The following is a 72,089-nucleotide window of genomic DNA, read 5'->3' on the forward strand; positions in this document are numbered from 1 at the left end:
TTAAACTTTTTGTTGACAACAATAAAATTTTGCAAAGTTTTACGTTGATGGTTTTTGGGATGGACTATAGTCAGTAATGCAATAGTGCTGGCAAAAATTAATTATATTCTGAAAAGAATTCTTCAAAAATTTACTGATGGTAATGAAATGATTTTACAAACGTTCAAATGGGACTTACTTTTTACAATAATCTTGCAACTAGCATTGCGCAAACATACCTTCAGTAGTCTTGAGTTACTTAAAATAATAATGATAATAATAAATAATTCAATGATATTAGTTCCTCTTATGATATTAGCTAGCTGATGTATCTGTACATCCGTTTATAATCTCTTGTAAATCGTAGCTGGTGGCTGGCAGGCACACCGCTCCTCTCAACCTCTCGCTTCAGACCTGATACCGACTCGCTTCACATGTCGCTTTCTACTGACTTCCTGCGAACGCTGAAGTGCGGTCTATCCCGCCAACAATGCTTTCTGGTGCAGACAATCCCTGCTACCTTTACAAAATGTACAAATGCGCGGTCTTTCCCGCTCTTTTCTTAAAATGTATCCATACGCGGTCTCTCCCGCCCTTTTTAAAATTATATCAATGTGCGGTCTCTCCCGCTAACAATACTTTGGTGCAGACATTCCATGCTACTACAGTTATTTCTAAAATGACAAATGTTAATTATTCCTACTTAATCGTACTAATAACATATAAACATCTTTCGTAAATTGCGGTTTAACAACAGACAATAGATATATACACGTCTTACACTTGTTTTAGGCCAGAGTATTTCACAAGGTGTTCTTTTAAGCGCGCAGGGTGTCGAAATTGTTAAAAGTAAGCGAGAGTTGATCCAGGAAGGCAACATCTCACAAGACTAGGTAGAGTAAACCCAAACTTAAGTCATCGTATCTGAAACTGCCACTGTTATTAGGTTCCTGCAGTTTCTGAAATACACTGCCAGAAAAAAAAGTACTCGTTTTAGATTTCTCCAATTACCTCAAGAATGATTGCTGCAGCAGTGCATAAGAAGTATATGAAATGATTACATTTACAGATTAATAGCTGAAGTGGTTCTTAGGTACCAGGCATCGACCCGTACTGAAACACCGATATTAGTATCAGGTGCAGCCTCCATGTGCACGCGCTGACTCTGATACCCAGTCGATCGTACAGATGGCTAATACAGTCCTGTGATATGAAACTTCTTGGCAGATTAAAACCATTTGCCGGACCGAGACTCGAACTCGGGGCCTTTTCCCTTTCGCGGCAAGTGCTCTAGCAACTGAGCTACCCAAGCACGACTCATGCCCCCTCCTCACAGCTTCACTTCTGCCAGTACTTCGTCTCCTACCTTCCAAACGTTACAGAGGCAGGAGAGCTTGGGTAGCTCAGTTGGTAGAGCACTTGCCCGCGAAAGGCAAAGGTCCCGAGTTCGAGTCTCGGTCCGGCACACAGCTTTGATCTGCCAGGAAGTTTCATATCAGCGCACACTCCGCTGCAGAGTGAAAAATCTAATTCCAGTATTGTGATACATTATGCCACCCCTATTTGACCTGTTCACGTAGTTGTGTAGGAGTTGTTCGATAACGAGTCTTCCAGAGCACGTTGACTTTCATGGACAACGTGTGGACGAGCGTTATCCTGTTGGAACAACATATCACATTCCCGTTGAAATAACGGCAAAAGAACGGATCTAACAACGTTCTGTACGTATCGAGCGCTGGTTAGTCCCCTCCAGAAACATCTAAGGAGATCGAGGGTTGTAACCTATTACACCTCATGCCGTAAGGTTTGGGTGGGGCCAGTGTGTCTTGGACGAATAAACTCTACGAGACAGCATACACCAGCACTACTTCGTCCGAACTTGCGTGCAAGCACGATCTGGTTTCTTAGCTAAAGACCACGGCGCGCTATTCCAACGTCAAAGTGATCCTCTAACGGCTTAGGCCGAGCACGTCGATGCTGTAGCGTGAGTTGCTGACGGGCTAGTGGTGTGTGTGCGCGTAGACTCACTGCTAATGACTCGTGTACAGCAGTTAGTGTAGACATCACTGGTCTCACAAGTCCCGTATCTGTGCTGTGGTAGCTTTACGATCGGCTGCTGCTGCCCTTACAATACGACCATCCTGGGGCGCGTCTCTGCTCCATGGACTTCCAGAGACTCATCTACGGGTGTGTGAATTCTGACATGGCTACTGATAACGGCATCGTTGCACAACTAACACAACTCGTCGAACTTGTGTGACAATTCCACGAAAAAACCATCTTGCCATCAGAAAGGCCACAATTTGGCTCCTTCCAGACTCGCTAGTTTTGATGTAGGAAGCAAGAGTGTGTCTACGTGGTATGGTAACTCTTGCTTCACACCGAGCCATCTGATGCTGAGGATTCCCCAATATAGGGCAGACCTAGCTGACTATGCCACTATGGTATCCGTTTCCGGGTGACATTGGAACCATTATCAGTACATCAATTTTGCTCCAGGTGGCATATGCCATAATCAGATCAAAATCGACGTCGTGCTTCCAGGTGTACCAGTCTTTTATCCACGGTGTAGTATATTAGAGGAAATGTAGTGATTGAGGTGACATTGCTCTTAAATATATAACAGAATTATTTGCGTAGTAATGGTTACAGGCAGCTGAATGCAAAAGTTGTTGTCTTCGAAGCATTTCGAGAAACAGATGCAGGCAGTATGGGTATGGTGGTTTGTACCTTTTCACCCACAATGGCACTCTTAGGCCGGGCGTTTAAGCATCCTAAAAAGACTTTCTGATTCAGCAGATGGTGGGCGTCATGACCGGTTTTTCAAGATGAGAAAACAGTTTCTCTCTAGGACATGTTTCAAGGCGCAAGTTTTATAAGTTTGGGGCACAGTGTTATAACATTGGTCGTGCATGCGGTAGGACAAACGGTACCATGACGCTCGTGATGAGGCGCTAGGTAGTCATCTGCTGTGGCCGAGCGGTTCTAGGCGCTTCAGTCCGGAACCGTGTCGGTGCTACGGCCGCAGGTTCGAATCCTGCCTCGGGCATGAATGTGTGATGTCCTTAGGTTAGTTAGGTTTAAGTAGTTCTAAGTCTAGGGGACTGATGACCTCAGATGATCAGTCCCATAGTGCTTAGAGCCATTTGAACGATTTGAGGCGCTATGTAGGCGTTACAGGAAAAGACATGCGGCGCCGAAGACTGTCTGCCTGTGTCCAGCTGCGGCAAGCTCTTGGCCTGAACCCAGTGTCGAAGCATAGCTCATTTCCAGAGAGCGAGAATGTCGTGCGTAGTTATCACTACATGCACCATCAGCATGAGTTCATAGAGGTCGCTCTATCACTTAGTTATGGTATATCAATGAAACCACAGGCCAAATTGGGTAAGAAATGTTTGTTGTCGTCTTCAGTTCAGACTGGTTTAATGGAGCGCTCCATGCTACTCTACCCAGCACAAACCTCTTCGTTGTCGAAAAACTACTGAAACTTACATCTTCTGAATCTGGTTAGTATAATCTTCTATTGGTCTCTCTCTACAATTTGTGGCCTTCCCTCTTCCCTCTACTTCCCTCCAATAATAAATTGGTGATCCTTTGATGGCTCAGAATGTATCCTATAAACCGATCCCATCATTTTTTCTCCCCAATTCTGGTAAGTACCTTCTCATTTGTTAGGTGTTCTACCCACTTTATCTTCAGCATTTATCTACAGCACCATATTTCACGTTTCCATTCTCTTCTTGTTTTAATTGTTTATTGTCCATGATTGACTTCCATACGTCGCTACACTCCATACACACACTTTCAGAAAAGACTTCGTGCCGCTTAAGTTCATATTCGATGTTGAAATTTCTTCAGAAACATTTTCCTTGCCATTGCCAGTCTATATTTTACATCCTCTCTACTTTGGTAGTAATCACTTATTTTTTCGCCAAATAACAAAACTCAACTGATACTTAAAGTGTATTATTTCCTAACCTAATTCCCTCAGTATCGACTGATTTAGTTCTACTAGAGTCTATTTTTTGGCTTTGTTTTTGTTCATATTCATTTTATATTCTACTTTCAAGACACTGACCATTCCGTTCAACTGGTCTTACAAGTCCTTTGCTGTCTCTGACCGAATTACAATGTCCGCAGCAAAACTCAAAGTTTTTATTTGGCTCAAATGGTTCAAATGGCTCTGAGCACTATGGGACTTAACATCTGAGGTCATCAGTCCCCTAGAACTTAGAACTATTTAAACCTAACTAACCTAAGGACATCACACACATCCATGCCCGAGGCAGGATTCGAACCTGCGACCGTAGCGGTCGCGTGGTTCCGGACTGATCGCCTAGAACCACTAGACCACCGTGGGCCGGCCAAAGTTTTTATTTCTTCTGCCTGAACTTTAATTCCTGCTCCAAATTTTTCTTTTGTTTCCTCTTCTGGTCGCTCAATATACAGACCGAATAATATCGGCAATACGTTACAACCTCGGCTCGCTCCTTTCTATGACGAAATAGTAAGCAACCAGATGTAAGAAAGAAATTTAACTTCCTTACCGATTCCGGGGAGTAAGTGCCTATCTTCACAAGATTATACCTGTTGCATTATCTGCAAGTGTCAACAGTAAGATGCCTACAGCAAATTGCTCTTCTAATCCAGTGCTTCCCTTTCATGCCACTCGGCTCTTATTACTTTCAGACGTAGAATCCTTAAGCATTCCATCTGAAGTGTCAGCTATACTTAGGCATGGAAATGTGGCACTGGAGTATATACTTTAGAATTCTGGGCCCATCTGGTGAGTATGTGTATAAGTGCGAATTAACTTTCACTTTCTTTTACATTAGGGTTGCATTTCTGAAATTTTGAGACATTACATTACTTGTGGTTCTTACACTGTTCTTTCACGCACTCAACCTGAACTACGCTGTGGATAATTAGTGTAATTAACGAATTTTTTTTTGCTGTCTCTGTATCTTGCGTACATTTGACAATTTTCCAACAAGTTATGTGTTGAAAACAAGAGATTTACTACAATACTGCTTTTTCTAACATTATAACCATCTGTTGACAACAGGGAGAACTACTCATAGGTCAAAGTACGAGCTGCCGAAGTTTTTACAGAACAACCATCCGTTGGCGGTAATAATAGCCACACACAAATCGTGGTACAAAGATCGAACTGTGCTCATTTCTTACAATGCATGAATTTAGTGGTCACACGAGCACCCGTTTTCTACAGTGCAGGCATCTGGAGCAACTAGTATGTGAAACAGGTCTTGATTTTATTTCGCATCATCAGATTTTGTGGAGCAGTATTAAGATAAAAACCATTTCCAATAGATATGAATTCCTAGTTCTTTATTTAAGTTTTATGAGCAAATGTTGGTTTTTAATTATCTACAAAGAAGTATGTTATCTATTTGGATCACTGTTCCATGGCAAATGATTTTTAAATCCTCACTTGAAGTTTACTACTGTGGCTGGTGAGCCAGTCCTTAAACGAACTTGTGGAAGCTAGTAACGTAAGCACGGTTGACATAATTTTCGACCGTTTAGATACTGGCTTTGCAGCCGAGAAGGGGCACGTGGGGGAGAGGGGCATGGGGTATGCTTTGTAGCATTATGTTATACGGAGAGCTAGTGACATGAGACCGGTGAATCGTAAAACAATAAGCAACCATGGCTTCAAATTTATACAGTGAGACATGTCCAACTGCAGACAACAGTAGACACTGACGCACTGTCACCTTTAAGTTGTGAGAATCTGGTAGTTAGAGCATAACGCGTAATCAGTATCCAGGCCACTGCAGAGATATCACCAGCTATGTTGAATCAAGAAGGTGGATGAAGTCGGCTGTGACAGGGGAAACATACCACACAAAACCAACACCTAAGGCCTAACGGATTCACAGTTTACTCATTGTCTGTAGGTTCCTTTGTCCTAAATGTAGCGTCATCATATCCGGTATTAGCACTGTGACAAAAAATTACCAATTAAAAAGACCCTGTTCACTGCTTAACGTAGTAATACCTGTACCCATAACACAATGTGCTCAGGTAGTTCTCTACAGATCTATTTGTTCTTTGTTTTTTACCTCGCAGGACACAATATTAGTCTTTCACCTAAAAGAGAGCTGTGGATTATGCAGAACTGGTCTCAGGCATTTATGTGATCCTCTATCTCTGAATCCGTGGCAGTGAACTGTGTGTATGTGCCATGTTGAATCAGTGCAGTAAGTTGGTTTGGACACTACGTGGCAAAATCGAAGAAGAGAACTGCAATGTTTTCCCATAACCACAATGTGAACTAACCTGTTGTATATGTTCGCGTACAAATGCAGACTGTCCAACGTGCATGTAAGGAATGCTGGAACACTCGCTGCCTAACCGACAAGTAGCAACGACTACCGTCACTCTTCGTTAATGACAATCACTTTAAAATAAGACAGGAATTAAGTAGCGATCTTGACATCTAAGTCAGGTACCTCGCAAAGAGCCACTGCTCACAACGCAATACGAATCTGTGGCTTCAGGAGACCAAGATATACAGAAACTGAACAGGGTGGAGGTATGTGACGTGATCCGACAGTCAGTTGTTTTGTCTCTTCTCAAATCACGCAAGGCGTTGACTGCACTGGCGGCCCAGATGCGTGGAGGATAATGCTCAGGCCGGAAATTGGTGTTTTTTCGCGGCAGTGGTTTGTATGCTTCGACTTTGGCCCACTTATTCAGACTGCCACGAATGTAAACCACAACATGATGGATGATCAAGTGTTGTCCCAGTCACCATTTCTTCTTGATCAATACCCGCCTCTGTAGCGGAAGCTGTTAACGCCCTCTAGAGCTGTGGCTCTCAAGCGGACCACATAGAATCCTGGTGCTGGATGAAATTTCCACCGCCATTGTCTGGCTGGCAAAGCGAGGACAGGCACTGTCACAAGGATCCTGATCGCAAGTTTTTGTGCCTGTGCCACGAATTTATTCCGAACCTCTCCACAGTCGTGAAACGACAGCATGTGGCACAGTTTATAATGATCCGTCCTTCGGATAGAGGCGTTAATATCGCGGGCACTTATCGCTATTCCATATCAGTAGGCTACATGCCAGCACCAGGTTTCGTCTTCTGCCTTCTTTCGGCATTGCACAACAGGGAAACGTTGCACCAACTGTATACAGATCCAGTACAGTCACGTAAACAAATGCGATTCGACTCAACCTTCACGTACCGTGAAGAAATGGGTGAATGGAATTAGGCTGTTCCAGTCGCTGGCCACTGGGCACCGGTCATCGAGATCTGGAAGTACCCAGTGGTTTTGAAGTTTCTACTTATTTTGGAAGTGGCCAGTCGTCCATATGAAGATAAAAACATGGATGAAACTGGAGAAACTGTCTAGAGATCAAGTACGAATAACGCTGTATACATCGTATTAAAAGACCAAGTGACCAAAGAAACGGAAGTAATGTCATTGCAATTATTCTTCAGTTTGGAAACTCGCTACGAACTTCTTCAGGGTTTCCAACCAGCGTGTTCAGAATACACAACTGTTGATACTGTCACAACTTCATCGTCACCACGTACGAATGATGCTCAATACCATGCATCTGTATGTAACTAATCACACACAAATTATAAGAAATTAATTTTCAGTTCTCTGGAAAAAGTTTTTAAAGTAACACTGGGAAACAAAATGTCAAAAAGCTGCTGCAATTATCAAAAAATTATGGGTTTTCTCACATTAAATATCACGGTTAATTTTTTCAGGTGTTGCTAGGTACATCTAACAGTCATATTCGCAGTTCTCTGTGACAAACAGAACAACCATCAGAGCAATTAAGCGTTATTTTTATTTCATGTAGTTACCAGACTAGTAATAATGGACGTGAACGGCGCCACATAATGAGTGATCACTGTCAAGGACGCGTCACGTGATCGACTGAGACAGCATTATGAGAATCGGACGGAGTTTGAAAGGGTCCTCTCGTGGGTCTCGATTTTGTTGGCTGGTTGAATCATGCAACATTAAGATCTGTGGGTCATTTGGCTGGGACAGTGGGCTGGCGTTGACTGCGTGCGAACGTCAGGGCAGGCACAATACTCGTCATGGTTTCGGTAGACCGCACCTGTCCATGACGTGAGGATCGCCGTATTGCTCGTCAAGCACACAGTAACCACATTTGCGTCTGCAATCCGAGAACGAGTAACTATCTTCCAGAAAAATTCTGTGTCCTGTCGTACAGGGTGGAGGCTGGCGGCAGCAGGACTAGAGAATTAACGACCCACGCGTAGGCTGACTTGAACAACACTTGAACAACACAGTCTGCACAAATGGTGCCTTTTGGAGCGGCGTCGTGACTGGGAGAGACGGACTCCTGACGGATTGCTTCACGAAGTGTTCAGCGACGAGTCGCGAATTCCTCTACTCCGGGTGACCACCGTCAGCGAGTGTGTAGGCGACCTGGGGATAGGTCTCATTCATTGAAAGCCTTGCAGAGGCACAGCGATGTTACTCTTCGCGTTATGGTATGGGGAGCCATCTGGTATGGCTTCAGTTCACGGCTGGTAGTGGTTGAGGGAACTGTGACGTCACAGCACAATGTCACGGACATTCTACACCCTTCTGTGTTAACTCTCATGCAACAGTGGCGTGGTACCGTTTTCCAGTTCCACAACGCTCGCCCGCACACAGCCTGTGTCTCTGTGGACGACCATGAAGTGCTGAGGTACTCATGGGGACAGGAGGATTCCCTCCCTGTCCGCAACAGAACATGTGTGCAAGTACCTCGGACCTCAACTCCGCTATTATCCAGGATACAGGCAGCCGTCACAAGACTTGTCTGCCAGTTTGCCTCAGGAGAGGCTACAAACACCTTGTGACACCTAACCCAATCATTGCATGCACGCAGACGAGAGCCGGTGCAATGTCATATTGCCAACTTCATCGTAAATTACATTCGGTAATCACTGAAATAACACGTCCTCTTAACCCCTGCGGTATTAACTTCAACATCAGGCAGTCATATGAAATTGAAGAAAAATCAATTTCATGTGCCATTTAGCGTCTTAGAAATCGAACGAAAAGTATTACGTGGAAAAGAAACGCACGGATCGGATAGGCGCTTCTTTCTAATTTCTTTTAAGGGGCAAGAGAACCTCCACTGTATAACTAAATACACGAGTTGATAGAATTTTGCTTGACTTGTCGCATTTTTAATAGCAAGAAAATCGGAAAACTCATGTGTTGTGAATTTCGGCCGGCCTTGATGGCTACTCACACAGTAAAGGTCACAGCCGCGTGTTGCTTCAGTAAAACTTGTTCAACCGGTGCTGTTACCAACGACCTCTGGCGCCATGTAGCGTACTAGTTTTTGTAAGGACTGAGCCGGCAGTCTCTTTCCGACGGTCCTGGAGATAGAAGGTCTGGCTCTGCTACAGAATACGATTTGTGCGGTGAGTCTCACGCCTTGAGCAGTGATTTGTTTTCAACCTCGACTTATTACTACCGCTGTTAGAAATGCAGTGATAATAAGCTCGCATAACTTGGTATTATATGATATTTAGGCTAGACGCGACTGAATCGTACAGTTACAGTCCGTTCATTGACTGTGATTCTACGTTTAGCGAGGCTGTATTCAAAGTAGTCACTAAGTAAATCGAGCCCTCCACGCGATAGTCAATCATATGATGTCATAAGGATTATCTAAATATCAGATCACTCTCAGTTATTTGTGGTTCAGTAGTCTCAAATTTATTTAACGGTAAAAATAAGTTGCAGTAGTAAAAGGCATTCCTGTTGCGGATGTATTGCTGTTTGAGGAAACGTATAAAATGTTGGGACATGTAAGGGATCACAAGAGATAACCGCCTCATGTCCGAGAAACACGAACGTGCAGTTGGTTACAACTTCTAAAATTACTGCCTGCTGATGTTACGAACCAACGCGATTTGCCGTTACGTAATCTAAAGTGTACTTCATGCATTTTTGAGCAGGTAGTTATTAATAAATTGTGGCTGGGTATGCATTAATGTTACTTATAATCCGTCTTGATTGGAAAATTTTTATTCATATGACCGGTTTCGGTTCATCCAGAACCATCTTCAGATCTGTAACATAATGGTACTAATTTACTATATCACGATTACAAATCTTTTTCATCCTATCTAATCAACATCAAATATACCAGAACGTATCTGATATTTCGGTTACAGGAGTAACCCGTCCAAATTCAGCAACTTTCACATGCTGTGTCACATAAAATTTGTAGGCAGAATGCACGTCATTTATATTTATTATAACACTATTACCGACAGGTGGCGTCTGGTACATGTGTTACAATCCATTTGCACATATTGTATTCATTAGATTTTTTTGATTAACTTTTATCTCCAAAAATACTTAATTAAAATCTGTGGATGTGAAGGTACTTATCAAAATCAAAAAACGCAGTAAAATTATAGTTTATTTACGATCTAAAAAACATAGGGCGATTTCTGTATCTATGGCGCTGGTGTAGACTAGTTTTCCTCTACGGTCTGCTTCCGTGGTACCCGCCATTTCGGTGTTGTGCCGCGGTCCGCTCTGTCGTCTGACGTCCATCGCCGTGGGCAGGAGGGCCCCGTCAGCGACGCCAGGAACCCAATTTTCAGACCCCACATCAATAAATGTCAGAGATTGCTAATAACAAAAGAAATCCACTTCTGTACATCAAATCGATGACAAGTTGCTGTAAACAGTATCTACCATAAAACATCTTAGAGTAACTATGCAGATGGCCATGCGGACAAACGCTCGGCTTTCCGGCGTGAAGGAGCGCCTGGTCCCCGGCACGAATCCGCCCGGTGGATTTGTGCTGAGATCCGGTGGACCGGCCAGTCTGTGGATGTACCATCTGCCTCGGCGAATGCGGGCTGGTTCCCCTTATTCCGCCTCAGTTACACTGTATCACCGACTGCTGCGCAAACAAGTTCTCCACGTACGCGTATACCACTATTACTCTACCACGCGAACACAGGGGTCACACTCGTCTGGTGTGAGACGTTCCCTGGGGGGTCCACCGGGGGCCGAACCGCACAATAATCCTGGATTCGGTGTGGGACGGCGGAGGGGTAGAGGGGACAATGGTAGTCGTCGTGGGGTTGTGGAGCACTGCGGCTGCGGCGGGGACGGAGCCTCTCCGTCGTTTCTAGGTCCCCGGTTGCAATAGAATGAAATACAACTATGCAGAGCGAACTTACGTAGAATGACCACAAAACACGAACAGTAGGAAAAGTAGATGCCAGACTGACATGTTTTCTTCTCACAAGGGAACTTCCCAATCGCATCCCCCTCACATTTAGTTATAAGTTGTCACACTGCATAGGCCTTGAAAAACTGAACACAGGTCAATCGAGAAAACAGGAAGAAGTGGTGTGGAACTACGAAAAAAATAAGCAAAATATACAAACTGAGTAGTCCATGCGCAATATAGGCAACATGACCGAGACTCTGCGCTCAGGCGCTCTGTGGTCTCGTGGTTAGCGTGAGCGGCTGCGGAGCGAGAGGTCCTTGGTTCAGTTCACGCCTCGAGTGAGAAGTTTAATTTTTTTATTTTCAGACAATTATTATCTGTCCTTTCATCCGATGCGAGGTAACTGCGCCGTAGTATGGGGACGCTACACCAAAACGGAAAAATTTGAAAACGTTAAAAACGTATGTATTGACAGGGCACAGAGAAAACTGTGCGACTGTGAAACTGTTGCATTCATTTGTTGCAGTTTATGTGACAATCTCTTATGTTTTCATCACTTTTTTGGGAGTGATTATCACATCCACAAGAAATCCTAAATCGGGCAAGGTAGAAGAATCTTTTTACCCATTCGTCAAGTGTACAAGTTAGGTTGGTCGACAACATATTCCTGTCATGTGACGCACATGCCGTCACCAGTGTCGTATAGAATATATCAGACGTATTTTCCTGTGGAGGAATCGGTTGAACTATGACCTTGCCATCAAATGTTTTCGGTTCCTATTGGAGAGGCACGTCCTTTCGTGTATTAATCGCACGGTTTTGCGGTGCGATCGCAAAACACAGACACTAAACTTATTACAATGAACAGAGACGTCAATGAACGAACAGATCATAACTTTACGAAAATAAAGAAAGTAAACCTTTCACTCGAGGGAAGATTTGAACCAAGGTCCTCTCGTTCCGCCGTTGCTCACGCTAACCACGCGACCACGGAGCTCCTGAGCTGAGATTCTCCTTGACGTTGCCTATCTTGCGCATGGACTACTCAGTTTGTATATTTTTCTTATTTTTTTCATAGTTCCACACAACTTCTTCCTGTTTTCTCGATTGATCGGTGTTCAGTTTTTCAAGGCCTATCCACTGTGCCAACTTGTAACTAAATCTGAGGGGGGTGCGATGGGGAGGTTCCCTTGTCAGTACTTGACTTTGATCTTTACTGAAAATAATATTACTACCGTTGCCAAGGATCCAATCAATAAATTCAATTCAGTTCTTACAAAGAAAACAGATGACCACAACTTTGTACTGGACGTTGGGGAAAAGGTGATTTGAAGATGATAAACATTGCTGTTTCTGCCTGACGCTCCTATGTCAGTGTGAATAAACATACCAAATGTGTTAGACAGAATGTAGATAGGAGATTCGCCCCGACCTACAAACTGAACAAATTTTTAATTAAGAAATTAAAAGAAAGTCATGGCTTTGAAAATTCACTCAACTTAAAAAACGCTTTGGAACTTGCATTAATTTTACAAAACACAGTCGTTTCTAATGACGCCACTTGCGTATCATTCGGCATTAAGAACATACATACTAACATCCTTGTTAAGAAAAGCTTAGAAATAATGAAAGAAAACTTATTATCGCACCAGAAATTGAGCCAGGCTGAATTTGTGGGAGGTCGCGAATCCTCCGTTTTCCAGGGGAACAGCTCCTTGCCACTTGTACTGCAAGGCTGAGGCAAGCTTGCGGCTGCTCCATTTTGCTTTGGGGAATATACACCTGGGCATCCATGGGTCGAGTCGAACTCGTGTAAGACACCATGACGGCCGAGGTGTGTGCTACACTGGTTGCAGATCCTGTACACCCCATCATTACGATCACGTTTCCAGACGGCAAAGGCATTTTTAACAAGATAAAGCACCATACCACGAAGTCCTGGAGTATGATGGAGTGGTTCGAGGAACACAGTGGCGAGTTCAAATTGATATCCTGACCTTCCATCTCACCAGATCTGAACCCGATCGAACGCATCAAGGGTATGATAAAACGTAGATTATGAGGTCATCTCCACCCTTCCCGGAATTTTCGGGAATCGAGCGCCTCGGGTGTGCAGGTATGGTCCGAACTCCCTCCAGCGACCTTCCATGGTCTCATTGCTTTCAAGCCACGACGTGTCGCCTCCGTTATTCTTGCGAAATCTATTAGGTACGCGGTCGTAATGTACGGGCTGGTAAGTGTAACACACCATATGGTGATCCCGTAGGACACTCAAAGCTCAACATTACCAGCATCAACCACAAGACGAAAATTCTTCACAGTGCCTCTAAAGGCAAAAAGCTACATAGTCTTGAGAACTAACAGTTATGTCGTCATAAGTAGCGACATAGCAATAATAACCTTGACGACCAGTTAAATTTTACAGCTATAAGTATCTTTCAAATATTTCATGATGTAGTGTAGTGTCACTTTTTTACTTCAGCTTCTATTATTAGCCTTCACAGATAATATTGTTAAAAATGTACCATTAAATGCTGTAGTCCACTTACGGGTTTTTCTGGTTTACAAGTCTCGTCACACTTAACCATGCGCTATGGATCGAGATTTATACTCGACATTTCACGTTACCACAGAGCTGAACGTCATCTTGTTTCACATGTCTTAAGCTCGATCATGCATGGGTCATTTCTTGGCCGTGACCTCTATGTAATTACGTCATAGATTTGTCCTTGCTTGTATCCATTGGCAATATACCGCGTAATTACACCTCTTAGATATGGCTATACGCCTATTTCATCTAAACATCTTAGCGTCTTAATGAATTTTCCTTGTCAGCGTTGTTATATTACTATTTCAGTTTCGAGATTTTAATGTTTTCCCTAAATGTTACTGGCCAGTGTTTCCGAGTGGTTCTAGGCGCTTCAGTCTGGAACGGCGCTACCGCTACGGTCGCGGGTTCGAATCCTGCCCTGGGAATGGACGTGCGTGATATCCTTAGGTTAGTTAAGTTTAAGTAGTTCTCAGTTCTAGGGGACTGATGACCGCAGATGTTAAGTCCCATAGTGCTCAGAGCCATTTGAACTATTTGACCCCTAAATGTTGCAGAGACCAAAATCTTACGTAAACCTCGGGCTAATTACCAGATGACCTCCTGTGATATTTGACTGCGTGTGTGATTCGGGGACGGTTATGGTAAAAAACTGTTTAATGAAAGGTTGCCTCATCGTCACCTATAGAATAAGGTTATGGGGCTCTATACTGTGCAATCTCGTCGTCAGATAGTTTCCGCTGTGCAAGCATATTGTCAACAAACGTTGCTGTGTGATTACTTTCCTTGTATCCGACGTTGCACAAAGATATAATAGTGGAATACGGCTTGGGTTGTAGTCGTAACGAGATGTTGTCTTTTGTGACTCACCGTTGACTTCATTGTTCTTTAGAAAACATTTTAGTTTTATGACTGTATAACGGTTACAACTTTTTTTAAATTACGTAATTATATTCTCAGTTGGCAATGATATGAATACACAAGAAACCTCTAGCAGCACTAAATGTCAACATGCTGCGTGTCAGTTCAGCTGCGCTCTTGCATCAATGATTTACCCTGAGATCTGTAGTACGGGATGGATACATCTGATGGAACATTTCCTAAATACTGATTTTAGCTTGGACATGCCAGTGTCAATTGTTCATCTGATAAAAATGTGGAGTACATGCATAGCTCAAATTGGGCACAAACAACATTACCCATATATGTGTACCAGTAATGAAACTTAGTATTATATTTATGACATGTGTGCTGGTTTTCAAAGTGTAATATATTTTACACGTTATGTACACGATTCAAAGATCAGATGACGGTAACTTTTTGCACAGGAACAGGTCACCATAAATCAACATTTAAAAACGAGGTATTGGCTGAGAAGTTGTCTTTCTTCAAGCTGAACACTTAATACTAGCATAAAAAGTAATAATAATAATAATAATAATAATAATACGTGGCTGTTACATCTGCCCTTTTGACCCCTGTGCCTTATCACCCAGCAGAAAGAGATCTCCTCCCCCAGCCTTTGCAAATAAAGAAGAGCGTCCTGGAGGTTCTACTGCCATGGGTGGATAAAAATGTCGCAGCGAATGGTGGGAACTCAGGGAGTTGGAACAAACGAGGAATTTAGCAGGTACAACACATCTCATCTCTTCCAGATCGTGAATAATTCGGCATCGAAGACAATGAGATATGGTGGCAGCTAAATCTTGAGGACACGATCAGGGAGAACAACAGACCAGCCAACGAAATGCCCCTGTTTTGACCCATACATGAAAGTGGCTACATAGTTGTATTGATCATTTAAGATGACAGAGAAAATCATATTAAAACCGCTGTACTGCACTAAATCTACAATCCCTCTGGGCCTCTGCAGTCACTGGGGTGTCTGTCGATTAAAACGCTGGATTTGAGCCTGTACGTGTCCCACACAAAGGGACTAAAACTTGCTCGCTCGTTTCAAGAGGCCTCTTTGCTAGTGGGAGACTGGAGAAAACATGTTTCGTAACTGGAAGAGGCACAGTACTATACGCTGGTGCGTTCGGAGCAGCGAGGAACTTAAATGATTGACGCACCATTAGCATTTTCCGCTGCATGGAAAGTGTTGATTCTCCAGCCTCAGTACGGAGGACCAACCTGGGTGTTTGGCTCGTAATGTAAGCACTCGAGCCCGTCTGATTGCCTCGTGGTGGATAACATCAAGGACTTTCGGGTAAAAAGGTCTTGCTGAGCCTTATACCGTACACCCACAGCCCAACAAATATCTCATGAAATCTCTATAAAACTGGAGCAGACGCTCCCTGTCCCTACTAAGGTGCTTTATGTTTTTCAGTGAATTTTGGTCCGTTGCATTTAGGCCCTTTGGGCGTTGTAACCACGACAGTAGCAAATCGAAAATACGGACCAGAAATGTCATACAGTCTGTACGAGGTAGAATGGTGTCCTTCCTATGCAAGTCGGGTAAACTAATATGCCGACATGAACGATTACAATGAACAGACACACACAATTGTCCGCTGCCTACTCTTCTATCTTCTTCACTGTATGTCAAAACTGGCGAGTCACTGTTCAAATGTTGGAGGAGGAAACAAATTGCAAAATCGTCCACAAATAAGCATTGTACATTACGCCTCCCAGCAGACATGATGCAGTTGAAGGCTCTAGCAAAGAAGGAAATCCTTAAAATATTCCCCTCGGGGATACCGTTCCTCTACTCAAATTTATCTGACAGCACAGCACCAACTTGGTATCTAAAAAAGTGATGTGATTACAAGCACCGAATGATGATGGGAGGTAGCCACTGAAACCCCATTGGTGGTCCTAGAATACAGTCTTGCCTGCTACTGTCTTACGCCTCTTGATGCCAAAGGACATACCTAGACAGTGTTGTTTACATAGGAAAGCCTTATTTATAATCGTCTCAAGTAGGATAGGGTTATCGACAACGGATCGCCATCTCCTGAACCTAGACTGAAAGCAGCTGAGGAGCTGCCTGGTCTCTATAATGCAGAGAAGACATCGGTTAACTATTCGTGCCAAGGTCTTCCCTCCTATTGTGACATTTTCGGTCCTTTGCTGGCTTCAAGAGTGTCAAAATTCCTCGCTTCAGTAGATGGGAAAGTGTCCTGTCAGCTATATTGAAGTCTTGAATTGTGATTGGGAGCTCTCCAGCCTCAGCCAGTATTGAATCTATCTCTCATGTGGAAAACGGGCAGTTATAGGACACAGAATTGTTGGTCCTGAAATTCAACCCTCTAAATGGTGACAGAGCACTGGATAGAGGATGGCAGTGGCAGTATCAGTGCAAAATGCTCTGCTATTGTCTGGATGATGTCTCTGGGTGTTGTTGGCAGACAACTCTGTGTAGAGAACCGACTGAAATTACCAGAAATCATCCTGATGGCACTCCAAACCTCTGTTAGAAATATGGAGCCACTCAAAGAGTCCATGAACGCTTGCCATAATGTTTTCTTGCATTCCCCGGTCATGTGTCGAGCTTCGGCTCTCGCCAGTCAAAAAGCTGCGATATTTTCCGTCGTTGGGTGTCTGTTAAACCGCCACAGACACGTGTGTCTGACTCGAACTACTGGGCGGCGCTCATCGGCTCACCAAGCCTTCTAAGATGACCTGAAGACTTCGTATGGGGAAAGCAGAGGTATGGTGGATCGGTTGTGCGATGTGGTTCATCCATTCTGGAACCTACCTCGGTGTTCAAACGTAGCCATCTGGCTGCACTTGGTCTATCTCACTGACATCTTTCCAGGGAGTGCTCCATCCTTGCAAAAAAGGGCTTGGCTTAGAACACACGAACTCACATGCTTTAAAACGCGTTTCTTGTAAACAAAAGCTCAGGGGATGTTCCTGTGCTGGAAATTTTGATCGCTCCAAATGCATCCTGATCATACCGATGTCCCACTGTAGCACGAGAGCTGTCTATCATGGGGTTGCACTTACAATCTGTCTGTCCACTGTGGTGGGGAGCCGGAAACAGGTGTAGGTTCAGTCTTGGGGTGAGATGGTGGCCCAGGGCAGGCATCACATACCATTAGCAGACGCAGTAGAACCGTTAGCACGAATGACATCGAAATTGGGCGTCGGTAAAACGATCTGTTTTCACCTGTGATGGAAGCATCTTGTCTAATATTTGGTGTGGGAAGGTTTAGTAGTGGTGTCGGCAGTGGCAGACTGTTTACCAGACTTTGGCGCTGGAGGTGGGCTATGGACTCTGAAATAACTGCAGTTGAACAAGTTCACTTTTAAACGCAGTTATTAGTGCAGAAACTAGCAACCTCCGTTTGTATAGAAGTGTCAGTTATCGGAAGAGGCTTTTTAAGAGCTGAAGAGAAATCTGTAGTGAAAGTGTAAGGATTCATGGCTTTTCTCGGCCTCTCTATACGAGATACACCTCGTTATTGTCACCCCCTGTATCTTATGTTCTTCAAGGAAAATATTGCTGCAAGCCCTAATCCAGACAGTGATGCCCAGAGGAGATGAACAACCGACTCCCTCGTGAAAGGCCTTACCACATTTGACGCAAGTGGCTCTCCCTTAAGACCGAGAGTAGTGCGCGTAAAGCGCCAGCATTTGAAAAAGCGCGATATGTTAGGGACGTACGACCGCACGCTTCAACTGTTGAAAGAAAGATTAAATTTGTCTGATTTTGATCAGGTCGCCATCCATTTCATTATATTTTGCACGACAACAATGCCTTCTAGGCCCACTCAGCTTTCAGTTACTCCTTGGGAAAATTAGATCTCTGCATGACACAAGACCTTTGCTGTAGTTCAAGACATTGTGTACCTCACTTGCAACTTTACTTTCCCTCAGGCGCTTAGCTTCCTACAGGATCTTTAGATGTTGGGAACTAGGACTTTCTATGAACAATCGCTTGATAGATTTCAAAGTGCCACCGAGGCCCCATAAATCCTTTTGAATGAAGAAACCGGAAACTTTCTCAAAGTAGCCCTCTTCTCCCCCTCTTTCTTTTCTTTTTGTACAACATTATGACCGACAACATGCATTCTGTTCCTATTAACATAAGAATGAAATATTCCTGAATCAGGACGGCTGGTTACACGAGCCCACTCGTTAGATTGATTGTTGAAATCCACCAGCGGTACACTCAGAGCTCCGCTTGCCTGAGTAAGCTATATAATTGAGGTGGGCAGTTTCCTCAGTTTCCCAGTTAGCGACAGTTCCACCTCAACAACAACGCATCTCATCAGTGTGCAGCAAACTGGAGGGTTTCTTAAAGATGTTTTTACCATCCTCGCTATCCGGGTGGTCTAGCTCCCAATGGCACACGATGTTCTATTGTCGCGTCATACAGTGGTCATTGAAGCATTCCCAGAGTTTATGGTGACAGAAGTCTAGCGATGCTAGTCAGTTTCCTGCGCAGGCCCACCCCTGTGGGTCCGGGAGTTAGGATAGGCGCGACGTACTACTGCCTGTCGTAAGAGGCGACTAAAAGGAGTCCACACGTTTCAGCCTTTATGTCTTGGACCCTTGTCTAGTTTGATCTCCATCTTTCTCAATTTTCCCGAAGAGCGAGCCATTCGTTGAAGGGCGCCTTACATGGTGCATCGCATCCGTCGTGCATTGAGATCTTTCGCCCACTCTCTGATCGTCGCATTTCAGTCCCGCTCATTCTCCATCTCTTGGGTGAGGACACCTTCCTGGGTGCGTTTTCCACCTTGCACTATGCAGTGTCGCTTTCTGCGCCGACGATGACTATAGACTTATTAGCACCTCATACACAGCGTGGTAGCCAGTACATTGTGGTGGGGCTGCCATGTACCCTGTTGGTTGTAGCCCCCTGACAACACAGGGATCGCTCTGCTGATGCCTGCCAGGCGGCCCTTGCTAAGGCTGTGTGGCGCCCATGGCGAGGGCCCTGGTCAAAGTGGGTAGCATCAGGGCGGATGACACGTCGTGAAGCATAGTATTTCATCTCTTGCTGGTGGTCAGCTGCCAGCAGTCTCTAAGCGGGCAAAGTCTAACTTCAATGCTAAAAATGTGGCCCCAAATCGTTCTCCTCCCTGGCCACACCATGGGACGAACGCCAGGCTAAGGATGGCTGTGAAGCCTATTCGCCCCGGTACCTTGTATGTACAAGAGTTGATGGGGAATCTTTCATATCCAAGAAACCTCAGTTTTTTTTGGAGCATTTGAAAGACAAGTTTGGGGAGGTGGAGGGCTTGTCCAAAATGTGCTCTGGGTCAGTCTTGATAAAAACAGCATTCTCTGCCCAGTCAGAGGCATTACTCGCTTGTAACTGGTTGGGGGATGTTTCTGTTACCATCACGCCCCATAGCCAGTTTAAATATGATACAGTGTATCATATTGCAAAGGGACGTCCTTCTGCAGTCTGACAACGAGCTGAGCGCCAGTTTAGAGCTGCGAAGTGTTCGTTTAGTCTGGCGCATCTAGTGGAGTCGGACGGATAATCAGGTTACCATCGGTGCCTTCATCTTGGCCTTTGAGGGTGACACATTGCCCGAGAGAGTCAAGGTGATGGATGTTAAGCCATATGGCTTCCCGCTGTTCTTCCAGCATCACATGCCGAAATTGTGGACATCCATCACATCCCAATACTCCATGTGCACCACCTCCTATCTGTGTCAACTGCAGAGAGCATCATTCACCTTGCTCAGTAGACTGCAGGATTTTACAGAAAGAGAGGAAAAACATTGAATATAAGACCCCCGACCAACTGACCTACACTGAGGCTAAGAATAAATTTGAGCGCCTACGTCCTGTGGCTATGACGTCCTCTTACGCTGCCACTACGAGAACAGTTGTTTCCCCATCAGTTCCTCGCATTCCTGTCTCCTCTCAGAACCAAAAGACTACACCTGCCCCCTTGATGGTGGAGGTCATTTCCTTTCCTGTTGCTCCCACGCCACCTACTTCAGGAGCAATACCCTCCCCAACCATAGGAGATATCAGGCTTCACTTCTGAGCCAGAGTAGTGTGTCTTCTTCCGCTCCTCTCGCTAGGAAGGGATCCCTTGGGTCGCTCCCTTCCCAGGTTTCTGCTAGTGGGAAAGATGACACCAACCAGTGGCTGAAGAGCCCAAAAGCAGCTGGTCATGGGGCTTCACGCTAAGCCTCAGTCTCAGAGACTGAATCTGTGAAATCCTCCCAGCCAGGGAAACCCAAGGAGGAGCGAGAGAAATCCAAAAGTAGATCCCCAAGACCAAGAAAATTGCGGTGGCACCCACTGCACCGCCACCTACAAGCTCTGCATCTGCGGATGAGGTGGAGATTCTGGTCTCTGCTGAAGACCTAGATCTCGTTGGATCCTCAGACACAATGGATGTAGATTTCTCAGACAAAATGTCAGTGGAAGCAGGTGACCCTGAGGTATAACTGCCTCATTGAATGTTCCATGCCTTCCAAGTCTCACGATGACATCATCCTCCAGTGGAATTGTGGCGGTTTTACCACTGCCTGGCTGAGCTACAGCAGCTGTTGAGCTTTACACCTGCTTTCTGCATTGCCCTCAAGGAAAGCTGGTTCCAGCAATGCGGACCCCTGCACCCTGTGGCTGTAAGGTATACTCAGGGACCGTAGCGACTACAATCGAGTGTCAGGTGGAGTTTGCTTTTATGCTCTAAACTCAGTCTGTGGTGAAACTTTGCCCCTTCAAACTCCTCTTGAAGCTGTAGCTGTAAGAATAAGGACGACGCAGGAAATAACTGTCTGAATGTATATCTTCCTCCAGATGGTGCAGTATCCCTGAATGTATTGACTGCACTGATTGATCAACTCCCTAAACCTTTCCTACTTTTGGGAGATTTTAATGCCCATAACCCCTTGTGGTGTGGCACCGTGCTTACTGACCAAGGTAGAGATGTCGAAACTTTTACTGTATGAGTTCGACCTTTGCTTCTTAAATACTGGGGCCACCTCACATTTCAGTGTGGCTCATAGTAGTTACTTGACCACTGATTTATCAATTTGGAGCCCAGGACTTCTCCCATCTATCCACTAAAGAGCACATGACGACCTGTGTGGTAGTGTCCACTTCCCCATCTTCCTGTCACTGCCCTGGCGTCAGGCCCATGGTCTCTTGCCCAGATGGGCTTAAAACAGATGAACTGGGAAACTTTCACCTCTACTGTCACCATTGAATCTCCCCAACACGGCAAAATCGATGTGATGGTTGAGCAGGTGACTACAACAATCGTTTCTGAGGCAGAAAACACAATCCCTCGCTCTTTAGGGTGCCACCAGCGAAAGGCAGTCCCATAGTGGTTGCCAGAAGTCGCTGAAGCAATTAAAGAGCGTCGGTGAACTCTACAATGGCATAAGCGGCGCCCTTTCTTGGAGAACCTCATAGCCTTTAAACGGTTCCGTGCCCCTGTTCACCAAATTATCAAACGATGGAAGAAGTAGTGTTGGGAGAGATATGTCTCGGCTTTTGGGTGCAATACGTCACCTTCCCAAGTCTGGGCAAAGATCAAACGTGTTTTCGGGTACCAGACCCCAACAGGTGTTCCCAGTGTTAACATAAATGGCGTGTTATCTACCGACGCAAACGCGATTGTCGAGCCCTTTGCTGAGCACTATGCTCGAGCCTCTGTGCCAGAGAATTACCCCCAGCTTTTCACACTCTCAAACGGTGGCTGGAAGGAAAGTCTCTCGTTCCCTGTACGCTACAATGAATTCTATAACGCCCCATTTACACAGACTGGGAGATATTAAGTGCCCTTGCACATTGCCCCGACACAGCTCCTGGGCCGGATCGGATCCAGTCAGATGATTAAACATCTCTCATCTGACTACAAGAGACATCTCCTCGTCATCTTCAACCGGATCTGATGCGAGGGCGTCTTTCCATCGCAATGGTGGGAGAGCACCATCATTCCGAAGTTCAAACCCGGTAAAAAGCTCTTGATGTGGATAACTATCAGCCTCACCACCGTTCTTTCTAGGTTGCTTGAATGTATGGTGTGTTGACAGTTGGCTTGGGTCCTAGAGTCACATGGCCTAGCGTACTGGCTCTGTGCCAGGGCGGCTTCCACCAGAGTCCCTCTACCACTGACAATCTTGTGTGCCTCGAGTCTACCATCCGAACAGCCTTTTCCTGACCCCAACACATGTTTGCAGTCTTTTTTGATTTACGAAAAGCGGATGACACCAACTGGCGACATCATATCCTTGCCACATTATAGGAGTGGGGTGTCTGAGGCCCGCTCCCGATTTTTTTCCAAAATTTCCTGTCAATTCGTACTTTCCGTGTCCAAGCTTGTGCTTCCCATAGTTCCACCCCCCCCCCCCCCCCCCCTACATCCTGGAGACTGCTGTGCTGCAGGGCTCTGTATTGAGTGTCTCTCTATTTCTAGTGGTCATTAATGGTCTAGCAACAGCTGCAGGGCTGTCCGTCTCACCTTTTCTGTTGGCAGATGACTTCTGCGTTTCGTACTGCTCCACCAGTACAGGAGTTGCTGAGCGGCGCCTACAGGGAGCTATCCACAAGGGACAGTAATGGGCTCTAGCCCACACTTTCTAGCTTTCGGCCGCAAAGTCGTGTGTTATGCACTTCTGTCGGCGTCGTACCATTCATACAGACCAAGAACTCTACTTTAATGACGATGCACTCACTGTAATGGAGACACATCGATTCTTAGGACTGGTTTTCGACACCTGATTGACGTGGCTTCCACGCCTTCGACAGCTTAAGCGGAAGTGCTGGCAGCACATCAATGGCTTCCGATGGCAGAGCAACACAAAATGGGATGTAGATCGCTCTACGCTGCTGCAACACAACAGATCCCTTGTTCAATCCCTCCTTGACAATAGGAGTCTGGTTTATGGTTCGGCGGCACCCTCAGCGTTGCGTTTACTTGACCCAGTGCACCACTGTGGCGTTCGCCTAGCGACAGGAGCATTCAGGACGAGTCTGGTGGCCGGAATCCCAGCCTTGCAGGTTAGGCGTGCATAACTGCTGGCCAGTTACGTTGCACACGTTTGTAGTTCTCCTGCGCATCCGAATCACCGTCTCCTTTTCCCACCCACGGCAGTTCATCCCCCCATCGATGGCCCAGGTAAGGGCTTCAAATTGCAGTTCGTGTCCGAACCCTTCTTTCCAAACTGGAGTCCTTCCCTTTAGCACCTATACTTGAGGTCCATTCACTTACGTCTCCATTGTGTACACCTAGGCCGCGGCTTCGAGTGGACGTTTCACATGGCCCAATTAAGCCACTTCCTCTCGATTCTTGACACGTACCAAGGCCACGAAGTGGTTTACACCGACGGCTCGATGGCTGATGCTCACGTCGGCTTCACATACAGTGGCGGTCAAAATAATAGAGCCACCTGGCAAAGGTTTGGAATAAAGTGCACATTTATTACTTGACATGTTTGAACTATGATGGAAACCATTACAACCGAGTCACATTGTACTATAGTCAGTTATATCGATAACACAACACAAAATAATCAGTAATAATCGATAATATTCAAAAGAATACCAGACCACAGGGTCAAAAAAATAGAGCCAATTGAAACAAATATATTGTACTTGATCTCAGTCTTATGAAACGTACAGGAACAGTCTTTTTTGCATAGGACTGCATTAGTACTTCGTGGGGTAACCCTTATTTTTGAGGATTGCCCTGCACCTCTTACCCATAGAGTCTACTAAACGCCTGCATTCGTCACTACTGATCGCATACCAGGCTCTCTGGATTTCTTCCCACAGTTTTTCTGACGATGTAGCTTTTGAGCGGTCAATTCTCTTGTCTAAGATCTCCCATAAGTTCTCAATGGGTGATGCGTCAGGGGACTGAGGTGGCCACTCTAATACTTCGATATTGTGCTCTTGAACAAACTGCCTTATGATCCTTGCAGTATGCTTTGGATCGTTATCGTGCTGAAATTTCCATTTCAGCGGCATTTCCTCTTCAGCATAAGGCAGCATCACATTTGCCAAGATGTCTTTGTACATTTCTGCGTTCATTATGCCGTTGATACGGTGTATTGGACCAATGCCGTACCACGAAAAACATCCCCATACCATAACACTTCCGCCACCGTATTTCACAGTTTTTAAAGTGTACTTGGGATTAAATTCCTGGTTTGGTGGGCGGCGCACATAGACTTTTCCGTCTGAGGCAAACCTATTAAACTTGGATTCATCGGACCAAAGGATGTTCCTCCACCAAGTATTAGGTTTTTGTTCATTTCTCCGGGCAAAGGCTAACCTTTTCCGAACATTAGCTTGTGAAACATGTGGCTTCTTTCTTGCAATGCGCCCATTCAATTTTGCAGATCCCAGTCGTCTTTGAATCGTTGAGGTTGATGGTTGAACATCATGTTCGTCGCTAAACAAAATGGCTTTCAGTCGTGGTGTTTACAAAAATGGGTCTTTCTTCACTTCCCTAGTGATGAGTCTGTCTACGCGAGGAGTAGTTACACGAGGTCGCCCCCTGTTCTCCACCTGCGGCTTTGTTTGTTTTGACCGTCTCATGGCTTTCTGGACTCGTTTTCGCGAAACGTGCAAGACATTGGCTATTTTATTCATGGACATCCCACTTTTGAACATACGGAACATTACTATACGCTCATCTTCACTGGTATGCTTTGCTCTGCCCATCTAGACGAATGTAAACAAAACCACACGTCAATTTACATACAAAACAACTGCATAAAAATCAATTTAAAGGCACATGTGTAAAGCGGCTCTATTATTTTGACCCATAAGATTCTTACCTTTATGCCTCTTTTCACACGTCTAGCTCAAACGCTTCCTTTCGGACGACTAAAGATAGCAGCAACGTCTTCCCTGATGTTGTCTACAAGGGACTGACAACACGGCACTCGTGGCGATTTCGCGAACTAATAGATATCCTAGTTCTTAATCTCGTCAATAGAGGTGGCTCTATTATTTCGACCGCCACTGTATGTCCGTGGAGGACATATACAGCATTCCTTGCCCGATGACTGCAGTGTTTTTACTGCCGAGCTGGTCGCTATATCTCGTGATCTTGAGGACAATCGTTCATGCCGTGGGGAATCGTTTCTCCTGTGTACTGACTCCTTCAGCAGCTTACAAGCTATCGACCAGTGCTACCCTCGTTATCCTTTCGTAACGACCATCTAGGAGTCCATCTATGCCCTTGAACGGTCCAGTCGTTCAGTGGTGTTTGTTTGGACACCAGGTCACGTGGGAATCCCAGGCTACGAACTTGCCGATAGGCTGGCCAAACAGGCTACACGGAAACCGCTTATGGAGATCTGCTTCTCTGCAACTGATCCGCGTTCAGTACTACTCCGCAAGGTTTTGCGGCTTTGGGAGACGAAATGGCATAACCTCAGCACGCACAACATACGGTGTGCCATTAAGGAGACTACGAGTGTGTGGCAGTCCTCCATGCGGGCCTCTCGCAGGGATTCTGTGGTTCTCTGCCTGCTCCGCTTTGGCCACCCTTGGGTGACACACGGCTACCTCCTGCGCCGTGATGACCCACCTCAGTGTCGGTGCGGCGCCCGGCTGACAGTGGCCCATATCTTGGTGAGCGGTCCTTCTTTGGCTGCCCTGCGATGGACTCTTCAGTTACCGGACTCGTTGCAATTAATTTTAGCTGACAACGCCTCATCAGCTAATTTAGTTTTACGTTTTATACTTGACGGTGTATTTTATCATTCTATATAAGTTTTAGCCCATGTCCTTTGTCCCTTTGTGTTCTCCGCTCTAATGCTTTTAGGGTGAATGTTTTCATGTGTCCCAGAGTGGCTAGCGTTTCCTTTTTATTCTCTTGGTCGGCCAGCCACGGTCATCTGATCCCTTATTTTTACCGTTTGTACATGTTTCTTGCTTATCTCGGTAGTTTTCTTTTCCTGTTTTGTCCATAGTAATATTGGTTGTCCTCCTGCTGTTCTTGTGGTTCTTCCTTTCTCCTGTTATTGTACTGTACATCTCCTTCATTTTCTTCTTTCCCTTGTGTAATTATTTTACCAGGAACAAGGGACTGATGATGTCGCAGTTTGTCCCCTCCCCTCGCCCCTCTTTTAAACCAGCCAACCTGCTCAGGAACTCCGGAGCCGCCAAGCCCGTACCCAGCAAACGAATGCTGATCCCCTGATGGTACTAATTTAAGATTTTTCATAAACTATATGACAGAGTTTGCCTCTTAAAAGAAGAACTTATCTGTGTATTATAGATTATTCTTCACATTTTGTTCAATTAGTTAGACGAAATCTTTTAATTTTTGCGCCATTGGGAGGCGGTTTACGAAAAAGTTAGAGTACTTTTTTTATTACACGTTATTTATCCCAGTTCACCTTCCGTAGAATTGGCGTACCTTCTCTGAAATTGTCGAAGAAATATATTCAAAACATATAGGTAGAGGCAAATTCAATTTCCTTAGGCTTTTTTCTCTGTCATCAGTCCTCTGAATGGTCTGACGCAGCCCGTCACGAATTCCTCTCCTGCGACAAACTCTTCAGTACAGAGTAACAGAATCGACATCCGCAAATATTTCTTCGAAATACACTCTAAGACAAAAAGAAAAATGCCTCGCACGACGAAGGAATCATCCGAGCGGGACAGAATTCGGTAGATGTGATGTACATGTACAGGCAAGCAAAGAGGTGGACCGGATCGTCTTTGGTTTACCCAATTTGTGAAGCTCTTTCTCTTAAATAAATAATACATTTTTTAAAAACTATAATCATTTGCTTCCCTGTATATGTACATCACATCTCCGATTTCTTCATTTGTGTTAGAGATTATTACTGTCGATATATTCCCTTGTTGTTTATACCCTCCACATCTCCTACAGCTACTATGGGAGTTATTTCTTGAAGTCCCTTCTTCTTGTTAATGTTTTCCGCATATATCTCTCCTTATCCATTCTGGGAGAAAACTTCTCATTCACTATCAGTCCACCTAATTTTCTACATGATTCTATAGCATCACAACTCAAACACTTCGATTCTCTTCTTTTCTGACTTTGAAACAATCTATGATTAACTTCTGTACAGTTCTATGCTGCAAATCTATGTTCTCAAAATTTTCTTCCTTAAATTAAGTCCGACATTTGATACAAGTGGACTTCTTCAAGCAGGGATGTCCTCCTTCCCTCTGCTACAGTGCTTTTTTAGGTCTTCCTGTCTTCATCGTCATGTATTATTTTTCTTCTATGCCAGCAGAATCCGTTGGCTTTGTGTGCTTCTTGGTCCCGTAAGTTTTGGTGTTAAGTTTAACGTTAATCTCATTTGTTCAACTCTTCTTTTTTCTGTTTACTCTCAATATCTGATGGTATGTCTCCAGACTCTTCATCGAAAGTTCTGTTTAACTTTGATATTGACTCCCCTGTCTTCCATGATGTTTCCCATTTCTTCTTCTACCGTGACTCCATACAGCTCCGCCCTCGTAGAGGCCTTCAATGCACTAATTCAGCCTACCCGCTCTCTTCCCTGTGCTTAACAATGAGATTCCCGTTGCATTCTCAATGTTGGGGCACTTGCTTTCAATTTCCCCGAAGGTTGTTTGCCTTTTCTGTACGCTTAATCTGTCCTTATGACGACCATTTCTCTCTTGATTTATTCGCATTTTTCCTGTAACCATTTCGTTTTCACTTTTCTGCACTTTTTACTTATCTTACGCCTTAGCGACTTTGATTGCTGTATTTCTGTCATAATCTGAGATTTTTGTACCTCCTCCCATGGTCATTCACCTAAAATACATCTGTTGTTACCCAAGGCACAGTTATGTTCCGTTTACTTACATTTGGATGATCGGTTACTGTGACTGCATTTTTGAGATGTGTAAATTCCTCTTTAGCTGAACAGCCTGCTGTGGTATTCATTATCGCTGTATTACACACTTAGAGAAATTATTTCGTCATTTCTCAGTAGTTCAGTAGCCTGCTTCTTTTCTCATTGATTCTTTTGGATAATTATCTTCACTTTTCTATCCATTATTGGCTTTAGTTTGATGTGGTTTCTGACAGGGAAGTCCTATCACTAACCATTCAGGGCAACATCTCTGCCCTAGCTTCCTATTCGTGAGGAACCCTACACCCGTACCGAGCGAGGGAGGGGAGTGGTTAGCTCAATGAACTCGTATTCTGTAGGACGAAGGTTGAAGCCCGCGTTCGGCCATCCGGATTTAGGATTTCCGTGATTTTCCTAATTCGCTTCGGACAAATTCCTTGATGGTTCCTTTAAAAGAGCACTGCCGACTTCCTTCCCCGTCATTCTCTAAACCGATGGGACCGATGACGTCGCTGTTTGGTCTCTTCCCCCAAAATTAGCCAACCAAGTTACTCCCGTTACACTATTTTCTGCTGCTGTGGATATTACCTAATATTCTCAGGCTAGATTTCTTTTAATTTCCATCTTCAGGACAAATGCAGAAACTGATTGCTGCTCTCGTCCCGTCCAGAACATTGTATATCGTCTCTGACTGAGAAGTAGGAGTGCTTGGTTATTTTCAACCTGTTACGTTTCCTGAATGCAATCTTTATCCAAGAAAAGGTCTACCGGAACTACAGCCATGTTCATTTGTAAAGTTCATTAGGAATGCAGCGCCTGCATCTCAAGACGCGTACTCAACAATATGATATATAGATAATAATACAGTAAAGTAGATCCATTCAAGAAGTACGTAAAGCAGTCCGGCCATTCATATTTAAGTTTACTGTGATTTTCCTAAACCACTTCAGACAAATGCCGTTGAAAGGGATCGACCGATTTACTCTCAGATCCTTCAAACAATCCAACCTTGTTGACGCGACTTTACAAACTATACTCTTCCTTCAATAAAATTCTTCAGGGTATCAGACCGCATCGTCATAATTTAAAATGCGCCAACGTTTCGGCCAGCGTTGCAGCTAGCCTTCATCAGGGCCTTACGTTAACTGCTAAATGAACACACTTGATTCCTTAAACAGCTGCACGAGAAAACCGTGTCGTTACTTGATTGGCTGTAAAAGGAGGAGGAGGAGGGGTGAAAGGTATGCTTTATTGGTGTTTCCTTTATTATCTGTCATTGGCTGAAATAGCTGTTTTCTATTGGTCTTTATATTAATTCACCCCATTGGAGGAGACGGACGAAAAGTGAACAGGTGATGGCTGTGACGTCACACTGTTTCCATGCTGTCCAGAAGCCGGCTGCGGCGTGCCATTGCTTTGTGTGCTCGCGACCACTACTGCGGCTCTCCGCGTGTCTGCATGGGCCGCCACGGCTCTGCCGCCGCTCCGTAGCCCTGCTATTGCAGGCAGCCAAGACCTCGGAAGCTTGTACCCGTCCTCTCTATTCATGTAGGCGGGTCTTTTGGCTATTTCTATCGCCACTCTAATCTTTCTTTTGAAAGTGAGAGGCTGTTTCGCCAGGACGCGGGCTTCTTGAAAAAATATTGGTTTCCCGCACTCGTCTCGGTGTACCGCCACTGCTGACTTAGTGTGTTGTTTCAGGCGTATATATCTTTCATGTTCCGAGAGCCTTGTGCTAATCGGACGTCCCGTCTCACCTATGTAGACTAATCCACACGCACAACCAATTTCATACACGCCAGCTGTGTGTAGTTTGTCAACTGCATCCTTGGTAGAACCGAGCATGTCTGATATTTTTTTTCTGCTTCGGAAAATTGGTTTGATTTCGGCTTTTCGTAGAATTTTACCAATACGTTCGGTGACCCCTTGTACATATGGTAACACAGCAGTAATTTTAAATTATGACGATGCGGTCTGATACTCTGAAGAATTTTATTGAAGAAGACAACGGCTGCGGAAGCCTACGCTTACATATACTCTTCCTTCTTCGATTTCTTTTACGCAGTAGTGGTTGTATGTCAAAAACGCCTTCATGCTTTACCATAAGCGACTGTGTCTACTTTCTGATTCAGAGCAATGACAGACAACGGGAAATACTTGGTGGTCACTGCTGAGGAGGTGGCGTATGTCAGAGAGCAGCTGGGCACCAGCGAGGAGGATATCAAGACGTCTGTGACGTCACTCCGAGAATGGCTCAGGATGCAGCCACACTTACCCGATGCCGTAGGTCTGTACATTTGTCACACTAGAGGCCATATATTACACCAAGGAAATGCACACATTTTATTCATGAACGGTGTAACTAATTAGAGGTAATGCCTTGTACATCTAAATATTATTTATCTCTTTCATAAGCAGAATTAGAGCAGCATTGTCTTACCATTGTTGTATCTGAAACTCACTCCAATTTACAGGGTGTTTAAAAAATGACCGGTATATTTGAAACGGCAATAAAAACTAAACGAGCAGCGATAGAAATACACCGTTTGTTGCAATATGCTTGGGACAACAGTACATTTTCAGGCAGACAAACTTTCGAAATTACAGTAGTTACAATTTTCAACAACAGATGGCGCTGCGGTCTGGGAAACTCTATAGTACGATATTTTCCACATATCCACCATGCGTAGCAATAATACGGCGTAGTCTCTGAATGAAATTACCCGAAACCTTTGACAACGTGTCTGGCGGAATGGCTTCACATGCAGATGAGATGTACTGCTTCAGCTGTTCAATTGTTTCTGGATCTGGCGGTACACCTGGTCTTTCAAGTGTCCCCACAGAAAGAAGTCACAGGGGTTCATGTCTGGCGAATAGGGAGGCCAATCCACGCCGCCTCCTGTATGTTTCGGATAGCCCAAAGCAATCACACGATCATCGAAATATTCATTCAGGAAATTAAAGACGTCGGCCGTGCGATGTGGCCGGGCACCATCTTGCATAAACCACGAGGTGTTCGCAGTGTCGTCTAAGGCAGTTTGTACCGCCACAAATTCACGAAGAATGTCCAGATAGCGTGATGCAGTAATCGTTTCGGATCTGAAAAATGGGGCAATGATTCCTTTGGAAGAAATGGCTACCCAGACCAGTACTTTTTGAGGATGCAGGGACGATGGGACTGCAACATGGGGCTTTTCGGTTCCCCATATGCGCCAGTTCTGTTTATTGACGAAGCTGTCCAGGTAAAAATAAGCTTCGTCAGTAAACCAAATGCTGCCCACATGCATATCGCCGTCATCAATCCTGTGCACTATATCGTTAGCGAATGTCTCTCGTGCAGCAATGGTAGCGGCGCTGAGGGGTTGCCGCGTTTGAGTTTTGTATGGATAGAGGTGTAAACTCTGGCGCATGAGACGATACGTGGACGTTGGCGTCATTTGGACCGCAGCTGCAACACGGCGAACGGAAATCCGAGGCCGCTGTTGGATCACCTGCTGCACTAGCTGCGCTTTGCCCTCTGTGGTTGCCGTACGCGGTCGCCCTACCTTCCCAGCACGTTCATCCGTCATTGAAATTTTTCAAACAGATCCTTTATTGTATCGCTTTTCGGTCCTTTGGTTACGTTAAAACTCCATTGAAAACTTCGTCTTGTTGCAACAACACTGTGTTCTAGGCGGTGGAATTCCAACACCAGAAAAATCCTCTGTTCTAAGGAATAAACCATGTTGTCTACAGCACACTTGCACGTAGTGAACAGCACACGCTTACAGCAGAAAGACGACGTACAGAATGGCGCACCCACAGACTGCGTTGTCTTCTATATCTTTCACATCACTTGCAGCGCCATCTGTTGTTGAAAATTGTAACTACTGTAATTTCGAAAGTTTGTCCGCCTGAAAATGTACTGTTGTCCCAAGCATATTGCAACAAACGGTGTATTTCTATCGCTGCTCGTTTAGTTTTTATTGCCGTTTCAAATATACCGGTCATTTTTGAAACACCCTGTAGTACACATATAACAAGTCAGAAATAACTCAACTATATCTCGTTACTGATGATCAGTTTTTTTCTTGTTGATCACTGGGAAACATATAGTTTTGTTTACTAAATCGTGATTGCAACTTAAGGAGGAAGTAATCATTACCAATTTTCGTTTTAAATCTACCTCCTTATTACAACTTCACTGCCTGCATCTTAGCTTACGGAAAACACTGAATCACTAGATCAGCTTTGCATCTTATGTTTGAATTTTATGTACCTCTTCCAGCTGGTTATCTTAGTTATTTGTTCAGTGATGGGGAATGCTTCGATGTGCTACTGATGATGATGAGTCCCATACTTCTTTACAGAGCGTAGGGGACCGACGCGGGAGACCCGCGCCGCCTTACTAGGCAAGGTCCTAGTGGAGGTGGTTTGCATATTGCCTTCCTCCGACCGTAATGGGGATGAATGATAATGATGAAGACGACACAATAACACCCAGTCATCTCGAGGCAGGAAAAATTCCTGACCCCGCCGGGAATCGAACCCGGGACCCCGTGCTCGGGAAGCGAGAACGCTACCGCGAGACCACGAGGGGTGGACTCGATATGCTACTACACTCTTTAATATTATGCATACTACATTTAGCAGTAATGTGAACGCAGATGCGTGTGTGCAGTATAATATGATTGTGGGATCATTCGACTTTTTTAAAGGAACATATATATTAAAAAACTGATAAAGTTTATCTTATAACAATCCTATCATACGATATTTTATACAACAAAACTGCTATCCATTTGAGAACCCTTTCTGTTTTGTGTGTCCTTAATATCCTTATAAAAATCTACCTTCATAATCACTACTTGAAATTTGTGTTCCAGACGACTCAGTCATTGAGCGAATGTACATCAACTGCAAGTGCAGCACGGAGAAGGTGAAACTGGGATTAGACGCATACTTCTCCCTCAAACACAAATTTTCCGAGTTACTTACGAACAGAGATGTAGAAGGAAGCGACTTCCAGTTTGCAATGGAGCACTTGTGAGTTCCGACCTGTCTTAAGCTTTTTAAATTCATAAAGAGTTGTTATTTTTCGAATAGCTTTTCATGCTCTGTTGTAATGTATCTATAACTCTGCAGTGCTCTGGTTCCAATGTTTGGACTCCAAGTATAAGCGTACGTTACCTTGTCACTTCTTAGTGAAATGATAATATTAGTTCTTTTGGGAAAACAGCGGAGTCTTTTGTGTTACTAAAACAGTATTTAAGTATTTGCATTTACTATCAAATGAAAAATCACTTTAGAATCCTCTGAGAATGTTGCGTAATGAATGTCTTTCAAGGACATAATGACTACGTATAACCAGTTACACTGCTATGAGTATTACTTTTTATTTGAACTATTGACCTATTTCAGCTACACAGAGATCATCACGTTAGCTGTAATTGAACATTTTATAAATGTGTGTACATTTCCTGTTTTACATGAGAATTATGAATAACATGATTTCACATACGTTTGAAGTCCTGTCTTCCATGCAGTATCGTTGTTAATGTTGCTATATATAAGAAACTGATTATATTCTGGGTTAACGTAACAGCAATAATTAGTTTTGCAGTTTGTTCTGACTTTTCGTTTAGTAGTGCTCAGAAATAAATTGCAGTCTGTTGTTGAAATCTGTCACAAAATGTGAACTACAGACTGAGATTTTCTTCTGGCCACTAATAAACGCAGAGACAGACCAAACTACGAAAATGATTACTACTGATACACTAACGTAAAATATAATCAGTAACAAATAGACAACAACAGAAACGTCGTTGCATGGAAGTCACGACTTGAAAACGCATGTAAGATCTTATTATTCGTCAGTCACATGTTATTCAACAAATTTATCAAAATTTATAAAATTTAATGTTTCAGATATGATGATGGCTGTATGGCTGGAATAGGCATGTAGTTAAAATAAAAAAAAATACGACTCATAGCAGCGTAACTGGTTAAGCAGATTTATTATGTCCTTGAAAAATCAGTTATGTGTTTTGTCAGTCGTTCTGCCTTACAATTCGACAGTTGTTTTAATGAGGGTTTCGATATCACAGCGCTCGACTGTTTCGTTAGGCTGCTTGAAATGGTATGCCTCTTTAAAAACTCGTTGACTGAAATGCACCTTTATAAACGTGCAGTCATGACATTATTTCAACGCAGTAAGCTTTATTCCTGTGCTCTAGATTTTCAACAGTTCTGCCAGCACAAAATATCTTAATAACATGTCCAGCATCTCCGTTGTTTGTATATTTATTGTTCAACATTGGTGACAACCCGCAAAGTGACACAGCCCCCAGTTTTTAGCTCATTTCAGTGTCTATCTCGTCATTGTTGTGTAAAACGGTCTGACAACTGTGGATCTGTCAGCATCAACTCGCAATCCCAAAAGATATATATGCCCACTGCATCCTCAGATACAATTTTTCTGTGTAAACCAAATGTGTTGTGTGTGGTGAAAAACAGATAGCGCATTCTCTGCTATAAAACTTAATAGGAGGGATCACTCATTAGTCAACTCTAATGTACACTGAAATATCTCCCTCAGTTTCAGTCTCAGATGCATGTGTTGCATTATACTCACAATTTATAGAATGTGTTACTTTAAAAATGTCGTTCTGTGTAAATATTTTTTTGTAATAGTGTTCAGATTAGAGGTTATGTTTTTAAATGTTTGGTACCTCAAGTGTCCGTTATTTTTCCAAAAGATGTTTCATCATTCTTAGTTTTCTCACCGTACTTTCGTGTACAATACTCGGCGTTACCATCGAATTGTTATCGTCTGCTAGAGTACTGAATAAACACGTTGGCATTAGACCAGTATCAGGAAAACGCCGCACTGTAAACTCCACGTTAAGTGTATTGAGACGCTAACAGTACTATATGGATACCGCTGTCTCCAAATGCAAGTTTTTGCACTGTGTTCGTACTCGCACAGCACAAGATAATATAATGTTTGGAGAGAGCTAGACACCCCTGTTTTTTTCTCTACGCCCCTGATTTGTTTCCTACGTGAAAGGAAGTACCGGTTAAGCATTTAAGCAGACAAACAAACTTTCCTGTTGTTAACGTTATTGTCGCTTTAAGCCACGTGGTTGGAAGAACGCAATGCGATCTATCTTTCGAAGTTTCCAGTTTCTCTTCCATAAATCATGTACTAGCCTATGACTCAAAAAATCGAATCTAATATACCCTGAAAAATACCTGCTAATCTAGTGAGATGAAAGAGTGGCAGAAAATCTAATCCAATGCATTCTAAGTCAGTTTCTTGGAACTCTAAAATCAAACATCATAGTGATGCAGGGCGCATTTCTCATAGTATTCATCGATCATCTTCAAAATGTCTCCTACAAAACAAACTCGTGGCAATACTGTCCTGTTTGACTCCGCAGATTCTCATCTTTTTCAGATAATTCAAAGATATCCTACACCGTCAGCTTCCTGACATTTTTTATGGTGGATCTTCACTTACTTGAAACACTGCAGTAGCTCATATTGCCCTCTATGCGATTAACGTTAAGCCTTATGTGATGTTGCAAGATATTAAGAAGGCTAAGGTGCATTTGAAACAATGTAACATATACAAAATTTACCACCACATAAAGGCGTCCCACCACAAATTTCTCTCCTATGCGGAACTCATCTGAGAATGGCACTTGCTACCGATATCCTCAATTATTTGCTGGATGTATCCCAATTTCTGTCTTCTTCCTCAGTTTTTCCCTTACAACGCCCTCTAGTATGTGCTACCATACTGTCCATTCTTCTTGTCAGTGTTTCCCATATATTGATTTCCTCGTTTATTTTGCAGAGAATCTCCACATTCATTACTTTATCAGTCCACATAATTTTCAACATTCTTCTGTAGCACCACTCTTCAAATGCTTCGATTCTCTTCTGTTCTGGTTTTACTACAGTCCATGTTTCACTACCACACGATTTTTTGGTCCAAACGTATATCCTTAGAAATTTTTCCTCAACTTAAGGCCCGTTTTTGACACTAGTTGACTATTCTTTGCCAGGAGCGCCATTTTTGCCAGTGCTAGACTCTTTGTTAGTCCGTCATTGCTTCGTTCGCCACGTGTTATTTTGCTGCCTACATAGCAGCTTTCCTTAACTTCCTCTACTTGTTGATCACCAGTTCTGATATTAAGTCTCTCACTGTTATCATTTTTGGTACTTCTCATTACTTTCGTCTTTCTTGGATTTACTCTCAGTCCATATTCTGTACTCATTAGAGCGTACATTCCCTTCAACAGATCCTGTAATTCTTCTTCTCTTTTACTGACGAAAGCAGTGTCAACAGCGAATCTTATGACTGATATCCTTTCAACCTTAATTCTGACCTCATTTTTGAACCCCTTATTTTTCCAGTGCTTCTTCCATGTATGGACTGAACAGTTGGGGTGAAAGACTACGCCCCTGTCTCACACCATTATTTATCCAGTCTTATTTTTCCACCTTGGTTCTCTTACATCCTGTATAATACCACTTTCTTCCTATCGATTACATCTACGTTTCTCGGAATTTCAAACATCTAGCTCCATTTTACATTATCGAACTTTTTTCTGGGTCGACAAATCCGATGAACGTGTCTTCCTTTGGTCTTCCTTCCGTTATCAACTACAATGTCAGAACCGCCTCTCTGGTGTCTTTACGTTTCCTGAAACCAAACTGACGGTCTTCTAAAACGATTTCAATTTTCTTTAAACTTAAGACCACACTTCACCACTACTAAACCTTGATGTGAGGGTACACCTCACATTCCTGTATCTGATTTCGGAATCTCTGCCTGACCACGATATAATTTAACGGAAATCTCCATGTGACCTCTAATTCATCAGATTTTCTTGTCGTGTCACTTCAAGAGGCGTTTTCGGGAGGAAGTAGTGTGTTACTTGACTCCTGGTGGAACGTACGCTCTCGCATTTGAAGTAGAACGCATCGCTTGTAGCGTCTGGCAATGGTTTGTGACGAGCATCACCGTAACATTCTGGCACTGTCTTATTGAATCTGTGAGAAAATGTGCCGCTATGAGCTTGATCTTTTCAGTCACTTCTATTTTTTCGAAATGGTGACGGTCCCAAACCGACGAATGGTACTCAGGAATTGGCCAGAGGAGTGACTGATAAGCATCTTTAGTGGAGGAATTACAGTTACTTATGGTTCTTCCAATTATATCTGCTTGGTGCCCCCTTTTCCTGCAGCAACATTCATGTAGTTTTTCCACGTTACATTGGAAAGGACGCATGAGCTAAAGTATTGTACCTGGAGGATAGTGTATCTAGGAGGAACACATGATGTTTCTTGGTCAGTGCTTCATTTTAGTGACAGATTTTGGAATCACGTGAAAGAACATGCCGTAAGGAGTTTTGGTCATTTTCTGATGTTTTGTGTTGTTCTGAGACTTTAGGTTGTGTCTTGCCCAACTTTTGTAAATATTAAGAGTTCTATATATGTACACGTTATGTAATATGTGAAAGTTATTTTGAAGGAAGTGTAAATTCCTCAGTTAATGATTTTTACAGTGAGTAAGACTCTTAATATTTTTTAATGATAATTACATAACGTGTGAGCTGTTAAGTCATAGGTCATCAGACGCGCACCATCTTGTACGTTGAGACTAAAGGTCATTTTACAGTGAAATACGTGATATTTGCAAATTAACTGAGTTCCTGTAATGTGCCAAGAACATTCCATGTCTAGAAAATGGAAATTTGTATTAGATTCCAACGGAGTCTATTTGAAAATTTTTTAAACTGCGTCTGGTATTCGATAATAGTTCTGCTTACTTTGATTTAAGTTACTAATTATGGCCGTGTAGTAGAGTAACATTGTAGCACGTGGACTAGTAAATACAGTACTGGCAAGGTTCCCTCGAATTCGAAGAGTTAATTCCCTGGAACAGTTTTTCACATTTGGAATGAACCCAACTGCTGCGGAGTAATATTTGCAATTTGGAAAACCACTGCCGTGTGCAACCCACATAAAGTGTATGCCATCTTTTCAAGTGGAATCAGAAAATTTATTTAACCTCTGTTCCAGGGCTGGTTAAATTGTTACATGATACAACAATGAGTTCAAATCACTGGTATTTAACAGTTGTTGATTCACAGAAGCTCTCCTGCATACTTTTCGGGTCTGCTACTCCAGAAGTAATTCCTAGACTCGCGTACAGAGGAAGGAGAAGATGTGAGGGCGGGTAATGATTGGTACCTATATACCTTAGGAGAGAGCCGCCAGCAAATTTCGGAGTTTGTATCACGATCCGACTCAAAGATTTAACCTACCAGGATTTTTCCAAAGAGTGCACACACCGCATTGGATTGAAGGATTCATTCTGGATGCATACATTATTGTTTCTTCTTGTATTTCGTAAATTGTAACTTCATGTTGACCGACCGCATATATTATCCTCTGTCTCATAAGCATGTATTAACAAGAGTGCAATGTCTCCTACAGTAAACTGATGATTATGCCACGACTCACAAAGGATGCATATCGCGTGCACGTCTGGACTGCAGTGGACGAAGACGCGACCAATATAATTTGGCCCTTTTATGGTAAGATGATGACCGGTGCACTGGAAGTTATGTTGGCCGAAGACTACTCTCTAGGAGATGTCATCATCCTCGACTTGGCCAACGTGAATGCCGGACACATCGTGCGTGCAGATATCAACCTCTTCCGCAATCTTGAACTCTGCTACAAGGTAATTTAGCAAAAATATTCCATTCTGGTCCAATCGATTAAAATTATAACATGTATGGCCATGAAAACTATTTACCAGAGTGGGAATCAAACATGGGTAGAAAGTGGCCTGATGTTTTCTCCAAAAGTGACAGGAAGCTACCCCCTGCCACAGATATTAGTTGCTGTATTGAGGTGGTTGGCGTGCTTGGAGCCTGTAACTGTTTGATCACAAGGCAATATATTACTAAATTAAAAAAAAAATGTGAGCGACATGATGAACAACATATAACAGGGTGGCGCACGAAATGTGTTACCATTTTGTTGTTGAATATAAACTTTATTTTCAATAGAATCTGAAAGGAACATATACTACAATGAAGGGCCGTCCATGGAGATTTGTTGTAACTCAGCACATGCTCAATATGTCCACCATTTCGTTTCCTAACTTCCTTCAAACGAACACTGAAGTTAGTGATTACCCTACGGCACATGTCTTCCGTAATTTCACTGCAAGCTTGAAGAATAAGTCTTCTGAGCTCCATTGTCACGTGGACTTTTCGGGAAAACTTTCCCTTTAGGTACCCCCAAAGAAAAACGTCACATGGATTGAGGTCTGGACTATTGGGGTGGGGGGGGGGGGGGACAATTTTGTCTGTCATTGAAGCGACCTGGAAACCTGAGTGAAATGATCCGCAGTCGAAATGCTCGTGTAAAAACTCCTACATAGTGTTTGCAGAATGTGGCCTTGCTCAATCTTGCATGAACCACTGCGTGTTGAAGGGCAACGCAGTAGCAAGAAGCTGTGGAATGAAGCTATTGCGAAGCATGCTCAAATAACGCTTGCTGTCCACAGTTTCTTCAAAGAAAAAGGGGGACCTATAAGTGCGTGACTGGAAATTACTGCCCACGCAGTAATCCTTGGAGCATAATGTTGTCATTCATGAAGCACTTGTGGGTTTTCAGTGGCCCAAAAGCATAAATTTTGTTTGTTAACCACACCGTCTAAATGAAAATGCCCTTCGTCTGAAAACCAAACGTTGTTGAGAGTTTCTTCCCTTTCTTCCGCCCACTGAGCAAACAGTAGTCTCTGCTGCTTGTGTTCTTCAGTGAGCTTCTGTGCACAGGTCATCTTGTATGGGTACATATGGAGGTCACCTTTAAGAGTGCGTTGAACGGAGCATCTGGATAATCCTAGTTGCACTGCTGCCTTTCTACACGATTTCTCGGGACTTCTCTGTACAGCAACTCGTGCCGCTTCAATATTCTCCGGCGAACAAACAGGCTTTTAGGACGAGGTCGCTTCGCTTCCAATACTGTTCCTTCCTGTACAAATTTATCGTACAACCTGTGGATGGTCTTCTTGCAAGGGACCCATCGTGTGTTAAACTGTTGTCGAAAACGCCTCTGAGTCACAACAAGGCTTTTCGTTTCGTGAAAAAATAACACAATTGCCGATCGTCAGTCTTCCATTGTCAGCCGTTGCTGCTTACTAGTCTCCTAGCGGCAGTATCGTGAATTACACGTCATTTCGTAACTCACTTGTTTTTCCAAGCTCTGCTGGTACTGCTGTAGAGATCCCAGCGGGATATCTAATGTGCGCCGTAAATTGTGAAAGAAACAATTGTTAATACAGCTCGTGCTCCATCCTGTACAATCATTAACAGTATTATGAAAAACATAGTTGCAACTCGTCATATAGGGTAGATACTAAGTCGCAGATAGGAACAACAAAAACACTGTCAAAAAGTGATATTTCGGCCAACATACAGACACACACTCACAAAAACGCAACTTTCGGACACATCACCACGGTCTCTGGCAGCTGAAGCCACACTGTGGGCAACAGCCCATGATGAGAGTGGCAGCTGGATGATGGGGGAAAGGAGAAGGCTGGGGCAGGGAGGTGGGGGCATAATAGTGCAGGGGTGGGGGGCGGTAAAGTGCTGCTTGTCTGAGCATACAGGGACGAGATAGAGAGAGGGTAGGGAAGCTAGATGCAGTTTAGTGGTTAGATGAAGGGTGTGTGTGGGAGGGGTAGGGGTTAGTGGAAAAGGAGAGAGGTAAAAAGACAGTGCATTGTTGGAATAGAGGACTATGTAGTGCAGGAATGGGGATAGGAAAAGAGCTAGATGGAAAACAACAATGAGCAACGAAGATTGATGCCAGGAGGGATAGAGGAACGTAGGATATTGCATGGAGAGTTGCTGTCTGTGCAATTCAGGAAAGCAGGTGTTGGGGGGGAATGATCCAGATCACACAGGCTCTGAAGCAGTTATTGAAATGAAGATCGTCGCGTTGGGCAGCGTGCTCAGCAATGGGGTCGTCAAGCTGCTTCTTGGCCACAGTTCTCCAGAGGCGAATCACGTGGACAGACGGTTCGTTGGTTATCATGCTCACGTAGAATGCAGCACCGTAGATGCAGCCTAGCTTCCAGATCACATGACTGGTTTGAAAGGTACCCCTGCCTTTGGTGGGATAAATGGTGCTTGTGACCAGACTGGATTAGTTGGTTGGGGAGGATGTGTGAGACAAGTCCGTTACAAAGATATGAGCTATGTGACAAGAGGTTGGAAGCAGGAGTTGTGTAGGGCTGGATGAGGATATTGTGTATCTTCAGTGGGCGGCGGAATACCACTATGGTTAATATGCATACAAATATTCACCTGCAGTTTAACGAGAGGTTATGGAGATGACTTCAAATTTCTGAAATCTAGACTGTATCTAACTCAGTGAACAATGACTAGCCAGTATAATTGTAGTTCAATCCAGATTACTGCTGGTGGCAGCACACCCAATTACTGCAAAAATTTTGCGGCACTCGGGGATGACTGCGGCGACTTGGGGTGGCTTGATTATAACTGGAACTGGAATTGCTGGCAGCCGGAAAAATAACTGCCCGAGTGAAACCGAGCGGCCACTTAGAACTGCGGATAAGAGAACCATTTGTATGACATCATTCGAAAGCAGCACGAATGTCTTGCTTTCACCGCATTCTGCACAGCTTTTGGTAGATGAGTCGGACTATTTTAATGCCTTGTGGTGGAAACATAATGTGTTTCCTGTTGTGTGCACCATCTGTGTGACGAGCGATCCCATGTGATGCCATGCTGGTGACCGCCTGCCGTGTGACGCCCTCTCTGTACGATATTTAACGGTGGCCACAGAAGGCCCAGTTCGACTCCCGATGTGGAGAGTATCATAGCAGCTTAACTGCCCAACGACTGAGGCTAGTTCCAAACTAGTTTCCTAGTTTCACTTTCACAAAAATAAGGAAAAAATATTACGCGTTTACGTGTTTGCCACGTGCTATCTATTTATTTTCTAATAGAAACTAATTTCATTGGTTCATAATAAATCTCATTATTTTCACTACATTCTCAAAAATTATAAAGTAAAAATCGTGCAGGTGATAGTGATAAAGATACCTGAACTGAGTACTTTGACATAGGGAACTAATGGTCAGAACCGTATATGACGGCTTTTATTGGTAAAATACTTGTACCTTACAGCAACAGTTTAAGCTGATAGAAGCTGTTCCGTGTGACGCCCATTCTGCAATTCATTGGCGACGTACGAAAAACTATACGGGACTCGAAACCCGATTTCGTGGGCAGTTGCCTTAATCAGATTTCATTAATCAGCGTACGAAAATGCACTAGATTAATTTAAGATCTGGGGACATGATCAAAATAACAGACAACAAAAATTAATATAGATCGGCTTCCTGGCGGAACGAAACAGAACGGCGACCACACACCAGATGGAGACAGTAGATTCACATTGATCTCCCAGCAGGGGTGACACGGGCATTTCTTCTCTAAAACCATTTCATAGTCTTATCACATGGCTCAAATAGTTGTGGAACAAACACCAAACAAATATTCTCCTTCTCGCACCCTATGAGGAGGATCCATGAAAAGTATTTCCAAAAAGTTGGCACAATATTGACGATACCTCGAATGGTGAATTGAAGAGGTATGACGATCTTCAAAAACGCCCAAAAAATCAAGGATCCTCTTGCTGGCAACTTAACAGATACAATTCAGTGCGTTTCTGTTCGTGCATGCGAGAAAAGTCTCGTCCTGGAACAGAATCGGCAGTGGCGTAACAGCGTGTGGAGGAACATCGAGAAGGGAAGCAAGTATTTTCCTTATCAACAGCCACACCTCTGCAGAAGGTCCACACATCCGTTGATGTTCATCCATGTCAAGAGTTTGACACTGAGGGAAAAGAAGAAAATCTGCTATATTAATGGCATGTAATTGGAGCCGCATCATGTGTCTCTCATTGACAACCAGGAATCAGGTCACACTAGCTTCCATGGCGAGGAGAACATGATGCAGAGGACTGTTTTCCACAGGCCGTGTGATTTCAGAATGGCGGTTCTACGTGAAGTTCCGGGAGTGACCCCTAATCACGTGGCAATAAACGTCACATGTCATGGTGCAAGGCAAGTCTACAGGGACATAACTTTATTCCATGAAGTTCTTGAGGCGCTAGAGTCCAGGAGAAATAGGCGCTATTGCAGTGGACAACACTCGGGAAAGAGGAACAAGTTTTTGTCTCGGAGTGCCCGACAAACAATTCTGCAACTTAACCATCATGCTGACATAAAGGTCAGCCCTTCTAACAAAACCAGGACCTCCTCCCAGAGGGGAGGAGTAAGCGTGTTATAACGAACCTTGAAGATAAGGCCCACGTTCACGAAATAGCCAAACGATGCTTGCAACGTGTTCGCATTGCCTTCGGCGCTGGTAAGCTGTGGGCCAAATGCTGTATCCTAGAAGCGAGATGCACCACGTCCAAAGCTCTCATCAGATTATTTTTCTGTGTGAATTCCTAAGGGACCAAACTGCTGAGGTCATCGGCCACTAGGCTTACACACTACTTAAACAAACTTAAGCTAAGGGCAACACACACACCCATACCCGTGACGTACCACCTCAAACTTCACGGCAACTCAGCGCGGCCGACCAGATTATTGCGAATACTTGTGTGGATCATTTGAAGGAGGGGTTTATAGTCAGTTCCAGCAGTTCTGTGTATGTCATGTGCGAAGTTAATTCCCAAGTGTTTCCGAGTGTTCGTCCACTGCAGTGGAGCCGCACTCTCTTCCCAAAGACGCCTGCCAATGTTCAAAGCACCACACATTGTCGAGGTGGCCCGTGTCACATCTGTAACTTCCTGCCCTACGGATCTTGGATATGATCGACATTTAATTTCTGTGTGCCTCGACTGTGCCGCAATCTCTGTCGTCGGAGAGACAGATCTTCTGAATGTGGCATTGTCAAAGAAAGCCGTTGACCACAGTTGTCAATTGGCGCTGCTGTGAGACCGGGGGAGATGTAGACGCTATCAAGCCGACACGACGAATGGCTAGTAATGTACGTAAAATCAACTTAGATCACCATGCACACCTTCCCACGTTTCAGCGAGATTCTACTGCTGCATCAGCAGTTGTAGCTCCTGGCATGTGGTATGATGAGGGAAATGATTCTTTTGGGATTTCATACAGTTGAAGCACCCATTAAGATTAAAATCTTCGTAGCGGTCCGCAACCAAAGGCGCGACTTCTTCCGAATAAAACCCCAACCATTCTGCCCCTTTCCAAAGGGAGCGTAAACATTGATCATCCGAATATCATAGAAGGTCACCGCAAGATCTCTGCCCGACAGCAGATAAAAAAAAAAATTACATCTTCAGCCGCGATACCTTTTTCATGTTATTTTTCGTTCATCTTTGCTCGCACAATATGATCGAGTAAGTGGTATGTAAAATTTCTCATTTCTCATGGTATATAATCAGTAATTGGAAACGCTCTTCAAAATAAATTATTACAGTAGCATCTTCCGTTTATTTGTGTCTGCTTTTGCTAATGCCGGATCGGTACTCTTTTTAGCCACAATAGATCACTGTTAATCGAGACAGATAACTCAAGACTTATCAGGCATATCAGTCATAATTTTCGTCTTACTCATCAGAAACGAGAACATAAGAAGGTAGGCCATGACGTGCACACTATCTTATCTCTGGCTAACATCATATCAAGCCCTGGTTAATGGCCGAATTATTATTTTATATTTTATTAAATATTTGACGAATGTAACTTCTACCCGCAATGGAAGGTGAGATAAGATATGAGATCACAGTGGCACCTGTGCAACGAGCACAGTGTAAGATCCCAACAGTGCCACCACACTTACAGTCACCCTAACCTTAGACCACTTTGAACCACTCCTAAAGAGGTCTCTTATGACCACGAAGCAGCTTGGGCCGTAGATAAAGTGGGGTACATAAGAGGGTTAATCATAAAGTTTTAACTATCACTTCGTAAAATTAAAGTTACGTAACTGATTTTGTGTTTGTATACAGTTACATGTCTGCCGTTCGAGTAAACAGTGCAATTCCCTGTTCATAGTACCGCTGCACTCCGACAGAGGCGACAAAGAGAATGGCCAAAGTTGGCTGCTCCATGGGTGTGCTGCAGAGGTGTGGAGTGGGTTTTCACTGTGAACCACGTCATGTGCCTGCAATAAACAGAAAATTAATTACATAACTTTATTGTTTCTAGGTGACAAACACAACAGTGTGGCTACCGCTCGTTCCTCAAGGAAAATCTATAACGTAAACTGTCCATTTGTCTCTCTTTTATTGCGAGTTTATATTTAATATCACAGCAGAAGAAGTTAGTGATTTCTTAAATTCAAAGTACTGTGTTTATTTACTACATGTTTCCGAATTTATTTCTCAAAAAAATATTCGTTTTAAGTATGCTCCCTCTTCAAGGTTCTTTCCTTTACCAATCCTCATCATATACATGTCAGCGCAGGTGACAGTTAATCTTCTTCGAACTACTAACTCGCTACAGCTGCGCAAATCATTGCTTAGTCTATACTTGTCTTGTACTGCTCATATCCATGTTGAGCTATCCGTTCCCATTCCTCTCCAATCTTTCATTACTTTATCGATTCTCTTGTTTTGGAGATTTTCGTAATTTTGAGAATCTCAATTGATTCCCATTATTACTCCTGTCCTCTCTTCTCCCTCATTCTTGCTGTAAGCCACTAACCATCTTGTTGTGTGGCACTAGCTTTTTCACCTACCTTCATATTCTCACTTGTCCACCTCTCTAGTAGATGAACTCTGTTACCCATTTATATAGTGTTACAAGCTCTTAACTTTGTATCAGTAGAGCTTTTTCCTGACGTAAATGTACCTTGAAACTGTAGTAGCATCGTGATCCATCCTCGATCCATCCCTTTACGTAATTCAGCTTTTTTTTCTTCTTCTCAAGCAATGCGCTTAAATAAATGAATTTATGGGTCTTGTGCAGTTTCACCAACACATTCTCAATTCATCGACTATTACCTGCCTTTCTTCAAAATATAATACTAATATTTAATACTAATATTCAGACCAGCCAATATTGCATTCCGCGTCAACTCCCTCACCATTTCTTCTACATTGCCTTTGTGTGCAGCTGTCAGTAATATCATCTATGTAAGCCATTCATTGTTTTCATTTAATAGCAATCCCCGACATTACTTTTGCTTATCAGCAGCCGTAATAATTTCTTTCAAAACTAGCTTAAAATTATATATGCATACATACGTTGCCTGGTTCTCGTATTACCTTTAATGAGTGTGATATCACTACATTTCCACACCGATTTGGTGCTAGCTTCGTTTCATACAGTATAGTGCATACAGTTTGTCATTGAATACTGTCATGAATTCTGAAGAAGTCTCCATCATGTTATTTGGATTTTCGTTAGTAGTTTGCTTATTAAGACATTAAACGAATGAGAAATTTCAATTTTTGTTCCACTTACGCTAACGTTTAAACTCAGTTTAGTTGTTTACAATTGAAGAAAATTCTTTCATATCGTATTACACTTAAGTGCTCAGCCTTCAAAAGAACTTAGCGCTCATCTAATTAATAAATTTTATATGTATAGACTGCTTACCGCCGGAGGTTGAAAGGACTTCACTTGGTGAATGCATCGAAGATTATAAATTCAGCCATGAAAATAGTGAAGCTGGCGCTATCTGAAAAGTTGCAAAAGAGGGTAAGTTATGCATATCTTTCACTGTTTTCGTCTCCTTCATATCTGTCAAATGAAATCTGCTTGATGTAAACCCATACGCAGTATACGTTTTACGATCGGACAATGTATAGCCTCTCGGTATGTTTACTCTCCTCACTCATATGCTGCACTGCACGGTACAAACTCCACGTAAAGAGCATAAATAGCTACAACTTATGACCGCGTAAAAGCTACTTCGTATTACCGCCTGTCACGATTTACTTGTGTTTACGTATACTTTCCAAATAGTGTCGGTTAAGAGTACCGGTTTGGCAAACGGTGTGGGACTCTAAAAGGTTTTTCTTATCCAACAACATTTCTGACATAAACGTCGCCATCAAACAACTTTGACATCGTGTTAGAGCCGTTTGGCCCGCTGGGCGTCTTCACCTGACCAGCCAGGACACTGTCTTATTTGTATGTGTTGTGATCGTAACAGACATGCTTCCCCAGTGTTCATGAGAACTGTTCCATACATCATTAATGTCGGGTAGACTCCTGTAAGTGCCTGCCTTCATTATGATGCTCTTATCTATTAGGTCCACTGTTTCCGATGTGATAGTGAAGTGGAAACGTCATGGGACAAGTGCAGCAGAAAAGCGTACAGGCCGACCGCGTCTGTTGGCTGACATAAACCACCAACGGTTGAAGAGGGTCGTAATATGTAACAGGAAGACATCTATTGAGACCATCACATAGGAATTCCAAGCTGCATCAGGATCCACTGCAAGTACTATGACAGTTTGGTGGGAGGTGAGAAAACTTGGATTTCATGTTCGAGCGGCTGCTCATAAGCCACACAGCAAATTTCAAATGACGGCTCGCATGGTGTAAGGAGCGTGAACATTGGGCCATTGAACACTGGAAAGTCGTGGTGTGGAGTGACGAATGCCCGGTGAACGTCATCTGCCAGCGCGTGTAGCGCAAACATTAAAATTCGGAGGCAGAGGTGTAATGGCGTGGTCGTGTTTTTCATGAAGGGGCTTGCACCCCTTGTTGTTTTACGTGGTACTGTCACAGCACAGGCTTACATTGATGTTTTAAGGACCTTCTTGCTTCGCGCTGTTGAAGAGCAATTCGGGGATGGCGATTGTATCTTTCAACACGATCGAGCAGCTGTTCATAACGCAAGGCCTGTGGCGGAGTGGTTACATGACAATAATATCCCTGCAATGGACTGGCCTGCACAGAGGGCTGACCTGAATCCTATACAACAACTTCGGGGTGTTTTGGAACGCCGACTTCGTGCCAGGCCTCACCGACCGACATCGATACATGTCCCCAGTGCAGCACTCCGTGAAGAATGGTCTGTGATTCCCAAGAAACCTTCCAGCACCTGATTGGACGTATGCCTGCGAGAGTGGAAGCTGTCATCAAGGCTAAGGGTGGGCCAACACATACTGAATTCCAGCATTACCGATGGTGGGGGCCACGATCGTGTAAGTCATTTTCACTCAGGTGTCCGGATACTTTTGATCACATAGTGTATCTTGGATCGGAGTTGTGATGTACATATACAGGGAAGCACATGATTATAGTTTTAACAAAATGGATTATTTATTCAAGAGAAAAACGGCTGTGAGCACTATGGGACTTAACATCTGAGGTCATCAGTCCCCTAGAACTTAAAACTACTTAAACCTATCTAACCTATGCCGAGGCAGGATTCGAACCTACGACCGTAGCGGTCGGGCAGTTCCAGACTGAAGCGCCTAGAAGCGCTCGGCCACACCGGCCGGCGACATATCGTTGCCCAAAAACATTTGCCCTGTGGGCTGTCACATAGGTAGGTTGTGAAAGTGACCGTTCACTCTGCATGGATGGCGTTCGGTTTTACGGAACGCTTCTCAGTCATATCTCATTACATTTAGGACATACGCCATTTTTTGCGGCTAATCTATTCCATGGTAGTGACTATCATCCGTGGTTTTTATGTTCTTATATCGTGACTTAACTCCAATTTTCACCTGAAGATGCAGCCGTGAGTGCTGTGAAACACTTAGTGCCTAAAAATACAAAGATTTTATTGCTGAACAAGTTTTATTTCTTAAAATGATTTGTTGTGGCTGTGATTGCCCGAACTATATACAGTATATATATTTTGTATGTAGAAGAGCGAGCTCGGTAGGAGAGTGCTGTGACATTCTAGGATGGTGGTAGATGCGGTAGTGAGAAAGCATACAACACACTTCAGGGAAAGTAAGAACATTGGGGCAAATATTAGTCTCTCCATTAGCACTCTGATCGCTTCGTATCACTGTTAATGCCGAAGAACTGATACGTGGCGGTCGTCGAAACCTCCAATGCCATTGTATGACATGGCAGTTGAGTGCTTTGTGTGCCAGCGGTTGTACAAAATCGGCAGCGTGACGGACTGACGCAATCGAGCTTGGACGTCCACGTGACCACACTAGAAGTAAATTTTGGTCTAGTAACCCAGGCAGGCCAGTGTGTCCACAAATAATGTTGTTCGCTCGCCGCAACGTATAACAGCGCAGGGTCAGTGGCTGTAAAAAGATTCTAACCGATAGGGACCAGAGACAAGCGTTAGGTCTGTCAGTTAAATTTGTAAATCGAAGGGGACTGCAGTCAGCTTCGGTTTACATATAACGTTTCACAACTATGCAAAGGTCCTGCATACAGCACACAGTTCTAATCTGCCAGGAAGTTTCATACAAGCGCACACTCCGCTACAGAGCGGTAATTTCATTTTGGCCAGTAGTTTTCAAGACGCTTATGTTATAGTCTAATGAGCTGATGTGTTTCCTCTTCTCAGTTGATGCACTGCGTAGAGCGCACTTTCAGCCCACTGTGTGTGGAGGCTGTATTTCAGCGTGGAAGGTGTTTTTTGATGTTTTCAGGGTGATGTCAGTGCTTGGGGCCACTCATTCAGTTTATCGTGAATATGGCCAGGATGGTCACTTGAACTTTGTCCTTAACCAAGTAGTACCCTTTATTCCGTGTCACTGTAATTATTGCTCTTTACTTCCCCATCTTCCTGTTCGCAGAGTGCACGCACACGTTGTAGGTTTGACCAACACTCAAGCACCGTATCACTCACTGGCTGCGGAACTGTATCATCCGACCTCATTCACATAACAGTTTCAGGATTATTTGGAAGAGAGCATGAAATGAAGCAAACATAATACCCACAATTTGGCTGCTCAGTGGGATGTGATCATCAATGAGCAGTTGCAGCTGGGTAAGCATACAGGAAGACACTTGTGGACTCTGTTACTCATCGAACTGGAACCATGACAGAGACCACTTGTTGTGGTAGACTGCGTTAGTGTGATGTTTCCTGGGATGACCAATACTTTTTCCGGATTCTTAGCGTATTGCGTTTTCGATAACACATGCACTTGAATAAACTTGCGCATTCGTGACTGCTAATTACATCGTGTCAAATAACAGGGCACAATCATGTCGAATTATTTGGGCATGTTACGAGTGCAGCGAATAGGGAAACTCTGTTTTTCTGACGAACAACTGGACTTGTTAACTGATCTCGACATATAACATCAGGTTCTCCAGATGTTTCGAGGTTAATGTCAGGCACTTTTCTGCCGTGTTCGGACTGTTTGTTGTCATACCGCCTATCTGTTGCAGGTGTTCGTGCACCTTCCAGGATCGACGACTCTGTTCGACTACGTGCAGCGTGACTGCGTGCCAGACGAGCTGGGAGGCACTGCCGGACCTGTTGATAACTTTTCCTGTAAGCAGCTCCTCTAAAAGTTCACCAAACAAATTCATCAGCGACTGCCTAGCACCTGTATTTTATAGACCATCCCGCTGCTTATCCAAATTATTCCAGTTGGCCTGAAGTCGTTTCAGATCGCCAAACAGATTACGCACAGGTTTCTAATTCCTTATGGAACAAAATCTTTGCCACCACTGCTTTCATATTTTTAGGAGAAAGTATTACTTTGCAATACACGAAACAATGTGTTTAAATATACAGAAGGCATCATTTTTATTTCCTCGCATTGTATAAACATCTTTTCACGGTTGTTCATCTCATGGAATGTCTACATCAGGGCAGCGAGGAATTCACCTCGCAAGCCACGCCTTGGCGCGCAACCCATAGATCTCAGCGTGAATCAACACTTTCCACAGATCCACGACACCATGTCTGAGTGCGACGAAGGCGAGGAGGGGTAAACAACGAACGTTCCGTATTTAGATAACAATGCAGTCGCACTGCATATGGCTTGGATTCAAATTATATACTTCTCAACAACAAAGATCAAAAAGGAAACAGATATCCAGTATTATTTAATTACTTTCGACGCAATGAAGATGTGATACAATATTTTTCTTATACAAACTGCAGGCATACAAACAGATGAGGACAATTTTACTGATTTTCGCACTCAGGTTTCCACGTAATCGTGAACTATTTAACATCGTAATCGTAGAAATGTGTTCCACACACATATGCTGATCGAAATACACACATCAAAAACAGTTTTGCATCACCCCGATTCCCAGAACTCCTGAAGATATACGTTGACTGTGGATATTGTATCACAGATACAGTCCCTTTCACTGTTCAGAGATGCCACTGAACCAGTCCAAAGATGTAAACAACCTTGCATGAGCAGCGCCTATTAGTAGGCGGGGGTCTGAAGGCCGATCAGTTCCAGTCATTCCACCAGAAAGGGAGTACACGGCTTGTGTTATCTGTAGTTGAACCATACCTAGACGGTCAGTACCTCGGTTCGATAGCGTCCCCATGTTACTTTGAGCCAGAATGGGCTCTCAACAAGGGAAGTGTCCAGGCGTCTCGTGGTGAACCAATGCGATGTTGTTTGGACATTGAGGAGATTCAGAGATACAGGAACTGACGATGACGTGCCTCGCTCAGGCCGCCAAGGGCTACTACTGCAGTGGATGTCCGCTACCTACAGATTATTGCTCGGAGCAACCTCCACAGCAACGTCACCATGTTGAATAACGCTTTTCGTGCACCCACAGAACTTCTTGTCACGACTCAAACTGTGTGCAATAGGCTGCGTGATGCGCTACTTCACTCCCGACGTCCATGGCGAGGTCCATCTTTGCAACCACCTCACCATGCATCGCGGTACAGGTGGGCCCAACAACATGCCGAATGGACAGCTCAGGATTGGCATCACGTTCTCTTCACCGATGAGTGTTGCATATGACTTCAACCAGACAATCGTCGGAGACGTGTTCGGAGGCAACCCGGTCAGGCTGAACGCCTAAGACACACTGTCCGGCGGGTGCAGCAGGGTGGAGGTTCCTGCTATTTTGTGGTGGCATTATGAGGGGCCGACGTATGCTGCTGGTGGTCATGGATGGCGCGGTAAGGGCTGTAAGATAGGTGAATGCCATCCTCCGACCGATAGTGCAACCATATCGGCAGCATATTGGCGAGGCATTCGTCTTCATGGACGAAAATTTGCACTCCCATCGTGCACATCTTGTGAATGACTCCCTTCAGGATAACGACATCGCTCGACTTGAGTGACCAGCATGTTCTCCAAACATGAAAACTATCGATCATGCCTGGGATAGATTGAATAGGGCTGTCAGTATGGACGACGTGACCCACCAACCACTCTGAGGGATCTATGCCGAATAGCCGTTGAGGAAGTGGACAATGTGAATCAACAGTGTCTTGATGAACTTGAGGACAGCATGCCACGACTAATACAGGCATGCATCAATGCTAGATGACGTGCTACTGGGTATTAGAGGTACCGGTGTGTATAGCAATCTGGACCACCACCTCTGAAGGTCTCGCTGTATGATGGTACAACAAGCAATGTGTGATTTCCGTGAGCAGTAAAAAGGGCGGAAATGATGTTTATGTTGATCTTTATTCCAGTTTTCTGTACAGGTTCCAGAACTCTCGGAACCGAGATGATGAAAAACATTTCTTGATTTGTGTATTATAGCATTTTTGCAAACTCATTGTGGAAACGTGGAACCATGCCTAAGGAAAAGAATGTAGGCACCCTGGGCAGTTTTAACTTAAACCGATTTGTCTTCAAATCGGGAATCGGTTTGGATATTAATGATCTACATCAGCAGATGCACAGGGGCACTTTCGACTGAAATGTCAAACGGTCTTGAAAACAGATGTGAGGTTAGCAGTGTCCAAAAACGTTTTGGAAACTGCACTGGTAATTATTACAAGGCCGTAATACATTCTTCAATCCAAAAGTTAGTGAACTTAGGGAAGTGGTCTTTGTTACTCTCAATTTGTCCTTTGATTTTCCTTTTAAATGCATCCCCTCGTAATGAGGATCAGAATCTTAGCAGTGCATTAACAAAAAAAAAAAAAAAAACATTGTGACTCAACTTCACATGGTGAATTAATAACCACACCCTACACATAGATACCAAAGTTAAATACTAACACTCTCAAGCGTATTTCATCACTGAATTAAAAGCCAAATATTTTCTTAAAATAATATTACCGGCGCTGCATCTCTTAGAAATAGTTGTTTAACTATCTTTAAAACTTATTAATGATAACTGCAACCGCCCTGACTCTATTAGGGATCAGTCAATCCAGAATGAATACAATTCAAGGACTAACCGGTGGGATGTCCATTTTTCCTTCCCTTTTTTTCACAACGGCGGGCATACACGAAGTGCTTCGAGAATGCGATAATATCACTGGCGGCTCAGGCACAAAATGATTTTTTAAAATTATTATTAAAATGAATTTTTCCCACTTGTCTCCATAATCCCATCCCTCACAACTCTTTAATATTCATCATTCTAGTTTTAATTTGAAAGTAGTGTTTTTTAATTTGAAATTAATGTTTTAATGGGTAATATAAAAGCTTACGTAGCTAGACCATTAAAATGGTCTGTGGGAACACTTCCAAAACGATGTAACACATATCTGTTGCACTTGAGTTCACAATTTACTCGAAGACTGCAAAATGCAAAATGAATTAACTACTGAAGTACAATTGCTGTGACTCACTGTTAGAGAGCCTTTTCTTCTAAAATTGTATTCTTCGGTATTTGTCGTTCTTCCGATATCACAGAGAAGGTCCAGAATTATTGAGCCACTTTACTGGCAACAGAGACATAATAACTGAATGAGAACTGACAAGCACTGCTTCAAACAGTTGTAAATGTTATCTTGATGGTAACTCTCCTGAAAATGTAGCCCTTATGACACGTTTGAGCACTACAATTTTGTGAATCAGTGTGTTCTGAATTGTTAGGTCAGACACTTCTAAGAAATAGATTACGATGCTAGTTACAAAATTCATTTCGAACCGATATCCATAGCAAAAACTGCTTTGCACGGTTTACCCAGCATTAGTAACAGTTACGGAAGAAAATTAACACTTGTCTCCTCAAGAAAATACAAACAGTGCTACGTAACGACTTTGATAATAACGATGTCTCAAATTACTTCGTACGTACATACAGGAAAGCTACTGAATACCAGAGTTAGCAGCACTCCGTCTTCAGGCCACAAGTGGCCCATCGGGACCATCTGACCGCCGTGTCATCCTCAGGTGAGGATGCGGATAGGAGGGGCGTGTGGTCAGCACACCGCTCTCCCGGTCGTTATGACGGTTTTCTTTGACCGGAGCCGCTACTATTCGGTAGAGTAGCTCCTCAGTTGGCATCACGAAGCTGAGTGCACACCAAAAAAATGGCAACAGCACATGGCGGCTGGATGGTCACCCATCCAAGTGCCGGCCACGCCCGACAGCGCTTAACTTCGGTGATCTCAAGGGAACCGGTGTATCCTCTGCGGCAAGGCCGTTGCCATGAATACCAGAGTGCTTGTGTAAATTTGAAAGCTGAATTGTTCTTTCTGTTTCAGACAAACTTTTGGATATGGTCAACCGTGAGTGGCTTCTGGAAAAGGACAAGTACATGTCAGACGAGAGCAAACGCCCCCCCGAGAACCGCTATGGCGACACCTACGGAATCGCAGGCTCGTTTAAAAAATTGTCCGTAGACTGAAACAAAACTCTTCTTTTCAAGATAGAGAGACTACATTTATGTACACGTGTATATACCGTACGGGATTACCTGTAGCCAATAATCTGAAATAAACAGTTTCTACTAAATCTCTTAATACTAGTTTCATTTTACTATTTTTTAGTTTACTCTTTTTTTAACATATTGTTTGTATCAATACAACGGCTTTTCACTAAGTTAATCATCTTCTTCGAGACTACGACGAACTCTTCTACAGGTGTTCAGCACAACTGCCTTTCTAGAGTTCCCGACAGTTTGAAGGATACAGTTTTAGTTTCTGTAGACCTTCACATTGCGTTTTGGCATAATGCTAATGTTCGATATTACCTCAAGGACTGTGTGTATAGACTTGTGTATACATATGTTTGTATCATTCTTATTTTTTCATGTACAACGGTACATTAAAACAGTATGAAATAGTGTCTGATTTACCAGATACGAAGCAACAGTATTTTCACTTTTATTTTGAGGCTGTCAAGAATTTCTTGCTTCTCTCTTTTCCAGTATCACAGTTTTCTGTATAAACTGCTGTAGGGGTGCACAAAACTTTGGAAACACCGAACACGCACCGCCTTACCGCGGCCAGTACGGTGTGGGAAACCCACTGGCCTTCAAAACAGCTTCCAGTCGTCTTTGAAAGGATATAATCAGCTTCTCTATAGTTTTCAAGACAATCCTGTACCATTCTTCCTGTAAATTGTTGACCAATTCGGGTAACTATGAGAGAGGCGGAGATTGACCACGCAGACTTCTCACAGCCGAACACCAACGCATAATAATGGTGAGAACTGGTGGCTGTGGTACATCTACATCTACATCTACTCTGCAAGCCCCTGGCGGTGTGTGGCGGTGTAGCCCGGGGAGAAGCAATAACTCATCCTTATATTCACTAACCCAGTCCTGGACACTGTAAGCTGTGTGCACAGGTGCACTGTCGTCTTGGAATGCAGCATCGCCATTGAGGAGCCAACACTGTGCCATTGGATGGGAGTGATGAGCAAAACTGTCCAAATAATCCTTGGAAATTGTGCGCCCTTGTTGAGTAACCTACGTGGCTCATGGAATACCGCTATTTGGCCGGCCACGTCATCACCGAACCTGCACTATGTTTCATTGTTAGCGCGTAAACTTGGGGAGAATTTGGAAACATGTGAAATAAGAACCATCCCAACAAATGACTTTCTTCCATTGCTCCATATTCGAAGTTTTATGTCGCACTTCCAATCCCTGCTCTTTGAAAGGCAATGTTGACACTGCCTCAGTCGTTTTAACGATATTCATTTGATAATCAAAATGAAATTAGATCCTCTTAATGTATGTATATATTAGACAGGTGGCATATCATACTATTGTGGAAGAATTAAATAAAACATGCACACAGTATACGGATTGCCGTTACGACGTCATAAGGTCGTTCAGTATCATAGTAGTTGATAATTAAAAAATAACAGCATTGTAACGCTTGTGAAAATCTGTGCACTTCAAGTGTACTACTGAACGTTGGTTGTTTACAAGGTAACACTCGTGGATCTTAACCTATCAAAAAAATAAAAGCGCTTTAACTCTGAAGCTGTAAAAAAACACGCTTGCTTTCATGGACTCTGCTCCCACTCCTTCAGCCAAATCACACTCAGATGAAGACAGAACTCCATCGGGCAAGAGAGATTTAATATCAGCCTGAAATCTAAGAGAATGATCATAGACATTAATACTGTATAGGGATGTTCATTAAATCTAATTATTTAGAGAAGTACTCTTGCCGAACCGCAACAAAAATTCCGAATGTTTATTAAGAAAGGTCTGCAAGCATCGTGAAACTAAATGATCGGGATAATGAACTATGTGGAGTCCGACGTGGCAGACAATCTTGTATTAAAATGCAACTGTTGATTCGGCAACAGTTTTCAGAGATAATACAGTACTTGTAGGTCAACTGCAAAGGAACGTCAGGAGCATTGTGGGGTAGAAAAATACGAACTGTGGAAAAATGGGAACAGAAAATTACTGAAGCATTTGAGATGTGGTGCAAAAATAGTGCACAAGGAACGTCCACTAAAACAAGACTAATTTTCTGGCGATAAACAACCTTATTACAGACATGTACTTCGAAGCGTGCTGGAGAATGAGCAGTGACGAATGTATTGGGTCCAAACAACTTTAACGGATCATGCTTCAGTAAACCCTATAGTGGTTAAAGAAGGTGACTATCGGTGCAGCACAGTATTGCAATATTTAATTAGGAGACACCCACATGGCCAGAATAATTTCTTGAGAGAACTTAATGCTGCCGAAATATTTTCTTTTATCTGTATCCTTATTGCGCATATCCTGCAGGAAATTAAGAAGCAGGTGCACAGGTATTCCCCAAATGCAATGCTGTCACCTTGAACATGTACCTCTGTTGTAGAAACGGAGCACCATTAGTATGCAGATAATCTGTGTGAAAATAGAATGTGTGAAATAGTCTGTGTGGAAACTCGACAGCTGACGTCCTGTTGAGAGAAATACATTTTCACATTTGCAGTAGGTGTCTCCATGACATTGAATGATAACATTAGTTCATGTAGGTAGTGCTTCATTTTAGCTACAAGTATCAAAAATGTACCTCACTGTTGCTTGAGAAGTAAACGGCGTTGCACATTTTAGTATATTTTTAATTTCGCTGAGTAATTCCTCAACGGCAGTGAAGCCGGCGATGAAGATTATCAGAGCGGCGGAACTGGGGGAAGAGGCAGACCTTTGTATGAAAGCACAAGACGGTAGCATCTGCTCACACTGTGGGCGGCTACAAAAGGCGTCTGTCCCACGTGTTAGTAGCGGCCTCTCATTATTCTAAGGTAAATGCTTGAATTTTTATCACGGAAAGGTTCACTACCTTTCTCCAAACTAAACTTTAACCTAAGGCACGATGGCAAATTTCAAAAGGAAAGCCACTCCAGGAAGTAACCAATCTTCCATCACTATTCATGGCGGCGCAACTGGGCCTTTGGATTCTGGAGAGCCTAGAACATCATGCAAGGAATAGTCGGAGCTTCGTATAACTTCTTCAAAGATAAGACCCAAGGAAAAACATCAACACATTTATGAAAGTGGGAAAACTAAAGCACCTAATGGACACTCTCAATCAACGCAACATACTTGTGCTAGCACTTCAAGAAACAAGGTATCTGGATGAAAATGCAGTCCGGTGGATTGTACCTGTTTCCGTAGATGCTCACGACAGTAGCACTTGCACATTAGACCAGTTTCGCCATTTTAGAGGTACTCGTTCACAGCATCTGCGTAAAAAGTGATCTGTCCATTATCGAAGTCCTTATCTCAATTGTTTTCCCCATTTGCAGCCCATATCTTCGCTAGAGTGATTCCCATCCCTGTCTGTTACACTTACGTACTTTTGTGAGTGCCAAACTTGCTTGCAACGCCACTAGGCGTAGCCATGGGCTGTGATCATAATATTTTGGCTTATTTGTCTGTATTTACGTTTAACATATATATATGTCTACTTGAGAACCATTTGTGTGATTATGACGGATATGTAACGTAATCAGTGTCGTGTGTGCCCTCCCTGGAGTCCAACTACGCAGCGCCTGAGTAGTCGGCTGTCGACTACTCTGTGCTCGTCTATGCAGGCTGCATCCCGTATCCTCTGGAGGACACAGCAGATAATGTTGTCTTACAGCGTCCAGAATTGAGTTCTGAAATGAAAAGGAGAAATTTCACTGGTTCTTATACTGGCTTGAAACGTTTCCGTTCCTTACGTGATTGAATATTGGGTAATAACTTTGTTTTCGGTCCTAACCATACTTATTGACTGTAGTGCTCAAGTTACGTAAGAAATGAAGTACAAGTATCTTGGGCCGGCACGCTCAGACAGCTGCAGTTCGACATTCTGTTTATACATATTAAGGTCTCGGGGATCACTTTTTAGCATCAAGGACAAATTTGCCGGCTGCTCCGAGCTCACACAAAGTGCAGTCTGTTTTGGAATATGATTTGCACCAGCTCTACCCTGTACCCAATAGATCTCTTCATCTCAGATTAACATTTGCATCCAACTTCTGCATAATCTGAATCTGTCTCTTTTCCAATAACTGTGTTACTCTCTTGCCTCCCTGTAGTACTACATCCTCTGCAGGCAAATGTCTTTCACGTATTGTTCTCATCGCTTGTTCTTTCAAGAAACTCTCCATTTATTTTATCATTGCATTTCTTCTGTAAAACACGTCATAGCTTAAATTTTCTTCTGTTTGGGATTTCCAATTACATATCATTCTTAGATCTAGCCACACATGCTCAGAAACCACTTTTTCAAACCATGGCCTATGTTTGATAATCTCTGTTGACTAACAATATTGATTTCACCTCTTTTAGTCTGTTTCTCATATAATCCTTGCTTTATCTGCCAAGTGTAATTGTGCTTCAGGTATGGTTGAAGTCCTTCACTTCCTCTATTATGGTGTCCACAGATTTTACGTTAATTATGTCACTAGATTTTTGGATCAGCTCAGTAGTTTCCTCATTGGAGATATGTGTATATTGGTTGTCAAACCTTACATCGTGTTCGTTAGAGATTTCATACTACTGATGCGTTCTTGCGATATTTGTTCACCGTACTATGTGAAGCAAGAGAATGGATCAAAGAAGGATAACGAAGTTTTTCACTGCGACATTCTCGAATATTTGATTCTCAGTTTACTTACAACGTGTCTGAGGTGTTTGTAAATTCAAGCCTTCTATGCCTCCCTCTTTTGTCATCATCGTCGGTTAACTGTCGTACTAATAGGTTTTGTGGTCTCCCATACATCTGATTGGCCGAATTATATCATGGAGAGATGACTTATGCCTAGAGATTATGATGTCTGTAATGGGGACCTATTAGTAGCAATACTGATTACAACAGTTACAAAGTACCTTAGCTTTCTTTGTAATCGTTCTGCATCGAGTTCCCGTTTCCATGCGCAACCATCAGAGCTGCTGTCCCCGTTAAAGTTACTGTTGCCAGCCGTGATCACAACAGTTTTTGGTAAGAGGATTTCAGTGTGTGAATTCGTGGTATATGATTTTAAAGACACCGTGGCTGTTAAATTTTACCTCTTTATGGTTACGGGAGAACTGTCAAGTAAGAAAGACACAAACATATTTTACTCAGGTAACAAGTAGACAGAAGTGTAAGAAGCATACTGACCGAAGTCTATTTTCATTCTCGTGCTGCAGTTGTCGATTATTGTGAGCGATAGGAAACTTCTTGTAAGCAGTGTAAGATTTCAAACAAATAACACACCTTTCACTGAATTCCTGACACAACTCTAGTTAACTCGATATGTCACACGACATAGTTGTGTGAAACTCAACGAATCTTATTATTGTGTAGATGTAATATGTATGCCAGCATTTCGCGAATATAAACCACTATTATTCACACTAGTAATTGCATGCTACTTCTTTTCCCGACCCGAGATATGAGATGCAGTTCTGAGTGAAAGGAGAATTTTACGACGGCACGCAATCCCACACGTCTAAAAAACTCTCGCCACGGGGTACCTAGCGAACACAACGAGATGCTGCCACCACTGTGTAGGCCACCAGCAAAAGCAGCCCTTGACCCTACTTTTAACGATGACCTTTAGGGAAACCTTTCTACAGTAACATGGCGGGAGATCCCAGATAAAACGTCACTAGAGACCCAACTCAAAACCGTGGTACTTATTGTAGCCACGTGTGATAAAAATCGAATTAAAGGCAAAGTTGTTTATCTCCGTATTTCATAACGAAGGTTAACCTCTGTCCTATGAAAGAAACGATGCCTGTGATAGGCTACAAAAACTGAAGTTATAACAAGTACAAACGCCCTGATTGGCCAGAAAGAAAACGCGTGGCCACCAGCTTTGATACAGGCATATTGCAGACAGAGTAATTGGCTCTTCTGCTGCAGAAAATCGTCCAGTGTTTCAGCAAGGAGGCTCACACTGTGCTGAGACGATTGCGAGAGTCATTGAGTGAACACTTGTTCACAGGCTCGTCCTCACTTGTAAGGAGTTAAATTGCAAAGTCTTCTAGTATGGAGAATCGCACCAAGCACTGACAGTTAACGTTTGTGAGAGATTTGAGAGCAACGAAGTACGCACTCTTCCAGCCAAAGAGAGTGTTCCATGTTAATTAACTTAGCTAGGAAATAACCAGAGGTCTTGAATGCACCGAAGACGTAATAAATATATCCGACAGGGTTTAACAGTCAACAGAGATTTAGAATAGATTCTCAGGTTCACAACCCGTTCTGACAGCGGCCACTGTCGCTGCTGACACAAGGTAAACACAGGCACCCTCGTGCCAAGCCAACAAGTGATATTCATTTGAGACTCAGAAGTGCGGTCGTCTCTGACTCCCCTATTTTTTTTTTTTTTTCATTTTTGTGCGTTCAACCATGACCTGATGTTAGACATATTCACAATGGTTGGGGTTAATTGAAGCATAAATGAGAGATGTGCAATCTAACGAAAAGGACTGATCAGCCACTATAAAGTTATGAATTGTTTTAATTATGTAATTCGTTTTGATTGCTTGTTACTGACGCTCATTCAATTTTGTGTATTTCCATTGTGCAATTTTTGCGTAATTTATACCTCTGGTCCCAACTGTATTTAATTTGTTTCTATTTTTATCGACCCTAGACATGGTCATCAACCTCCTTACCATTAAAGAACTTTATAATAGTTAGGAATTTTGCTTTACAATTGTGAAAACGCAGTATCTATATTTTAACATCCTGTACGTAATTTTGCTAACATTGCTATATCATGAAGTCATACTTAGAGTAAAAATAAACCTTAATAACGAAAATATAAGATTTTCATTTTTACCTAACATATAGTTATGCCTCATTCCGTACCCTAAATTCCTTTACAGGGAGTGCAGTGGAACCGACATCGAGATCATTGATTACATCTCTGTCCTTACTGCTACACTCTCCTGAACTCTGCATGTGTGAGATGGTATCCTCCTACCTTGCAGACTGTAGGTACAACACAAGATTCCTAAAATATTCACAGAGCGTCTTTGCATACCTTTGATAATAAGATATATCGGAACCAGTCTCACACGTTTTAGATAATTGCGACCTGGCCAGAATGGTAAATTACCATGGTAATGTGGTCAACCATATGCAATTATTATGACAAATGAAAATAAATATTATCTTAAATTTTTGTGTTAAATTTTTGTGTTGTGTCAACCAATGGTAAGAATTACTGGCTACTGACAAGTCAGTAGGAAGACTGAGACGTTCAATGTACTGAGAGACTTACGCAGCATCCCCAAAGTATAGTTGTAAAGCCATTGTTTGTTGTTGTTGTCGTCTCCAGTCCAGAGACTGGTTTGATGCAGCACTCTATGCTACTCTATCCTGTTCAAGTTCCTTCATCTCCCAGTCCCTACTAAAATCAACATCCTTCTGAATCTGCTTAGTGTATTCATCTCCTGGTCTCGCTCTACGATTTTTACACTCCATGCTGCCTTACAATACTAAATTGATGCCTCAGAACATGTCTTACCAACCAATCCCTTCTTCTAGTCAAGTTGCGCCACAAATTTCTCTTCTCCCCAATTCTATTCAACACCTCCTCATTAGTTATGTGGTCTACCCATCTAATCTTCAGCTTTCTTCTGTAGCATGACATTTCGAAAGCTTCTATTCTTTTCTTATTTAAACTATTTATCGTCCACGTTTCACTTCCATACGTGGCTATACTCCATACAAAAACTTTCAGAAACGACTTCCTGAAACTTAAATCTATACTGGATGTTAACAAATTTCTCTTCTTCAGAAACGTTTTCCTTGCCATTGCCAGTCTACATTTTACATCCCCTCTACTTCGACCACCATCAGTTATTTTGCTCCCCAAATATCAAAACTCATCAACTTCTTTAAGTGCCTCATTTCCTAATCTAATTCCCTCATCATCATCTGATTTAATTCGATTACATTCCATTATCCTCGTTTTGCTTTTGTTGGTGTTCATCTTATATCCACCTTTCAAGGCACTGTCTATACCGTTCAACAGCTCTTCCAAGTACTTTGCTGTCTCTGACAGAATTACAATGTCATCAGCGAACCTCAGACTTTTTATTACTTCTCTATGGATTTTAATTCCTACTCCGAATTTTTCTTTTGTTTCCTTCACTGCTTGCTCAATATACATACTGTATAACATCAGGGATAGGCTACAATCCTGTCTGACTCCCTTTCCAACCACTGCTTCCCCTTCATGCCCCTTGACTCTTATATCTGCCATCTGGTTTCTGTACAAGACTGATGTTGAAGAGAGAAGATGGGCGAAAATATTTTAAGATATACCTATCCAAATACCTGACCTATTGTAAACTAGGCCCGCGAAGAGCTACAAAAATGTAAATACCTTTAGCAATGTCTTGAGAAGAAAAATACACCTTTCTAAGACAATACTTCACGAAACTCAGCACTAAAAGTTCTATATTATGCTGAGGGTCACACCAAACTATGGCAACATCCTGTTGCTAAATTCGACAAAGAACAACATTTCCCACCCAAAGGTTGCCGACAGGCATCTCGAGCAAGTCCTTCAGCTTCAAGCAATGACATTCGTCAGCAACCTCATGTAAGAACATTCGTAGACATTGTATAAAAATAGTGGTCAAAAGTAGGTAAATATCAGTGTCATACAGTGGAAAAGCTGCAAAAAAACACAACAGTTAACAAAGGACTTCGATGTATTCATTTCGATATGATACAGTTAACATCTCTCTACACAATATGTATAAGTGTCAGAATAATAATTGTGTAACTATCTTTTCACAAGCTTTGTTCCATTAGCAATAAAGGAGAATTTTTTTTGTAAAAAACATGTTTTATGTACTTATAATGTAATCAGAATATGATGTTTAGAAGGAAACCTGTTCATGAATATTTTGTCTTAAAGATAACAATTTTGTAATTTTAATTTACTGCCTATGAGTGTAATATTTTAAAATTTTATCCATGCATAATTATCTATGAATTACTCTGTTAGAGTAATAATTTATTTATAATTATATGTGTGCATGAGCCGGCCGAAGTGGCCGTGCGGTTAAGGGCGCTGCAGTCTGGAACCGCAAGACCGCTACGGTCGTAGGTTCGAATCCTGCCTCGGGCATGGATGTTTGTGACGTCCTTAGGTTAGTTAGGTTTAACTAGTTCTAAGTTCTAGGGGACTAATGACCTCAGCAGTTGAGTCCCATAGTGCTCAGAGCCATCTGAACCGTTTTGTGTGCATGAATACTGTTTGTGACTATAGTATTTTTCAATTTGGATAAATCAATAATAGAAATGTTAAAATCTTTGACAAGATTAGGATTCGCTAATGAATTATTATGCTGCTTACATTATATTTAAGAATGATAATTTTTGTCAACACTCCAGTTTTGGATTACATATAAAACACGTTAATTTTTAAGTTGATTTAAATAGTGAGTGGTTGAGAAAATAGTATTAAAAGATCGACTGGAGAGGCTCCTCATCTTAGTCGAAAAAAATCTAAAATAGACACAACTCATTTAAGTAAACGAGAAAAAGAAGTTGATATTAGTATAAAAATTTATAGTTTTCACTTCAGGGAGACAATTAAATCAATAACAAAGTTAACCATGTGAAAAATTAAAGTATACAAATCAATCGAATTAAAAAGAATAAGAACTAGACCAAGTAACTGACCAATACTCAATGCCTCAGAAAAAAGGATAGTTTTTGACTGACTTAGACAACGCCTCAACCACAGTCTAACTTCAGCGCCAAAATTATCGCAGAAGGGTGGTGATATGTAAGGTGTCAAACAAATGACACACCTTACATTGAATTCCTGAAACAATTTGACACAATACGTCACACGACATACTTACGTGAAGTTGAACGAATTTTGTTGATATGTGGATATAATAAATAAGCCAGTATTTCGTGAATATAAACACACTAGTAATTGAACAAAAGTAATTTCCCCAACCCGAACTACGAGACGCAGTTTTGAGGGAAAAGATAATTTTAAGAAGGCTCGCCGTCCTGCGCGGCTGAAAAACTCTCACAATGGGATACCTAGCGAACAAAATGAGACGCTGCCGCCACTGCGTAGGCCGCTGGCAAAAGCAGGCCTTGTCCCTGCTTTTAACGATGGCCCTTTGGAAAGCCTTTCTACAGGGCCACGGCGGGAGAGCCCAGAAAAAACGCCTGGAGAGACCAAATTCAAAACATTGATGACACATTGTAGCCACCTGTGTTTGAACTCACATGAAAGAAGTAGCTGTCTATCTCAGTAATCTGTAGCAGAAACTAAACTCTGCCCTACAAAAGAAACGACGCTTGTGACAAGCTAAAACAACGGTAGTACGTAAAGATACAACAAGTACAAACGCCCTGATTGTTCAGAAAGAAAAGCTTTGATATAGGCGTATTGCAGACGGAGTAATTGTCTCTTGTATTGCAGAAAGTAGTCCGGTGTTTCAGCAAGGCGACTCACGCTGTGCTGAGACGATTGCGAGAGTCATTATGTGAGGACTTGTTCACATGCTCGTCTTCACTCGTAAGAAGTTAAACTGCAAAGTCTCCTAGTACTGAGAATGGAACCGAGCACTGATAGTTAACGCTTGTGAGTGATTTGAGGGCAAAGGCATTGCGCTATTCCAGCCAAATAGCGTGTACCATGCCAGTTAACTTAGCTATGGAATAACTAGGAGTCTCGGCTTCACTGAAGACGTAGGAAATGTAACCGACTGGTGTTTAACAGTCGAGAGAGATTTAGAATAGATTCTCAGGTTCACAGCTCGGGCTGACAGCTGCCACTGAAACCGCTGACGCAAGATACACACACGCTCGCTCGTGTCACGGCAGCAAGTGATATTCAATTGACATTCAAAACTGCGATCGTCTCCGTCTTTCCTATTTTCTATTTTTCTTTTTTCATTTGTGCATACAACCATGACCTGTAGTTAAACATATTCATGATTGTCGGCCTAAATGAAACAGAAACGCGAAATGTCCGATCCAAAAAATGGATTGAACCGTCACTGTAGAGTTATGAATTGTTTTAACTGTGTAGTTCTTTTTGATTGCTCTTTACGGACCCCCATTCAATTTCGGGGATTTCCATTGTGCATTTTAGTATAATTGATATCTCTGGCCCCAATTGTATTTGATTTGTTTGTATTTTAATCGACCCCCAGACATGGTCATCAATCATCTTACCATTAGAAAACCTTATAATAGACAGAAATTTCGTGTCACAGTTGTGTAAACCCAGTATCAATATTTTACTATTCTGTACCTAATTGTGCTAACATTGCTGTGTCATGAAATCACACTTACAGTAAAAATAAACCTTAATAACGAAAATCTAAGATTTTCATTTTTTTCTGACATATAGTTACGTTCGTTCCCGTACCCTAATTTCCTTTACATGGTGTATACTGGAACCGACATTGAGATCGTTGTCTGATTACATCTCTGTCCATACTGTAACACTCTTCTGAATTCTGCATGTGTGAGATGGTATCCTCCTACTTTGCAGGCCATAGTTTCAACACTAACTTCCTAAAATACTTACAGACTGTCCTAGCACACCTGTGATAGGAAGATAGATCAGAACCAGTCTCACACATGTTAGAGCACAACACGCTATTTACTGTGGTTTTCCCGGGGCAGTTCTTGCGTCGTGTTACTGCGTAACACTGTAGTGCTACCACATCCGCTTATCGTTTCACGTTTCACCCCCCCACCCCCACCACCACCAACTTCCGCCTGCTTGGCAGGGCGGTAACGTGCTAGCCTGGGTTCGATTCCCTGTTGGGTCGGAAATCTTCTCCGCTCGTTGACTTAGTGTTGTGTCGTCCTCATCATCGGCCCGAAAGTCACTCAATGTGAAGCTGATGGAAAGAAGAATTGCACTAGGCGGCAGAACCCGAATGGTACCAACTGGCCAAATATGCCATACGATCATTTCATTTCATTTTCCCCCACAACTCGTATACAGCTGTCACGTTAGTGGCGCATATTCTAAAGCCAAAGAATAAGCTTTGTGTGACGTAAGTGAGAGAAGACAGGACACAACAGCTGATCTTACTTTCCGGACGTCCTGCTCTATCTCGCAAATTGCAGTTACCCGTAAGGTAATGATTACCAAAATACCTAATACCATTAGGCATGACTGTGTTCACTTGTTAACTAGTACCTTCCACAATGTTTAGCGCCTAACTAGCTTTAAAATGAACAAAAACTAACACTCACACGTGGAAAATGCCGAAAATCAATAATGTTTAGTTAACAGTAGAATTGCTATTATAATAATTATAAAAGGTGGCAATTTTATTTACACACTGTCTTTTAAATAGATATGATGGTATCTGATACTCAAGTACTATTGCAAAATGCTTTAAATTCTTGCTCTGATTTAATCTTTAAAATTTAATATTTCTATTCCCGTTGATATTAAATTAATTAACTTAAGACGTTCAGATTTCGTAACGCTGACGGCGTTAAAATTTAAAGTTGTTAAGTCCCTGTTTTGTTTTCTTTCAATTGTTGCGAGCCAGCGATGGTGCAATGCTGTTCGCTTTCAAGTCTACACATTTATAAAAATCAGGTCCAGGAAACACTTTTTTGATCACGGTTGCGATTTAGACGTTATTCGCGTAATTGTGCTGATTAAGAGTTATCGTTTCCGAAAGATGCAGGTTCGATTAAAACTGTGTGGACTTTTGCGCGCATAATGAAAATATTCCTAACACGTCGCGTAACAAAAAGTAACATACGAATCACAGCCTTGGTCAAACGAAGAAAATATATGATGACATAACTGTTCTTCGCTGTTATTCAGGACAGGTTTAGATTAAACACCACAATTTTCAGTCTTTAGAAATCACAAGACGATACACTTTAGAGATATTTCTTTTGAATAACTTGTATTTACCTTTTCTTATACAATATTGTAATTGTCCACAAGGATTATCTCTGTCTCTCCTTTTTATAGCCATTATACATTCACATTACATACATCGATTAAGAAACTTTTCTTTCTCTACCGACCAGTACGAGAACAAAATCCGCCCAGACAAAAAGTCTTACATAGAATCAATTTACACTTAACAATCATATACAGTTTTGTAGTACAATCAATGCTAGTTTATTCCGTGCACTAGAAAGTCTTTGATTCACTGAGCACAAAAATTGAAATAATAAAATTATAATTACATTTTTAATATCGTCAATTCTTGTTTATATCATGAAAATAAGGTTTGACACAGTCGTAGTATTATTTTTCAGCGTAATATTTATGTTATGGCTCGTCATGAACTGGCTTTTGGCTTGTTAGATCATCCTCAGACAATACTGAACAGGTAGTCCACGTAACGTCAGTGATACGAGGGCAGTTCAATAAGTAATGCAACACATTTTTTTTCTCGGCCAATTTTGGTTGAAAAAACCGGAAATTCCTTGTGGAATATTTTCAAACATTCCCGCTTCGTCTCGTATAGTTTCATTGACTTCCGACAGGTGGCAGCGCTGTACGGAGCTGTTAAAATGGCGTCTGTAACGGATGTGCGTTGCAAACAACGGGTAGTGATCGAGTTTCTTTAGGCGGAAAACCAGGGCATCTCAGATATTCATAGGCGCTTGCAGAATGTCTACGGTGATCTGGCAGTGGACAAAAGCACGGTGAGTCGTTGGGCAAAGCGTGTGTCATCATCGCCGCAAGGTCAAGCAAGACTGTCTGATCTCCCGCGTGCGGGCCGGCCGTGCACAGCTGTGACTCCTGCAATGGCGGAGCGTGCGAACACACTCGTTCGAGATGATCGACGGATTACCATCAAACAACTCAGTGCTCAACTTGACATCTCTGTTGGTAGTGCTGTCACAATTGTTCACCAGTTGGGATATTCAAAGGTTCGTTCCCACTGGGGCCCTCGTTGTCTAACCGAACACGATAAAGAGCAAAGGAGAACCACCTGTGCGGAATTGCTTGCTCGTCATGTGGCTGAGGGTGACAATTTCTTGTCAAAGATTGTTACAGGCGATGAAACATGGGTTCATCACTTCGAACCTGAAACAAAACGGCAATCAATGGAGTGGCGCCACACCCACTCCCCTACCAAGAAAAAGTTTAAAGCCATACCCTCAGCCGGTAAAGTCATGGTTACAGTCTTCTGGGACGCTGAAGGGGTTATTCTGTTCGATGTCCTTCCCCATGGTCAAACGATCAACTCTGAAGTGTATTGCGCTACTCTTCATAAATTGAAGAAACGACTTCAGCGTGTTCGTAGGCACAAAAATCTGAACAAACTTCTCCTTCTTCATAACAACGCAAGACCTCACACAAGTCTTCGCACCCGAGAGGAGCTCACAAAACTTCAGTGGACTGTTCTTCCTCATGCACCCTACAGCCCCGATCTCGCACCGTCGGATTTCCATATGTTTGGCCCAATGAAGGACGCAATCCGTGGCAGGCACTACGCGGATGGTGAAGAAGTTATTGATGCAGTACGACGTTGGCTCCGACATCGACCAGTGGAATGGTACCGTGCAGGCATACAGGCCCTCATTTCAAGGTGGCGTAAGGCCGTGGCATTGAATGGAGATTACGTTGAATAATAGTGTTGTGTTGCTAAAAGATTGGGGGAATAACCTGGTGTATTTCAATGCTGAATATAACAACCCCTGTTTCAGAAAAAAAAATTGTTGCATTACTAATTGAACTGCCCTCGTAGTTTATAGCTGCACAAAGATATTTGTCTTCAACGTTACGTAACCTTTTACAACTATACGACATATCTGCGTGAAAAAAACAACCCACATCGAGTAGGCAAAGGAACTACTGACCTTGTATTACGTTGTAATCAAAGACAGAAAACTAATGAACGTCAAGGCTAAGAGAGTACACTAGTCAGTACTAGCACAGATTACTGCGATATAAGGAAATAAAATTGTTGACTGTAAAAAGCAAGCAAAAAGGGGAGGGGTCAGCAGGGAGGAATGAGGCAGTTGAATGTTGTTGAGAAACAGTTGGCTATTTGAAAAATGTTCAAATGGTTCTGAGCACTATGGGACTTAATATCTGGGGTCATCAGTCCCCTAGAACTTAGAACTACTTAAACCTAACTAACCTAAGGACATCACACACATCAATGCCCGAGGCAGGATTCGAACCTGCGACGGTAGCAGTCGCGTGGTTCTGGACTGAAGCACCTAGAACCGCTCGGCTACCGCAGCCGGCTGCTATTTGAAACAATTATATTATTTTGTGACGAGATAAATGTTACTGGATGCTGCCACTTTATCAAAGGTGAACAATTGACCCGCATTTATTCATTAAGGGTCAGTCAGGATTCCATGATCCGTGTTCACGGATAGCTAGAATTTGAAGCAATTATAGTTCTCTGCCTTTATTTGATCTGCAGGGAACATCACATTTAATGTCATAACGATGACGGTCATTCAGATAATGTTCAGCGAACGCAAAATCTTTGTTTTCCAGTCTCAATCTCCGTTCATAATAGCTCAGTGAGCCGGTGATTTCTTCTTGTTTCCAACAATAATTTTTATTTTCTGATTGGTGTCAAAGAATGCACATTGGAACACCTCAAGATCAACATTCACATAGCTCCTTGTATTTGTTTTCATTCCTACTCTAGTCAAGAGTTTCATTTCACACCAGCAAGTTTCAGAAAGTGATAGTAAAGGATATGTGCTTCTCATTTTTGTGAATGTGTCTGCCGCGCGGGATTAGCCGAGCGGTTTCGGTCAGAGAGCCGGTTGGCCTCTGTAATAAAAAACTGATTAGAAGGATCAACCACCGAACTTGAATAGGATGTCTTGCGACTTCCGCAACGACCAAACACAACGATCAATAACGAACACAGTGCAAAAAAAAAAAAGCGGTCTGAGGCGCTGCAGTCATGGACTGTGCGGCTGGTCCCGGCGGAGGTTCGAGTCCTCCCTCGGGCATGGGTGTGTGTGTTTGTCCTTAGGATAATTCAGGTTAAGTAGTGTGTAAGCTTAGGGACTGAAGACCTTAGCAGTTAAGTCCCATAAGATTTCACACACATTTCAAACCTTTTTTTTTAACATGTCCCAGTTCCTTGTGAGCTCTACGAAACTCTTTAAACTACACATCGGTTTATGTGTCACAATGCGATAATATTCCGTCATCCACTGAATTTGACGGCAGGATCCACGAGTTAATTTTTCAGTTTTTCAATGAGGGACAAAATTAAGAACGGAGTGTCTTACTTATTACAAGTGTTGTTTACGATAAGTGGATGAGCAGCGAAAGAGAGAAACAGAAGGGTACATGTGGCCAGGGTGCCTTTAGTAGCCGGCCGCAGTGGTCTCGCGGTTCTAGGAGCGCAGTCCGGAATCGCGCGACTGCTACGGTCGCAGGTTCGAATCCTGCCTCGGGCATGGATGTGTGTGATGTCCTTAGGTTAGTTGGGTTTAAGTAGTTCAAAGTTCTAGGGGACTGATGACCACAGCTGTTAAGTCCCTCAGTGCTCCGAGCCATTTGAACCATTTTTTGCCTTTAGTGAACAAAATAGTTTATAAAGTGTGTGTGAATCAACACGTTTACAGTGAGTTAATATTACTAGTTTTAATTACGACAGTGAGACGTGGAATTTAACTGCACAAATTCAAACACAGAGGCAAGTTCGTTGTCAGCTGGCAATAGAGTCGTCGTCGTCGTCGTCGTTGTTGTTGTTGTTATTATGGCCTGCAGTCGAAACAACCGAGCGAGATGGCACAGTGGTCAGCACACTGGACTCGGATTCCAGAGTACAA

At 43.0% G+C, this 72,089-nt stretch overlaps 1 protein-coding gene and 1 pseudogene across 2 annotated transcripts; one reads left to right on the forward strand and one right to left on the reverse strand.

Annotated features, from left to right (window-relative positions):
- The first annotated feature begins 9,297 nt into the window (after window positions 1–9,297).
- On the forward strand, window positions 9,298–55,361 carry LOC124612314 (clavesin-2-like). Of its 2 annotated transcripts, XM_047140437.1 has the most exons (7): window positions 9,298–9,418; window positions 30,600–30,754; window positions 33,333–33,492; window positions 38,959–39,208; window positions 47,147–47,257; window positions 50,885–50,990; window positions 55,104–55,361. In XM_047140437.1, exons 2-7 carry the CDS (start codon window positions 30,604–30,606, stop codon window positions 55,244–55,246), a joined length of 921 nt encoding a protein of 306 aa, XP_046996393.1. In that variant the 5' UTR covers window positions 9,298–9,418; window positions 30,600–30,603; the 3' UTR covers window positions 55,247–55,361. The 2 variants fall into 2 exon arrangements, with proteins under 2 accessions (XP_046996393.1, XP_046996394.1); XM_047140438.1 differs by lacking the exon at window positions 47,147–47,257.
- On the reverse strand, window positions 54,931–55,047 carry LOC124614100 (annotated as a pseudogene).
- Window positions 55,362–72,089: the final 16,728 nt, after the last annotated feature.

This window comes from Schistocerca americana, chromosome 4 (assembly GCF_021461395.2).
Source record: "Schistocerca americana isolate TAMUIC-IGC-003095 chromosome 4, iqSchAmer2.1, whole genome shotgun sequence".
In the NCBI taxonomy this organism is placed as follows: Eukaryota; Metazoa; Arthropoda; class Insecta; order Orthoptera; family Acrididae; genus Schistocerca; species Schistocerca americana.

Bases quoted from the DNA above. Each gene is read 5' to 3' on its own strand.
- LOC124612314 (XM_047140437.1), top strand. From the start codon at position 30,604: ATGACAGACAACGGGAAATACTTGGTGGTCACTGCTGAGGAGGTGGCG. The intron at 39,209-47,146 runs GTAATTTAGCAA...TTATATGTATAG, and splicing joins ATCTTGAACTCTGCTACAAG to ACTGCTTACCGCCGGAGGTT. The intron at 50,991-55,103 runs GTAAGCAGCTCC...TTTCTGTTTCAG, and splicing joins ACCTGTTGATAACTTTTCCT to ACAAACTTTTGGATATGGTC.